At 36.8% G+C, this 72,089-nt stretch overlaps 1 protein-coding gene and 2 long non-coding RNA genes across 4 annotated transcripts in view; 1 reads left to right on the top strand and 2 right to left on the bottom strand.

Moving 5' to 3' along the window:
* Positions 1–34,757: 34,757 nt before the first annotated feature.
* LOC143656090 (uncharacterized) lies at positions 34,758–38,384 on the bottom strand. The gene is made up of 3 exons (XR_013162390.1): positions 38,016–38,384; positions 35,402–35,472; positions 34,758–34,996 (listed from the first exon to the last, which is right to left on the bottom strand). It is a non-coding gene; the product is annotated as an uncharacterized LOC143656090 (long non-coding RNA).
* On the top strand, positions 38,334–46,067 carry LOC143656089 (uncharacterized). Its single transcript, XR_013162389.1, has 3 exons — positions 38,334–38,517; positions 44,120–44,349; positions 45,320–46,067. It is a non-coding gene; the product is annotated as an uncharacterized LOC143656089 (long non-coding RNA).
* A 15,134-nt stretch (positions 46,068–61,201) lies between these two features.
* DTWD1 (DTW motif tRNA-uridine aminocarboxypropyltransferase 1) overlaps positions 61,202–72,089 on the bottom strand; it is a 17,173-nt gene continuing 6,285 nt past the window's right edge. For both annotated transcript variants that reach the window (XM_077127842.1, XM_077127843.1), the window contains 3 exons: positions 69,283–69,426; positions 67,385–67,643; positions 61,202–61,551 (listed from right to left, as the gene is read on the bottom strand). In XM_077127842.1, the coding sequence (XP_076983957.1) occupies positions 61,304–61,551; positions 67,385–67,643; positions 69,283–69,426 (651 nt within the window). In that variant the 3' untranslated portion in view covers positions 61,202–61,303. The remainder of the gene's footprint in view (positions 61,552–67,384; positions 67,644–69,282; positions 69,427–72,089) is intronic.

Genomic DNA, 72,089 nt, shown 5'->3' with positions numbered 1-72,089 from the left:
GTCTGGGGATTTCCAATTCAATTCTCTCAGTTGGTCCAGGGGGCCTCGTGTGGTGGGGGCACCTTGAGGGGACCGCCTGCCTAATTCTGCCAGCTGGCCCAGGAGGAGGAAGGGAGGGACTCCAGCCGCTTGCCGCCCCGCCCGGGAAAGCCCGTGCCCCTCGGCGATCTCACCGGAGCTGATTCTCCCAGACAGTCAGCCGTCCCAGGATGGGGTATGCTGTCTTTTTTATCTCTGTCATGGCTCTGGGAGCTGTTCTGTATCGTTTCTACTCCCCTAGTAGCTGTTCTGGAGGAGGAAAGGTGAGGATGGCAAGGCTGTCGAGGATGGTGGCGGAGGAGCCGGTGAAGGCGGAAGAGGGCACGGTGGTGGTTGGAGAGCTGCTGGAGTAGGAGGAGAAAGGGAAGGATAAGATGGTGGATGGAGCGCCGCCGGAGCAGAAGGGGAAAGAGAAGGGCAAGATGGCGGCGGGAGTGCCGCTGGAGCAGAAGGGAAAAGAGAAGGGCTAGATGGCGGCGGGAGCGCTGACGGAGCAGAAGGGGAAAGAGAAGGGCAAGATGGCGGCGGGAGCGCTGCCGGTGGAGAAAGAGCTCTATCCCTACATTTTTATTTAAAACAAGGAAAACTGATGGAGTCACTTTCTCAAGGTTCTGTTGACTCAGTAGCCATTTGACACATTTACTTGAGGCAGCTGGTTTGACACAACAAAGTAAGAATGCATTAAAGTGACCTCAAATGTACAATCTTCCCTTTTGTATTGCTAAGAAATATTTGCAGCACATTATCTCCAGGCAATTTTAAGAAATTTCCTTTTAAGGATAGTTCAACTATATGCTATATTGAGCGCTGAGCAAACCATTAAACATGTAATTAAGGATCCCCTATGGAGTTTGAGGCTAAGATTAGTGAACTCAATTACTACCCAAATGTCCTCCTTTTTGTTTGTTCCCTTTCCCATTCTCCTTGAATATATATACAAATAAATCAGCAAGCTCACAAAAAGTAGACATGTCTATCTTCATTTTCAAATCTGAAAATCAATTATCATTAAGCCGGAAGTCTAAGCATTAATTTAAAGTAAATTAACATGGCTAGTATGGCCTTAAGAGAGGAATCAGAGAATTTGAGTTTCGGACCATTCATCCATGTGAATTCTCAGAGAATAGGCAAATACGTTGCTTAAGAATGACTGATAGCCCTTTCTGAAAAGAGCAAGTTTGGTAAAACATGACTGTTGGCTACCTGCAGTTTGTCTACCAGGTGGTGCCTGACTGTCTCCATATCGCTCACTCCTCTCTGACCCTTATCTCATACCATACTCATTCTTATGCCAAAGGAGAAGAGTCAGGGATGAGATAAAGATGGTAAGTTCACATATTTGTCAATATTAAAAACAGTTGAAATTTTATGTTTTATTTTGAGGTTGCATGAAAATGTCCATTCATCACAATAGCTGCTTTAAAGCATTTTCTCAAAATGCCATTTATCCCCTTCAACTTTCTCTTGCCTGGTTCCCACCATTTTGTCAACTTTTGCTGTGCTTGAACAGCTTCATGCCAAAGCAATCTCTGACACTCAATTTGATAGTTTGGATTCTTAATTATTGAGTACCTTCTATCTTAGTATATGAATAAAAGCACACATTTTCTTAATGTACTTCCATATATGTAATTTATGTTGTAAATTTTGGCTATGATTTTTATCTTGATTGAAAAATCAATTCCTGCTCCGATTATAATTAAAGCTTTAAGTGAGTTATTTGGAGGAAAAATAGGACAATATCTTGAATAGAAGCGATAAGAGAAAATTGACAAAGCACATCTACAATTCTGTTTTCTGGCATGTTTACACTCATGTTAAATCCCCTAATGTGTTAAAATATATCTTTCTAATTTTCTGATAATTCAAGACTTAGACATGGGGTTTTAACATTTTTTCCAAGTCAGTCAATTTCATTATGCAGAGGCATTTGTTTTATAAGATGCTGAGCTATGGATATCACAAGGTAAAAGGGTACCAGTCTTGATCACAAAGGAAGTAATGAAAGCAGGGAAAGATGATTCTGCCATTAGAGACTTGAATTAGATGCTTGTGCAGGATATAGTTAGTATGTTGAATTGAAAATGTCTGTGGAATCAAGCCTGACTTTTAATGGAAACAGCTTCACCATAGAAAGTCCAAACAGTGTCACTGTTATTTGAATCAAGAGGAAAGTAATAAACATCATAGAAGAGAGATGGCAGTGTTTTTTTCAGAGACATTTCATGTCTGCTCACATAGTGCTTACAAATGGGAATGAAATACGTTATGATTCAGAGGAAATGAAACAGCAAACGAAATATCACTTAGACACATTCTATCACGAAAGGCTTTATGTTCTGTTGATTTTATGAGAAGGATCACACCTTGCTCTGGATATCTTTACCCAAAAACATCCCTAAAAAAATACCCCAGGTTTTATAAAAAGATAGCAGAACAACCAGAGTCCAAAAATAGCAGGGCAGTGGGGAGTGGAGAAATCTTAGCATGCTCCCTTGATGAGATGTGCAGACTGATGATGTTGGATTGTTTTTATTTTCTCTTGTGATTTATATGCAATTGTTGAATAAAGAATGGCATTTTCTCAGAAAAAACATGACCTAATGTTGATAAAGAATAATTTTGAAAGAGAGGTAGGCTCCATGAACAATTTAGCAGATTAGTTACTCAGCTCTTCTTTCATTCTCTACCATTGGCCTAGATAACCTCATCTCTATCCAGTTTCCCAATTTTAAGATAACTCAAACTCTTAACTTTATTTATCCAGAATAGACTTCTCCCTATATATCTATATATGCCTGCCTACTTGAATTTCCTACTGAACATCCCCCAGGTACTTCAAACTCCATTGGCTTTCTCTTCGTCATCCTCACTTTATTTTTGGTTATTTTGAGAAGCTTTGCAATTACTAATGCATTCTACAATCAAAATATCTTTATACCAAGAGACACAAATTGATAACGATAATTTTAGACTGTGTTTCTCAAAGTGTTTATTGTTTTTGCAGCAAAGAATGATATAATCCTCTATAGCCTCTACAGATATTAAGGAATAGAATGTTCTGGACTTTTTTCTGATTGGCAAAACTCTGCCTCTTGTTAATACTATCTTCTATTACAATCAGCTAAGGCTGATAGGTAGAGAATGGTTAGATAGATAGGTGGATAGAGGGACTAAGAGATGCCAATGGTTTATAAAATAAAGGAATAAATGGATGAATGAGTCATTGATTGTCTTTGGGGATAGAAAGGCACCTAGTATGGAGTGAGCCAAACTCTCTGCTGATGGTTTCTTGGTCTGTTGTAAATAAAGTTGTTCAAAGAGCAACCCTATTTTCAAATATATTATTCCACTATATCATCTATGTTAATTTTGGTATGTGGGAAACACAGTGTTATGGTATAAAGAAATGACATTTGGGGCCACATCATCATGCCTGGCTTAGCCATAAGTTTTCCTTCTAAGTGACCACCAGAGTTAGCCCTGCTCTGGGCATAACCATGATTATCAAAGCCTGCACTGCTGCATGGTTTGGACTGATCAGGTCCACCCCTAGCTTCTCTGAAAGGCCCCTGTTATTTCTTCTCAAGCCAACCCCTTGCTGCTTCTGCCTTTCACACCTTATAGTTTGAAACCTCCCAGTGTGCAGTATCAATGGGAAATTCCTATCTCTCTATTCTGGGTCACAATAAAGGCAATAGCCCAGGACCCACAAGTGCTCTACCCACCCCCTCCTCCACAGACCCCTGCAGAAGCCCAAGTTAGGGGAGATAGGGCCCCACCACCACCCTCACTTTCCCTTCTCTTCCTCCAGGCTCTTTGATCTGATAAAGATATATGTTCATATATTCTTTGTTGGCTGGCTGTATTTGCACCTCATCACCCGAAGAAACTTCACGTAACATCTGAAACACATGGTCACCATGCTTGTGGTTGAAAATAATTATCATCTGTGTTTCACATGCCTCTGTTAGACTCTTTTCTATTTCCTTTGAAGGACAGTGTATTAAATGTTCAACTGTGAGTCAACTTCTATTTTTCAGCTTTCAACTTCCATTTTTCAGGTCATTTCTCAGTCCTCATCTTTCTTGACTTACCAGTAGTATTCAGCACTGTTAGCCACTTCCTTCCTAAGTATTTCTTTGGTTGACTTTGACCTATTACTCTTCCTAAGCTCTTCCTTTACATCACTGTCTGCTCCTTCTCAGTAGCCTCTGGCATTCCTCCATATCTACTTGACCTCTAAAAGTTATTCTGCCCCAGGACTCAAACTTTGGAATCCCTTTATCTATCTACCTTGTCTTTATTTAGGTAAGTTCTCATAGCTTTAAATACCATTTATATGCTACTGATGCTCAAATTTGTGGCTTTGTCTGGACCTCTTACCTGAAATCCACTCTATTCAAAATCTCTTTAACAGTGTTTAATATGCATTTAAACTTATTTTCAAAACAGAACTTCTGATTTTCCCCTCAACTCTGGTCCTTCCACAGTCTGCCTCATCTCTGCCAATAGCAATTCATCTATCTAGTTGCTTGGGACAAAAATTTTGCATTTTTCTTTGATTCTTCACTCCCTCACACCCCAAAACCAGTCTTTCAAGGAACTAGTTGGCTCCATTTTTAAAATATATCCATAACACTACCAATTCTCATCATCTGTTTCTGTTCCAATTTTCTCAACCACATTCACTGCTACTACCTTCGTTAAGCTATCAGCATTTCTCACCAGGATTATTGCAATACTCCTTTAACTGGTTTCCTTTTCTCCTTTCTTGTTTCCATATATTCTAGTCTCAAAATAGCAGCAAAAATGAGTCTTTTAAAACTTAAGTTAGGCATGTTCTTCCTCTGCTCAAAACTCTGTGGTGGTTTAAAGTGGCATGTACCCCAGAAAAACATGTTCTTAAATCTGATCCATTCCCTGGGGGTATAAACCAGTGGAAGTAGGAACTTTTGATGAGGCTACTTCAGATAAGGTGTGACCCACCTTATTTGGGACAGCCTTAATCCTGTTACTGGAGTTCTTTATAAGAGAATGAAATTCAGTCACAAGAGAAAGTCATTGAAGCAAGAAGCTGAAATCAGCGAAATCCAGAAGAGAAAGGAGAGACCAGTAAATGTTGCCAGGTGTCTTGCCACATGGCAGAGGAGTTGAGGATATCCACAGCCAATCTCCAGGAAGAAAGCATTGCCTTTATGATCGCCTTGATGATTCCTTTATTTGGACATTTTTTTTCTGGCTTTAAAACCATGAACAAATAAATGCCCATTGTTTAACTCGATCTATTTCATGGAATCTGTTTTCAGCAGCCTAGGGAACTATAACCTTTCCAATGGTTTCCTGTGTTTCTAAGAGTAAAAACCTCTAGCACTTTGTGCAATCTGGCTCCCCACTAACTATTGACCTCCTCTTTTATCACTCTTGTCTCCATTCATACTGCTCTATCCATACTGGCTTTCTTGCTTTTCCTTGAATACAGCCTAGTACTTTGCCATCTCAGGGCCTTTGCACAGGTTATTTCCTCTGCCTGGAGTAGTCCTTCTCAATATTTCCAAATCCTACCTCTTATATCATTCAATTCTCTGCTCAAATGTCACTTTTTCGGAGAGATCTCCCCTGACCACACTATATGAAATAGCTACACTTCATTTTCTATCTCACTAATCCTGATTAATTTTCCACCAAGGCAGTTTATGAGGATCTGATCTACCATATTTTTGTTAGACTGGAGATGTCATATGTTATAGGACATGGGAGAATCTCCTGGGACATTATAACAATGAGGAGGCAGGAAAATAGAGAGGACTGGGAGGAGACACTGGGGAAGAAGACTGTGGTTTGTGGAAAGGCGCTTTCTCTGTGGATGGGGCCTCGTGCTCTGAGACAAGCAGTTTTCATGGCCACTGAATTGTCTAAGGGACCCTGGGAAGGGTGAGTGGAAAGTCAGAGAGAGATTTGCAGGCTTATTATATTTGTTCATGAGATATCAGAGGTGAAAACTTCAGTAGTATTAGCATCAGTTTCTTCCAGTCTTACCATCTTGAATTCTAGCAATGCTCCAACCACAGGGTCTCCCACAACAAACCAGGGCATCCAAATGGCCCAGGGCAAATTCCTGATCAGGAAGGCTTTTCACTTACTCATTTCTTATTACCTCCTTTAAGATAATGGTCTCTATGCAGAGTGGTGAGTTATAAAGGCCATAAGGCATCATGAGTCTGGGAGCTGGCAGTTGGGCTCACCAAGGCTCACCACCAAATCCCTGACTTCCCTAAAGTTGCACACACTGTTCTGGGCTTATTAAAGCAATGCACTGGCAGAAACCACTTTGAGAATTTGTACCCAGACTATAATTTTCAGGATTTAAGAAACCACTAAAATAGCTTCTTACTTTCCATTACCAAAAGTGGGAAAATGGAAGATATTTTTAAGGAAAAGATTTCTGGTTAAATGCTGCTTTAAATAAGCTCTTCTGTCACCAGGGCCGTTATTTACTGGCACACTCCCCAGACAGGATGAGTATTCTCCCATTTATGAGCCCTTTCCCAAATATCACCCTCCCATCCCCAACCAAGGGTCAGTGGTCTTGTGCTCTATTCTTTCCACTTGTCAAAAGCTGCTCCTTCCCCCACCAAAAGCTGGTCTCAGAAAGCAATCTGATATCAGTCACTTATCCCTTAAATTTAAGGCTATTTATCTTGCTTTCTCTAGCTGTGAAATATGTTTTAGCTCCACAGCAATGTGAAGGTCACCATGAGCTGGCTGGAGGATGGAAAGAGAAAGTGAGGGCAAACTTAGGCCACATGCTTGAGAAAGCATGAGCCACATGCCAAAACCTTGTTAGTGAAGCAAAACCAGGACAGGGTATGTCTTGAAGCCAGAACAAGAAGATTTATTTGGAGAAGGGGGCAAACACAAAAATAATTTATGGGTAAATCCAAGATCATAATGGGCAGAGGGTTGCAAGGATTACGTTTTTGGATAAGGCATAGGAAATAGGGCATGGTTAGATTGGACAAATTCCCAGCCTGGGAAAGTCCTCTTTGGAAAGCAGACCTGGAGCATAGATATATTTCAACTGTTCTCCTCAAAAGAATTAATATTAACAGCATTTTGTGCTAGACACTGTGCTAAAGGCTTTATTTGCATTATCTCATTGAATTCCCCACCAACCCTATGATGTAAGAACTATGTTTATGCCTATAAACTTGTTCAAGCTCCCAGAATAATGTGTTGAATCCAAGATTTGAATCCATTTCTGATTCCAGAAACAACACCCACTCTAAGCAGCCTTATGGCCTCCATATGGTAGAGTGTTAGCGTCACAAACAGCCTGCATTTGTTATACAGAAACCATTCTCAGTATCTAAGCAAATACAATGGGACCTCCTCAAATCCTCCCTCATGTGTTGCTGTTCCCCTGAAATTTTCAATGACCCTTATGTCTCCTGGGTTCTGTGATGATAAGTGATCTGTTTTGAGGTCTCAGAACTTAATGAACTAACCATGGCTAACAGGATCTGGTATCTGGAACATCAGCTCTGGGATGAATCTAATATGCCTCTATAATCCGACCCAGATGTGCTTAATGGAGGCAACCTTAAATGAGTATTATCATTAAAAACAAACAAACATGCGGGTGCAAGGGTAGTTCAGTGGTAGAACTCTTGCCTGCCATGTGGGAGACCTGAGTTCAATTCCCGGCCCATGCATTTACCATAGAAACAAACAATCAAACAAACTAACAAAAAAAAAAACTAACAAACAAACAAAAAAAACATTCAACAAATGGTACTGTGATAATGGGCTACTCACATAGAAAAAGAATGAAATGTGACCCCTGCCATACAGCATACAAAACAAACAAAAAAAAAAACCCAAAAAACTATTGCAAAGTCATGGATGATGACAATGATAAATTTCATCATCTCCTGATAACATGCCAGGTTGACCAAATTCTCCATTTCTTTCTCCTCACTAACTGTGACTCAGGGGACACAGTGCCCAATATCCTAAAAGAGAGTTGTAATGATTGGAGTAGGCTACTGAACTCCATTTGCAGTTTTCTAAACTCTATTTTGGTACACACTAATGCTGAATTAATGCTTACTGTGAGTCCCCTCGGTCCAGAGATTCATGCACTATATACTTTATTAGAATTCATTCATTCAACACAAAATTACTGAGCATCTACTCTGGGCCATGCCTGGGGAATCAACAGTGAGCAATACAGGATTTGTCCCTTGGGAAGTTTAAAGTCCAAAGTGGAGACAAAATATAATGTAATCAAAGAATATTATCCATAAAAGTGTTCCATTTCACCTCCTAACAAGCTGCATTTTCCAGTCATATTTTAGATCTTAATCAAATATGCTATAGCATCTATGACTCTGGTTGAAACTCCTGTGAGATCTCACTTAGATAGAGACAGTTTTCTCACCACAATATATTCTGCTTCACCATGGAACAAATTTATTTCCATGAATTTCCAAGAATTTCCAATTCTTGCTTCTGCCCCCACTACATATACAATTTTCCTTTCCTGGAAAAACTTTTAAAGCCCAGATCAGATTCCCTTCTTCTCAGAAATGCTCCTTGGCACAAGAGACTTTTTCACATAAACTCCCAGAGTATTCTTATCTGTGCTAGTTGTTATCAAGACACTTTAGATTATTTCTCTTTTTCTTTTATGTGCCCTCCAGGGGTTCTCAACTTTTGCATCTTCGTATTCTTGTGTTTAGAAAAGTGCCTAGCACATCACAGGTACCCAAGAAATGTGTACTAATGATAAAAACACATATTTCATTATGAAGTTGATGATTATCAGGCCTAAAGAATAAACCCTTCCATGACAAACACTTTGTGACAATTACATTTCATCATATCCTTAGACTTAGAATCTGCATATATCCTTTTAGGTGTCTGTCAGTATTTGCCATGAGTCATAAAACCATCTTTCTTCAGTACTGCCCCATGCGTGGTGGTGTATTACAGAGAGGAAGAAGGGAGCAAGAATAAAGTGTTGTATAGTCATCTTGCATATAGTAGCTGATATTCTTGGGAAAGTAGCAGGTTGCTTGAATAGGCACAGTAGACAAGATAGAATAAGGAAATGGGTGGAAACTGTGGGCAAACCACTAGAAATTAGGGGAATCAAGTACCAAGAAATGTCAGAAATGTAACAGAACACTGGGTGACTTATTTGATCAAGATCAGGTATGTTGTAATCATCCAAATCACGGTCTAGGCAGTAAGAGAATCTGGAACCAAACCAAGCAAAGAATCTGGACACATTGGTTTGGAACTCAGGGCAATAACTCAGGGCAACAACTCTGCAAGATTTCCATGGCACTCAATAAATATTTATTATGAATTAATGATTGAAAAGGACATACTGGGATCCCAACTGCAATCTAAATGAATTCGGTTGCCCTCAGATTCCTTCTTTGCCCTTTCCCTTGCCCTGATCTGCTCTTATAGTACTGGGCCCTATAAGCTACATTTTCCCAGTTACCTTCTTCCAGGTTCAACAGCACTGATAGGAAATTAGAGCAGGAGCATAAAGTCAGACTAGTTCTTCTCTTCTTCTTTGGTCCCAAGTAGCATCTCAAGCAATAGCTGTGCTTCCTTTCTAGTTCCAGTTCTTGATAGATCAGCCATTGAGGTTTCAGTGACCCGAACTTTAATAAGACCACTGCTCTCCAGCTCAATAGAAATGTAATGTAAGCCAAATATATCATTCTCTGGTAGCCACATTTAAAATAGTTGTTCTAATTTGCAAAAGCTGCTGGAATGTGAGATGCCAAAAATGGGTTGGCTTTTAAAAAGAGAACTTATTAAGTTGCAAGTTTACAGCTCTAAGGCCATGAAAATGTCCAAATTAAGGCATCGAGGGAAAGATATCCTAACTCCAAAGAAAGGGGCCAATGAAGTTTGGGGTTTCTCTCTCAGCTGAGAGGACACATGGAGACCTCTGATAGCTTTCCCTCCTCATTTCATAAGGCTTCCCTGGGGATGTTTTCTTTCTGTTTCAAAAGTCTCTGGTTTCATGGGCTCTGTTGGTTTTGGTGGCTCTAAAGCTTTTCCAAAATGGTTCCCTCTTAAAGAGCTCCAGTAAGCAACGCCACCTTGAGACACATTTCTATGGAAACCATCAAAAGTTACCACCTACAATTTGGGTGGGTCATATCTCCTTGGAAACCATAAAAAAGATACCAACCAGCATACTGAATGAGGATTAAAGGACATAACTTTTCTAGTATACACAACAGATTCAAACTGGCACAAAAGTCAAAAGAAAAAAGTAATATTAATTTCAATACTATATTTTACTTAACCCAACAAATTATCATTTCTCCACATAATCAATATAAAAATTATTGAGACTTTTTTTCATACAAAGTCTTTGGAATCTTGTGTGTATGTCTTCACACTTCAAGCAAATACCATTTTGGACTGACCACAATTCAAGTCCTTAACATCCATGGGTGGTAGGGGCTGCCACAAAGGATAGCATAGTTCCAGCTTTTGGTAATGGTGGTTTCATGCTATTGTTATCTTCAGATAGACTCACTATCAACCCCTGTTTTGCTTTTGCAGCTGCTACATCCACTGTGTAAATAATTCTCTGCACTGAAAATTTCTTTTGCAAATACTTGAATTAGCTTCTGTTTTTTGTTAGAGTCTGAGTAAAACAAATGTATTAACAATGCTAAAGAGGGGCTACCAGAAGATGAGTGATGAGAGGACAGAAAAGAAGATCACAGAAGCACCAATAGCTGAAAGCACCAAAGAGAACAATTTATAGCCATTGGACTTTTAGACTTATGATTAACATTATCAGTAATGCCCAGGAAGTGTGCTTCAAATTCCTCTACTTAACAAATACTTGTCATTCAACTCATCCCTCTCCTCCCCCACTCTCTCCTTGCTCCATTTCTGTAATTCAGTGTACACTAAGCAATTCTCACTGTGATTTGGCTTCCCACACAGATCTGCTTACCAAAAAAAAAGCAGACTCAAATACCTGGTCTTCTTTTGTGACTACAGTAGGCACTTGCATTAAGAAGACTCCACCACTCAACATCTTGCCGTCTAGGGCAGATCCTGGCAGACTGTGCTGTAGGGCTTTCAGTCAGAGAGACTTGATCTGGAAGGTCTTAACCCTTTGGACTTGGGCCTCCATCACCTATTCCTCTGTGAAATATGAGGAGAAGGATTTGATCCTGCTTTTATGGTCATAGGATTTAGAATTTTAGAGAGCTGGAAGGAACTGTAGCATCTACTGGTCCAAAACCATATTTCTACAGACAGAAAAAATGAGGCCAACAAGAATTTTAAAATTTGCCCAAGGTCATGCAGCAAGTTAGTAGCAAAACAGAGATTATGACCCATGTTTTCAGTCTCTTGAAACAATGTTCTCTTATACTGTATCACATATTAGATTATTACTGTAGATTCTGGAGAAAAAAAATCTCAAAAATTGTGCTTACATTTAAATCAGAAATTCCCATGGTAGTTGTCCCACCAACATGTGATAGTTTACTTGAAACTTTATTTGAGGTCTGAATTTGGTCCCAGCAATCAGATTAGGATGGGAGATGCTCTATTAATAGCATGGACCTTTGAATACAGTGCATTTAAAACAAGGCTGGTGAAAGTATATCATTCTCTCTCTCCAAGCAGGTGTAATTCAACCTATCTTTTGCTGGATGATGCTGAGAATGGTAATGCACTTGGAAAATAGAATGAAATACATCTCAAATAATAAAATATTTTGTTTAGGTTTGAAAATAATATATATGGAGATTAAAACCAACAAAATATAATAAAATTCATTCATACATTCAGCAAATATTTGAGTGTCTGTTTTTACTAGGCACTGAGGAAAATAGTAAGCAAAAGATTTTGAAATTCCACCCTTATGGAACTAAGATGGTGATAGAGAAACCACCTGATAAACAAATATCAGTTAAAAATAATAATTACAATCTAACTCAACCTATCTGTATAGCTCATTTGAACAATTGGAAACACGGGAAGCACAGAATAAGAAAGAGATACTTTAATCCTGTATAGCTTAACATAATGTCTGGATACACTCTAGAGTATATTAAGCAAATAAGCAAAAAGTATTAGTAAAGTCCCTTGTGGTGTGGGAGAAAAAATATGGAACTATCAAATGTTACCATTAGGGAATTCCCTGATAATGTGTCAAACTTTAGGGACAACCAAATCAATAGGCCATGCCCTTGATCTTGAGGCTTGCTCTTGTGAAGCTTATACAGGTAGCAGAGAAGCTTAGACTACCTATAGGTATGCCTAAGAGTTATTTCTGGAGGACCTCTTTTGTTGCTCAGATGTGGCCTCGCTTTCTCTAAGCCCAACTCTGCAAGTGAAATCATTGCCCTCCCCTCCCCATATGAGACATGACATCCAGGGGTGAAAGTCTCCCTGGTGATGTGGGAGATGACTCCCAGGGATGAGTCTGGCCCTGACACCATGGGACCAACAATTACATACTGACCAAAAGAGTGAAAAGAAGTGTAACTAATAAAGTATCAGTAGCAGAAAGAGTTCAACTAGAGTCGAGAGGCTACTCTGGAGGTCACTCTTATGCAAACTTCAGTTAGACCTTGCTACCTATCATAACCTGCCAAACCTCAACCAAGACCATTCCAGCCAAACTTAAAGAACAATTAGGGCAACATATAAGATTCCACAAGGATTCCAGGCAGTAAAGTAACTTTCCAGAAACCTACAACCTCCAGATGGGTCCTTGGACCAGATAAGCCTTGAAACCTTGAGGGGTCAGCCTCTCCAGAACATCAGATAGTTCCATCTCCATACCCGATATTATTGACAGACCCTTCCAACATGAAAAAGTTAGAATGGCCATAGCCCAAACATCCCTAAATAGAGGGATAGAAAGATCAAAGGTGATGGTGGGAGTTATACAAAGAAGATAGAATTTAACAAATGAAATGAATGCTGAATCATTAAACTGATATATCTTTTATTCTCTAGTATCTTAGAGCAGCTGGAAGTAAAAACCTAAAATTGTGACATTGTAACCTATGTCAAACTCTGAAATATGTTCTACAACTAATTGTGGTGCTGTGTTTTGAAATTTACTGCTTTATTTATGTTATTTTCATAAAAAAGAAAAAAGTCAATTGTAATGATAAAAAAAAATATTTGTGCCTTCTAGCCTCCTATATTCTGGAGCAGTTAGAAGGGAAAATCTGAGAGGATGGTAAGATAGTTCATGACAAACTCTGGGATCTGTCCTGTAACTATTTGTTGAAGAGTGCTTTGAAAACTATTGCTTTTTTATTTCTTTGCTTTGTATATATGTTATAGTATACAATAAAAAAGTTAAAAAAATAATTGCAGACAGTGATAAATGGAGAGAGAGAAAAACATTGCACTTATTTGGATAGGAAGACTAGGGAAAGTCTCTGTAAGATGATGATACTTTAGCTGAGCCTAAAATGACAAGACTTTGCATGCCCTATAAATAGGGAGAAGCATTCTAGGAAGAGGGAACAAATATAAAAGTCTTGAGATAATAAGTTCTGGGATTTAGCCACACATGCAAAAATGGAAGAACTGGAATGCAGACAATTCAGTGTGGTAGTAAAATAAAAGCAGTCAATTCAGATTTTACTATAACCCAGAATGGAGAGAGTGGACTGAGTAGCCTGCAATGGACACAAGCAACTGTGTTCATTTAAAGCTCTGGTTCACAGGTGGTTTCTAGAAGTTTCCCAAAGAGTGCCTGGAAGTTGTAACAAAAAACAAATACAATAAAATAGAAACACCTTGGATAAAGACCCTAAAAATAAAAGGGAACATTCCCCTTAATAAACAGCACTAGTTTGAGTGAAGAGTTAGAGCACACAGAAGGAGCACATTAAAAACCCAGTGATACATCAAAATCTCCTGGGGGGCTTCTATAAAAGCACAGAGTTTCAGGCTCCTCCCAGACCTATGAGTAGGAATATCTTGGTGTGAGAACCACAGAACTATATTTTTAAAGTCTCCAAATAGGACTTATGCATCCAGGCATTCAGTCCAGGAAACTGCTGCAAGTTCTGCTAGAGAGAAAGAAAGAGAGGGAAAAAGAGAAAGAGAAGAGAAAGAGAAGAGAGAGGGAGGGTAAGGGAGTGGGGGAGAGAGAGATAAGGAGGGGGGAAAGGAGAAGGGAGGAACAGAAGGAAGGAAGGAAAGAAGGAGGGAAGAAAGGAAGATCATATTGTATATTATTATATCATATCATATATCATATTGTTTTAGATATTGCCTATTATAGATATTGTATTATATATATATATATACTTGATTTTATTACTCAAGAAAAATCCTAATAAAAGAGTTGGTGGTAAGAATTGGGAGATTCATTTGGCAAAGATTGGGCATTCTATGCTTTATTTTTGGTTTGTTACTCATACAAAAGTAAGAAGTGCTACATTTGGGTACAGCTAGTAATACTCTGGGCTAATTTGGGAAAAATCATCAACAGAACAAAGAGAAGTTTTAATTCTGAGGACTTGGAGTAAGAAAAAGGGTGAATTGGCTTTATGGAAATAGTTTATTCATTTCAGAGAGTGGGCAAGTGTTAGAGCTCAACTAAGTTCCAAAGAAATAAAACCAGCCCAACTGGATTGGATGGGGAATAAATATTCCTCAATAATACTGGCATGCAGGAAAAGAGATACTTTGGCTAAAGATTTTTTTTTAACTTCTCAGAATGGTTTCTAACCAGTGATTAGGAAATAAATGAATTTAATTTCCAGGGCATAGATAGATCAGCAGAACACCAAGAAAGAACTCAAAGTTCATTTTTAATTTTAGTAAATTAGATGTTTTCACCTTCAAAAGAAAACTGGGAATTTTCTAATTCCTCAAGAGAATCTTCCACAGAGAATATTTTTTCCTGAATAGGCTAATTTAATCTAGGGGATTATATAAAGCTGGCAGGGAGGTTTTATACAAAGCACAGGTGGATTGCAGAAAATCTGAATTTGCAATTGTTCATCGAACACTGATGGGCTAGAGTTGCAATGTGGGTGGGGTAGGGTGGAGTTATTAAGTGGAACATTCAAAATTTAGTTTATAAAATACTTCATCTTAAATATTTCTTACACGTTTCTAAATACACAATCATTTAATGCATCATTAAAGATGAGACTTTTCTCTTTTCAGTGTAATCTGGCAAGAGGGCAGATTTAATAGGTTATTTGTGAATTATCCACCTTAATTTTCTCCTTGGAGGCAGAGGGACAGCTTTATCTGACACTCTGGAAGATTGCCTTCAGAACAGACAGTTTAAAAAAATATTTGGCATTCTCTATTTTTCTACTTAATATCTTCATTGCTCCTTCATGATATATGACAGCATTCCTCTAAGGACCTTTAGGCTTTAATTCACTCATTATAACTAATATTTTCCCCATTACTGCATTTTATAAAACTATCTACATGAGTCTTTAAATTCATATCAAGTGCTAAGTACAATGCCAGATACTATGTCAGGGCTGAATAAACCTTAGCAAGCCATAGTTCACGTATTTCATAAAAATAGCTAGAAGCGTCTTACTTGCTTGTCAGAGAAAATATTGCTAATTGAAGAATTAAATTCTTGCCAATTTTGTAATAATATTGCTAATTTCTTGTTTTTAGTTATTTGGGTATTAGTCAAATCTAAACTTAACCAGCTCATCTTAATCTCATAAAGAGATTTGGCCTTAGTCATAACCTATGAAACAAATTCCAGCATGCTTTTTCTATGTATTATACATTCTTTTCTGTCTTTCTTTCTCCAAAACGTGCAACAGCTTTCTCCTAGGTTCCCTGGAGAAGCATAGATAAAACCTTGTGAGTTTTATCGAGGATGGTTTAACTCCAATCATGTGCCAAGCCCTGAACTTAATACTGGGAATATCCATGGAAGTTCTGGTCTGGTTGAGGTGATGAACATACCAGAGTGAAAATTACAGCAAAACCTGTAGTGATAATTTGAGACATCAAGTGCTATGAGAGCATGGAGAAAGGAAAGTACCTGGTTTAGTGGGGGTGGGGGGGGAATGGTCTAATGGGGTAAGGAATGCTTAAATTGAGGTTTGAAAATGCATAAAAGTTGAGTAGAAAGACAAGGGTTGGAGCATTTTCCAAGAAGAGGGAAAAACTTAGTGTGAAGACATGTCATGTCCAATCATGAGGTATGTGCTGGTTTGAAAGGATGTATGTCCCCTAGAAAAGCCATGTTTGAATCTAAATCCCATTTCATAAATGCAGAATAATCCCTATTCAATACTGTATATTTGAAACTGTAATCAGACCATCTTCCTGGAGATGTGATTTAATCATGAGTGGTTGTTAAACTGGATCAGGTGACAACATGTCTCTATCCATATGGGTGGCTCTTGATAAGTTTCTGGAGTCCTATAAAAGAGGAAACATTTTGGAGAATGAAAGAGATTCAGAGAGAGCAGAGCAGAACGACATAGCCACTAGAAGCAGAGTCCACCAGCCAGTGACCTTTGGAGATGAAGAAAGAAAATGCCTCCCGAGATGCTTCATGAAACAGGAAGCCAGGAGAAGAAGCTAGCAGATGACACTGTATTCAGTATGTGCCTTTCCAGATGAGAGAGGAACCCTGACTGTGTTCACCATGTGCCTTTCCAGATGAGAGAGAAACTCTGACTGTGTTTACCATGTGTCCTTCCACTTGAGAGAGAAACCCTGAACTTCATCAGCCTTCTTGAACCAAGGGATCTTTCCCTGGATGCCTTTGATTGGACATTTCTATATACTTGTTTTAATTGGGACATTTCCTCGACCTTAGAACTGTAAACTAGCAACTTATTAAATTCCCCTTTTAAAAAGTCATTCGTTTCTGGTATATTGCATTCCAGCAGCTAGCAAACTAGAACAAAGTGGATGAGGAGGAATGGAAAGGGATGAGGGTGGGTTAGGACTTCATTCTATATTAAAGGAGACCCAATGAAAGGTTTCATGTGACAATATGAAGGACAGGTTGTCAGAAACAAAAATTTAGATAGAGGAACTAGTTAGGAACTTGTTACACAAAGAGTCCAGGTGATGGATAAGGTTCTATGGGTGAAACATATTTGAAATTATTTAACATATACTTATATAATGCTTACTATATCTTAAGTCCTGATAAAAACACTTATAAGTATTAACTCATTTAATCCTTATAGCATCCCTATGAAGTATATATTGTTATTGTCCACCACTTTATAGATGAGAAAACTAAGGGACAGAAAGGGTAAGATTTTCCTCACAGCTAATATATGGTCATATAGCTAATAAATGGTAAGATTAAGATTTGAACCCAACAAGCTTGGCTTCAACAATCTTCCTCTTAAGCACTAAATCAAACTACCTTTTTGTATTCCAGAGAAGAAGTTCATTTTATGGCTTGGTTAACAAGGTGGATGGTGTGCCAGTTTGAATCTGTGGTGAACCCCAGAAAAGCCATGTCCTTTAATCCTCATTCAATATTGCTGGCTGGGAGGTTTTTTATTGTTTCCATGGAGATGTGACCCACCCAATTGTGGGTGGTAAATTTTGATTAGATGGCTTCCATGAAGTTGTGTCTCCACCCATTGAAGGTGAGGCTACTTACTGGAGCCCTTTAAGATGGAACCATTTTGGAAAAAGCTTTAGAACCACAAGAACCATGAGTGCCCATGCAGCCAGAAACCCTTGGAAATGAAGAAGGAAAATGCCCCTGGGGGGAGCCTCATGAAACAAGAAGTCTGGAGAGAAAGGTAACAGACATTGCTATGTTTGCCATGTGCCTTTCCAGTTGAGAGAGAAACCCTGAGCGTCATTGGCCTTCTTGAACCCAGGTATCTTTTCATGGATGCCTTAGATTGGACATTATAGCCTGGCTTTAATTTGGACATTTTCACAGTCTTAGAACTGTAAACTAGCAATTTAATAAATTTCCCCTTTTTAAAAACGCTTCTGTTTCTGGTATACTGCATTCCAGCAGCTTGCAAACTACAACAGATGGTGACACCATTTCTGGAGACTGGGAACACAGAAAGCGAAGGAGATTTGTATCGGACAAAGTGTGGAGCTAATGAGTTCAGTTTAGATATGTTAAGTTTGATGTCCTTTTGACCAATACTTTGCTCAGGCTTGAATCATAACAGATAATTGACAACTGTAGCCCATTGTTTCCAGAGCCCTAGAAACTGAGCTGAATGTCAGTGCTGGTCTGAAAGTTCTTAGGGATTTGGTGGTTTCCATGTAAACCGAAAGCAATGGCACACTGTGCAAGCTGCTGGAACATGCGTATGCACACTCCTTCTGTCCGCTGTCCAGCTCCCATTAAATCTAACCCTAACCTGAGGTAAAGTAGTGAGAGCTGCAACATGGTGGAGTTTTAGCAGAAGTTCAGGAATATGCAGTTCTTTTCTCTCCCCTCCCTTCACATTCCACTGGAAAAAAGAAAAGAATTTTCACCCTTTATTGAGTACATTTTGAGCAAGGGTCACAGATCAGAGGCCACTGAGCTAGGGTCATTGCAGCAAAAATGTCAAATGAATAAATATCTGGAAGATTTCATGCTATTTCATTCAAAATCAGGCAATGAAAATATCTGTTTAGAAAACTAAACTCAGCTAAAATTCTGCCCAAATCCTCAGATTCAACTTCCACTACTGTCACTTGGAATTATGCAGAAGTATTTGAAAGAGGTAACTCTCTGTCTATGAGGTGTAGACCAGGGTATTTTGTCATCTGTTATCTATAGCTGGTTTTATTTTTTCCACTTGCCAAGGTTCAAAATTGGATACAAAAATCAAAGAAATGTTTGAAGCAGTTTTCAAGTCTTTGGCTGTCATTAAATTCCATTCCTTAATATTCTTGCCTCTGGAGAGGAGGGAAATAAAGCATTTCTCAAAGAATAGGTAAATCGACATTTTATCCTGTCATGCAAATAGATGGGAAAGGCAAGTTGTTCATAAGCATTGTTTTGCATGCAGTTGGTTATCTAGAGTGTCTCTGAATTCATTCTCTGGCTTCTAACTCTTCAAGATGCATAATGTTCTAATTTCCCATCATGTAAGGGCTCATTCAATAGTTTGCCCATTGTTCTAGAGTGCAGTGAGTTTTCCCTTAATTTCTCCCAGAAGTTCACAAATCAGGAAGTCAGAAACTCACTCCAGACAAACACTCCTAAGTTTTTGGCTAAGTTTGCAGATTACTTTAGGGATATCTCTCTCCAAGTACAGACCGTACTCATAACAGAATGACAGACACACCAACTGGCTCAAAATAGTCCCTCCAATACCCACATGTGGGTTTGTATTAACATACTATATTATAATCCTTGGAGTAGGTGAAGTGACTTTGCCTTTTAGGTCTTATTTATAAAAGTAATAAGTAGTATAAAACTTGTAAGAATAGTGGGGTGCATGGGTAGTTCAGTGGTAGAATTCTTGTCTGCCATGAGGGAGACCTGGGTTTGATTCCTGGCTCATGCACTTCTCCCCAAAACAAACAAGCAAGCAAACAAGCAAACAAACAAAAATTCAACAAATGGTGCTGCAATAATGGGATATTCACATGGAAAAACACGAAATGTGACCCAGCCATCTTGACATACTGCATTCAAAAAAAAAAACAGTAAATCCAATTTCATCTTTTTCTCTGGACTTATGACCAATATATCTGACTTCTTACAAGACATCTTCACCAGGATGTCATAGATAGATATTTCAATCTCAACATGTCTGATATCTTCTCTGTAAGATATGTTCTTCTTGGAGTTCTTCAGTTAGTGGCATCATCAGGTACCCAAACCAGAAGTCCAAAAGTGCTTTTCAATGCCTTCATTTCCCTGATTTTCCACACCAGTCAACCAGTGCTGGCCTAATACGTGACTTATAAATATCTCACAGGTACATTCACTCTTCTCCATCACCACTGCCACAGCTATTACTTTATACTCGCAGACAATTGTAATCCTCTCCAAACTGGTCTCAATTATTTCCAGGCTCATCACCCATCCTATCTATCCTCCCTCCACAAAGCTCTGGAAACCAACTTTCTTCATTATGATCTTAACACTACCATGTTTCACACCCTTCAGAGACTTCTAAATTCTTAATTAAGAAAGCCCAAGCTCCTCAAGTTGGAATGTAATGCCCTTCAAGATCTGACCTTTCCAAACCATGTCCTCATCTTTCCTTTTCTCCTATTTGTAGACGTTTTTATGTCTCAGAACATTCCAAAGTGTTCCATGCTTCCCTTCCTGTCCAGACTGGGTCAATTCCTTCATTAACAACCATCTGGCTAACACCCCAAATCTCTATTAAGATCCCTCACAGGTTTAGCTCAGGAAATTATCCTGTGTTGCCCCTTATCTAGGTTCCTTGGTTTCATCATGATGAATCCATATTTTCCTTCTTCATCAAGGCCCTTTGATTGCCAATGCAGTTCTACGATCAGGTTAGATTTTTACCTAGCTTTTCCTTAAATTTTGTTTCTTGTTTTCTACCACCTACTTCTAAGCATGGAAGTCCCTAGGCAAGTGACACTCTACCCCTACACCCTACTTCAAGCACCTTATGCTAGATCCCAACCATGGTCCATCGGGAAAGTAGAATGAGTCTCTGCCTTTGTACAAGGATGCCCTCTCCCTCCTCTGCTGATTACATCTTTCGTTGTCCTTCAAAACCCAGCTCAAGCATCATTAACTCTGGGAAACTTTCCCTGTCCTGTCCAGATTAAGAGAGGCATTCTCTTCTCACTGCAAGTCTGTACCTGTACAAATCTCTATTTTACTATCCCTCTCGATTATGTGATCTTGTACGTTTAATTATGATGGGTCCTCACCCGTAAAAATAGAATAAACCAACTCTCAGGAGTACTGTCACATAATTGACACTGAATAAATGTTTACTGAGACCTGGTGGATAGGATACTTCTAACTAGAAAAAGAAAGCTAGATAAAGGCTTGAGACACATTCATACCATGAATATTTTAGGAATCAGGCATGACATTTTTATAATTGTAAGTTCCAATTATCCACACTTTAAAAATTGTTGGGGGACATGATAGAATTGATACAACTGGGCCCTCAATATCACAAAATGCCATAGAAACCTTAGCAAAATTAGGCAAGAAATATTAATGTTTGTGAATACAGATTATCTTTTTGTATCATCAGGTTATCTTTTTGTATCATCAAAAAGATAATACAGATTATCTTTTTGTATCATTTGTAATGATACAAAATCATAATTTTGTAACATTATGTATTTGATAATAAATAATGAATGAATAATACAATATTCACATCCTGTATTGCTTAAGAGGAAGTTGTCCAATGAACTTATGAGTTGCCCTCATTTGGTGAAGTTCTGTCCGATCCATGGTAAGCTGATGATCAGAGATCCATGATTTAAGGAGTGTCTTTGCACAAATATACCCCAATATCAGGGTTTCTATGTAAATAAAATCTAAGGGAATCACATTAGGATTGTCTCTGAAGGTGATACTCTTTGAGGAATAGGATAAATCTAAAAATCTCTTTTGTGTCTTTGTTAGTTCATTCAAGGACAACTGAAGGTCATCATTTATGATCTTCTCAGCCTTTTCTTTGCCTTTGCTCTTTTTGCCCTCTTTCATAATTTGACAATCTTGAGACCTACCTTGTTTATTTATTTAAAAATTTCTCTCTGGGCTTCAAAAATACTGAGCTATCTTAATTCTTTTCCAACATTGCTTCTTCTGACTTTTTTCCTTCTGCCAATGAATGCGGGTGCTTTCCTTCTTGGACTTCTGCTCTTCTTTCTGTCTGTCCTCTCTCAGCTTCCTTTGGATGGGTGGATGACACCAAATCAATATCTCCAACCCCATTTCTGTCACAAAATCCAGTTTGGAATTTCTTGTCTGCTGGATGTTTCCACACAGATATCTCAGTCATTACTTTAAACTCAATAATACTCTACATCCAAAGCCAAATATTGTATCTCTGTGAAGACTAGATGCTCCTATATCTCCTAATGATGCAGCCATATTTCATTCATACAGATAATTTATTTATGAACTAAAGTCAGAGAAGCATTTAAATGTGTTTTCCCTAGTTAATTGGAGAGCAGACAGGGCCAGAGTCTTTTTCATAATTTTTACTTTACTTTTCAAAATTTCTATCATCAACAGGGTTAAGTTCATCCAGGAAAATATTTAATCTAATTATTAGTTGTAAAAACAGTTTTTAAAAACGTATACTTGCTTTCTTCTCCTTTAAGGGGACAATGGGAAATCAGAAAAAATAAGGCATAAAATTGTGTGCTCTTAGGTTTAAATTAGTACGTTGACAATTTTTTTTTTTGCAGGCAATTTTCATTATCAGAAATTGTGACTTTAGGTCTCATTTTTAAGTAATGGTTTTGTGGGCTCCAAGATCATTAATCAATGCCAATTTACAGGGCAAAGTTTTCTAAAACAAGGAATTTGAGAGTACAGGTTTACAAAAATTTAAAATAACACTTCTCTTGGATCAGTACTCACTAAAACAATCAGACACTCATCATTTCTCCAAGGTGCGTAACATATTCCAAAGCTACCAAAAGGAGAGAACTCTCCCTCTGCTACCCCTGCTTGCGGAGGTGAGTAATTAGTTCTTCTACTTCTTGAGTCCATGAATATCATATGTGTAAATAAAACTCAAAATTGGCTGAACTTTCCTCATCTCATTGTTTAAGCCTCACCCATGAGATAATTCAGATTGTGTTTACTCTACTGAACTCAGTGTAGAAAATCAATGGAGCCAGTTGTTAAAAACCCACAGGAAGTCTACAGAAAACAGATGGGAAGGAACAACTTCTTTACAGATTTTCAAAGACTTGTGTCTTTAACTAGGTCTATGGAATAAAGCTTTAAATCATGCAAATTCATGGTTTTAACATTATAAACATACAAGATCTTAAAATGCTAAGCAAAGATGTCAGGGTAATTGCACAGGGTAATTATTGGCCTGACACAGAATTGTGTTTTCCTCTTTGTAAAAAATAGTTTTCTTCCTTCTTTTTATGCTAATAAAAACAAAGGGATCAAAAACATGTTTTTATGCTTCTTTGATATTTTGGCCTTAATAATATTCAGATGCTCAAATCCTTTCACTTTCTCTTCCCTTCCCTTCCTTTTCCAATTTTGAAAATACAACAATAAAAGATGTGAAAGGTGCTTAGAAATCTTGATCACAACTTAAGACAGCTTTAATCATTTCCTTCTTTCTGGGTTCACTTTTTATTTGGTCCCAGGTTTCTTTTCAAATTTGCAAAAAACAAATATTTTAGAGTTTGGAGAAATTTTCAATGCAATTTTCCCGTGCAAATTGCCAGAAATTCTTGACTTAGCAAACTCTTCAGTGAAATGTAGCACCATAGAGTGTTCTGAAATGTCAGTTGCCATGAGAAAATGTTGTCTAAGCTAAGTTTGTGGTTTAAATCCTGTCTGATATGGAGTTTGGGTTGGTTTGTTTGTTTGGGTTTTCATTCCCTTTCATTTTACAGTTCTAGATCCATACTTTATTTTTAGTCTAGGAAAATATTCAAGGTTGGACGTTTTCTTGCTTTTATCTGTATAACTCTTACAATCATTTTACTAAATACTGTTGATATTGGATCATTTGAAGCAAGTCATTAGATATTCAGAGCCCATTTCTGATATCAAGACAGCTTCTGATAAAGATTCCTTACACGTTACTAAAATGCTACTTCTTACTAGAACCAGGAGCATCACTGAATTATAGACTCAAAAAGCGGCTTGAGAGGTCATTTTCTCATTACTTGTATTGACACAGTGTTAGTCACAAAAAAATGAGTCACTGGATTATTTGTTTTAATCCTGATGTTATTCATTCACTAATTATTTTGTGGATTACCTTTCTATATCTTGTCAGGGATTCAAGTTCATTAGGAAGTTAAGAATTTTTGTTTTTTTTGAAGTAAAAATGCCTAAAGGAGGTAATGTGTGGAAATGCTCTCTCCAGATAAATGTCAGTTGGTGGAACTGACTTAGTAAACTGTATTTAGAACCAATAAATATTTGTTAAATCCTTCAAGTATTTCTACTCTAATATACTATGTTGGAGAAATAAATAGACCCTGTGCAATTGTTTTGGGTATTTGTGCATTCACTGGAACATTCATGTATAATATGTAAGAGTATAGGGTATCTGTTCTAGCATTGCTAGCTGCCGGAATGCAACACGCCAGAGACGGATTGGCTTTTAATAAAAGGGGATTTATTTTGTTGGTTCTTCAGAGGAAAGGCAGCTAACTTTCCACTGAGGTTCTTTTTTACGTGGAAGGCACAGGGTGGTTTCTGCTGGTCTTCTTTCCAGGACCCTGGGTTCCAACAACTTTCCCCGGGGTGACTTCTTTCTGCATCTCCAAAGGCCTGGGCTGAGCTGCAAGTGCTGAGATGAGGAATGCTGAGCTGCTTAGGCTGTGCTACATTGTGTTCTCTCATTTAAGCACCAGCCAATTAAGTCAAACGTCACTCATTGCAGCAGACAGCCTCCTAGCTGACTGCAGATGTAATTGGCAACAGATGAGGTTCACCTACCTTTGGCTTATGTCTGCAGCAACAAGATTAGGTATGCTCACCTGGCCAATTGACAACTAAATCTAACTAACACAGTATCTGAATAGAATGTTCCAAGGTCAAGGAACTCAAGTTTGAAGTTTTTTTTTTTAACTTTTGCTTGTCTGTTTGCTTGTGTGTATTTTGTCATTCCCTTCTTTATAACCTACCTTTTTCCAAACAGGATCTAACATGAGTTTGGCAAACAAAGGGAGAGGTTGGGAGAGAGTGACCTTATTTTGAATAAGGCACCCCAGTTTTAATGAGTGCAACTGTTTCTGGGACCATGGGAGTCTTTGGAGTGCAGCCACATCTTAGAATGATACTTCTCTAACAACAAAGTTTCTTGCTGTTAAAAGCTCCATGTCACATTTGTCTCATGAACTGTACTGTATCTTCATTTTCCATTCCACCTTCAATCAGTGCTGGAACAGCAAGCCCTGAAGCTCCCCCAAAACTTGCAACACAATGAACAGCAATGCAGCCACCAGGTTCTTCATGAAACTTAATTTTTACAAGACTTAACCAATCATCAGTAATCTGGTTGGATGGTAGTGTACCATCTTCAAAAGGCCAATCAAGAATAAATATGGATGCTTTTTTTCCCCACAAGAACATGTCATAGGTTGCTTCACATAACCTTATTGCTGTGGTAACTCCATACTTCTGAAATTCTTCTGTACATTTGCTTGAGGTTGCATTGGTTAGATTCTGTTTAATAAGAAATCTCATGTTCTTGTACGTGACTTCCACAGGACCTGGGTGGTTCACTCAGTCCATGTTAATTTAGTTAAAAAACACTCAATATGGTTATTTCTCAGTGCTTTGAGCAAGAAGTTGGGAGTATGGGGGAATGAAATGAACCTCCCAATAAGAAGCAGTGGTTCTTCAATCCAGTAATACTGAAGCACTAAAAAGTAGTGCCCTGAGATTTACCCCATCCAGGTCAGAACTCTTGTAAAATGCTCTGCAGATTTCAGTTCACTGCCTCTGTGTCCAGGTTAATCACTCTTATGGGGGTATCTTGGTGGACAAGTAATGAGTTTCTACGATCAGTTGTCTGCAGAGAGGTCAGGCTGTACATGCAGTAATCTCCACTGCCCTTCAGAAACTCCATAAACATGTGTCCAAGAGCACCATAGAACTGACTGATGTGTTTACTCATTGAAGAATGTGGCCTAGTCATATAGATGGTCCTAGGTGGCAGTGGGAGTGGCACCAAGTTCTACCCTACAGTGAGCAGCTCTGAGAAGAGCCGGTGGAAACTTTTGATTAGATGATTTCAATTGAGATGTGACCCACCTCGTTCAAGGTAGTTCTTAATCCTTTTACTGGAGTCCTTACTAAGAGGATAAAGGACACACAGGAAACCTAGAGAAGCTCTTGGTAAAAGACCTAGAGAGAAGCAGAGGGACAAGGACACACCAGAGAAGCTGAGAGAGAAAGCAACTGAAGCCAGATGCAGGGAGCCGCAAAAGGAGAGACAGATCAGCAGATGCCAGCCATGTGCCTTCCTGTATGACAGAGGTGTCCTGGATACCAGCAGCCTGTCTTTAGAGTCCAGATATCCTCCTTTCATTATAGATGCAGCTAAACTTTCAAAATGGAAGTAACTCTCAGTCAACATTACACAGTTACGAGACCTTTAAGAGACTATTCTTAAAAACAATAAAGAAAAATTCTTTAAGTTTGGGAGGAAGCTCATGGGAGGAAACTACCCAGTTAAACAAGGACAGAGGTAAGAAAGAAGACAAGCATAGTTGTACCCATATCGAGACAACTCTTCCTGACCCCTTTTGGTACAAGGCACTGGCTTATATATAATGATCAGGAAACTAATGTAACTATACATTCAATATTCATCAATAAGCTAATTAAATTAATTCATCAATAGTTTAATGTTATTGATCACCATTGATTAGTAACTAAAGAGAGATTTCTAATAGCTTCATCTATCTCTCTGGAACCAATTAGAAGATTAAAAAAATAAAAGATAATGGTTCTTTTGGGAAGCCATGTCCCAAAATCAAACGGATCTTAAAGTTGCTCTCCATTAATTGGTAAAAGACTTATATTACCCATGAACAGTTTTATTCAACAAAAACTTAGTATTCTAGAATTATTTCCAACACCAGGAACTTTTAAGTAAAATTGGGTCCATCATCTCCAAGGATCCCTCTATCTATAAGGAGAAAAACATGCTATCCATAGCAATAAAAAAAAAATCACTACCCCATTTAAGGACTATTAAATGAAAATAATGTAGGACAGGACAATGCTTTTGTAACCCTTTAGATTACATCATGTTCTAGACTTGGGTATGAAAGCACAGGTTTACCTCAAGATAACAAAAGCCTTCCACTGTTATGCAATAATATCAACTTGAAATATCAAAGAATTATCAGAGTTGTCTAGTAAAACAGCCACAATTGATCCAGAGGGCTGTGTTATGGCTTGCATCTAACTAATTAAAGTAGGACCTTCTTTAGCAACATTAGTTTTGGCCTACACTGTTCTGAATGCTTTTCATCAATTATTGAAGTTCTCCCACATCCGTGGAATTTCCCCAGCTTCTGAAATCTCGTGTCAAATTGTTTTTGTGATCTGTTGAAAGCTATTTGTGACCTTTCTTTAGATTTAAAAAGAAATAACTTCATCTGTTGGCTTTATAAGCAGAAAATTCTGGAAAAGGAGAAAGCTCAAACATAAAGAGAGAACAGTTTTTTTTTTCTTGACCTTTAAAACTTTAATATTGTGTTAATTGAATCTGAATTTTTTGTTAACAGCTATTTCATTGGAACATTTCTGGGAACTGGATTAAGTCAAATGTTTGTAGGAAAGCAGGTGTTTTCTCTCACTTTGTGTGTTTTCCACACCATATCCATTTCCCCTTTTTCTTTCTGAGTAATTCATTCTCACAAGGAACAGCTGACATTTTATTTTGTAAAGCTTGAAGGAGCTTTTAGTAAAAAGTTCATTATTTAACACTTATTTGTTGAAGAAATAAGTTATAAAGAATTGAAAATCCTAGTTCCCACCTGCTCACCCTGTGAACATTATTTGCACCTTTGTCAGCGATTAATAATTTGAGCCATAGAATAATTTTTATTTGAGAGCCCCATATAAATATGGCCTTTGCATTTGGAAAGTCTGTGCCTTTATTTTCAAAAACTAAGAAAATATGTTTTATATTTACCTTTATTTTAAATATTTCTGGCAATCTTCATTTCTTTGTGCAGACTGGAAGGAAAGAACATAGGATTTAAGAGAAAGAGAAGGAGAGAGAAGACAGAAAGAATAAGAGAAGAATGTCAAGGGGCCTCTACTATTTTAGATTTCTGCTCAACTGCCCTTGAATACCTATTAGTGAATACTTAAAACTTCCCTGTAAGGTTTCAACTCTTCTGACACACATGAGAAAACATTGACAATACAGACCCAGTGAATAAGCAGACCAGTTCTAGACATCTGAGAATGAGATAGACTGGGGTTCGGGAAGAGAAGAGCAACCCCATGGGGCTTCTGAGAAAGACAGAGCTTCTCTTGGGTCCATTAGATAAGCCAGACATGCACACGAGCGGGCCAGAGGCCTTTAGCAGCCAGCCAAACACTGTCTCCAAAAAGCTGGAAACTCATTTTCAGAAGTTAGAACACCATGTGGGCAAAAATCTAAAACCAAACAGCAAATTGTGTGTGGTCTCTAGAAGAACCAACAGTTGAAGAGAACCAGTCTTCAGAGTTACTGATGACTTGGTAGCCATTAGAGAATCCTGTGAATTATCCTGAGAGGAGTGTCATAGTGAAATGGTCATCAAGAGCATATTTGCTCTGATTGAGATACAAGAGGATAATTCAAATTTAAATTTTCCTGTAGCCTCTCCTTTAAATACAGAGCCTCTCTTGGAAATCCTAAGTCTTGAACGGCTCAAACAGAATTCCTTTATTTCTTCAAAATTCATCAGTCCTCTAATGTGGGTGGGTATAACGCTGAGCAGCCAGTAAACTCCAAAGAAAATTTACCTTCTTCCCATTATCAATACTTGAGTAATTCTCAAAGTCCATGATAATTCACCCACTCATATCCTTTCTTATTTCAACTGCCCAAACAGAGGGACTAGAAGTATTTATGTATACTTTGGGGATTGTTGATGCACTGTTTCCAGAATCTTCTTGTGAACTAAATTTCTTAGGTTGCTGTGTCATCCTGAAAAATAAACAATATGTGATTATGACCTGGCATTTCTACAGAGCTGAGTGCTAGGCATACTGTGGCTCCACTTAGTATGATTTTATTCTGAGCTTCTATTGTCAGAAAATTCTGTCACAGATATAAAAATATGCTCTCACGGACTGCGTATTACCTTGAACCTCCATTCCAGTGTTCTTAATAATGCACAACACATTTTCTGCCCCTTTGGATGCTGCACACACATTCTGACTTTGTGTAAATAAGTCTGGATCAATCTTCTTGCAGGAAATATATTTGTAATCAACTCTCTCACTCTGGGCTAGGATCAAGGGAATATGAAAGCTATTAGGAAAAAAAGGAATAACAGGCTGATCAAATACTCTCTTCCATTTTAAAAAAAAGCACTTGGAGAACTAAAGTCCAGTTGAAGTCATAGAGGATCAACATTGGCCAACCTAAGTTTTTAATATTTCAAAGGTTGAAACACAAAAACCAAAATACGCAACATTCCAAAGACTCATTCTCCATTTTCCTTCATCCCCAGGTGAGTATAGTGAGACAGAATTTGGTTTTTGATTTGTTTTTCCTTTCTCTCTATTTCCTTTCTGGGCCATGATGCACACTAAGATCCCCCACCATCTTCTTGGGGCCAGGTACTCACCAAGCTGGGATTATGGAAGTGGGCCTTATAAAAAGTAATCCAAAAAGGAACTATGAAGTTATAGCAAAATGGCAAATAAGGGACATGGGCTTCTATATGTGGGTCACTTTTTTTTTTTTTTTTTTTTTTGCATGGGCGGGAATGTGGGTCCTTTTTGACAGAGAAGGAAGTCTAATCTGAAGATTGTTTTGAGGATGCTTGATCCTGATGATTGAACCTCGGGGAAATGAGAGAATAGGTGACAGCCTAATCAAGTCCCATCTCTACCCACTTTCAGCTCACTTAGTTATAATCAAGGGAAAACGTGATGAATAACAAAGAGCCTAGACCAAGGCTTTCCTAGACTGAGGAAGTGTATAAGAGTCCTGAGAGGGAAGCAGGTGGACTTAAGAGAATGAGAGATCTATGTAGGAGGATGAGAAGAGAGAGATTTTTCATAGGAGAAGGGCTTCCAGGTGTGTAGAAGAAGGAAAACCATATGGACAAGTACTAGGGATGATAATGGAGCCCATAACACCTGAGGAGCTCCTGGGAGACCACAAATAAAGAGCACTTGACTTCTGGTATTAACAAGTTACATAGGAATTGAAGTAACAATAAAAATTAAAATTCTAGAATGAATAGTGAATGCATCCAAATACAGAGAGTCCCTCCCCCCACACACCTCCCCACCAGTTTAACACACCCATCTTTTGCCACAGTCTGTCTGTTTGTGTCAAAGAAGTCAGTTTAGTGAGAACAGTGATCAGGCTAATTATGCAGCAGTCTTGACCACATGATTCATTTTCAACAGCTAATTTATCATCTTCATGTTCATAATGAGCACAGGGAGCCTGTGCCAGTTTGAAAGGATTATGTGCCCTAGAAAAGCCATGTTTTAATCCTGATCCATCTCATGGAGGCAGCCATTTTCATTTAATACCTATTCAGCACTGTGGGTTGGAAACTTGATTGGATTATCTCTGCAGAGATGTGACTCGCCCAGTTGTGGGTATTAACCTTTGATTAGAGGGAAATGTGACTCCCCCCATTGCAGGTGAGTCTTGATTAGTTTACTGGAGTCCTTTAAAAGAGGAAGCATTTTGGAAAAAGCTTGAGAGCCACAAGAACCACAAAAGCCCATGCAGCCAAAGACCTTTGGAGATGAAGAAGAGAAACGTGCCTTGGGCTGCTTCATGAAACAAGAAGCCTGGAGAGAAAGCTAGCAGATGTCGCTGTGTTCACCATTTGCCTGTCTTGTTGAGAGAGAAACCTTGAACTTCATCAGCCTTCTTGAACCAAGGTATCTTTCCCTAGGTGCCTTAAATTGGACATTTCTATAGCCTTGCTTTAATTTGGACATTTTCACAGGCTTAGAACTGTAAACTTGCAACTTAAGAAGCTCCCCTTTTTAAAAGCCATTCCATATTGGTATATTGCATTCTGGCAGCTTGCAACTACAACAGAGCCATACTCCTTTTAAGTAAGAAAAGGGGAAATAATAAAGGAAAGAAAAGAACATAGGAATTTTGCTTTAAAAAACCTCATTACCACTATCATGGGCATTGCTGGAGGGAAAATCTATCCTCTCCTGTCTCCTTGCAGTAGAGGCTGGTGAAAGAAATAGAAGCAAGGCTTTAGTTTTTCTTGAAACTATTTTAAAGAAGGTGTTTTGAGGGTGATTTATTAGGACTTAGATATAAGGAAAGCTCTTTATTATTACTATCAATGTCCCTGGGATACCAAGGCAGTCTGGTAGGAGCTCATAAACTTTGTTTCCCAGGTCCCAAGTTAGTGGAATCTTTTTCTATTTCTCATTTCAATCCTAGAGCAGGATAATTACCCCAACTCTGTTTTATAACAAAAACTGCCATCTGACAGCCATCCTAAAAAATGTATCCCCTATGTCACAAAGTGGAATCCTTCCAGAAAATAATAAGTTGGAGACAATAGTAAGAATAAAGTCATCTCCACAATTTAAATAAGCAACTGTATGTGCCTTTTGGATGTTTGATTGGGACCATCACGTCTATCTCAGTTTAGAAGTACAGATTGTCCACTGTGTACTGAGCATTGTGCCCAGGGCTAGAAGGGATACCTGTCTTGCCCTTAAAGAGCTCAAAATCAAAAGGCAGGAATGAGGAGGAGTGGAAAATAAAAACAGATAGCTGTAATATTACATAACGTGATATATACCACGAAAATGACATACCAAGAAAGACACGTTGATATCTTCTGGCTGACTGGCAATCTTAGCTTTTCTGTTACATGTCAATGTAATTGGTGACGTCTTCACCTTTCCCACCAGGTTCTGCTGACTTCCAGCTTCTGGCTGATCCCTGTGGCTTATCCTCTGTTTCTAATTTCCTTTGCTTTTCAGGACTTCAGTCACATTGGATTAAGGCCCACCTTAACTAATAACATATTCAAAGATCCTATTTACAAATGGGTTCACACCCACAGAACCAGGGGTTGGGAACTGAACATGCCTTTTGTGGGAGATATGATTCAATCCTCAACATATGTCTATATAGGGAGATGAATATATACATAAGAAATATCACCTGAGCTTATAACTTTCCTCTTCTTTATAAATGATCTTTGATAAGATCAAGAAAAAAAGTTGCTTTAATTGATAGCAAATTTTCCTGTATACCCCATTGCCATTTAGATTAATAGATAGAAAGATGGATGGATAGATAGATAGATAATCAGTTACAGGGAGAGGAATGGGTAAGAAATTATTCTTTTTGTTTATAGTATATGCTGTGTATTGTCCTATAGCTAGTTCATCTAAACAGTTTTTTTGTTTTATTTTGTTTTGTTTTTTTGGCTAAATATAGTCAAGGTAATCAGGGTGAATTTTGTTAAAAAAAATGTAATTTCAGCATCAGTGATGGGCAAGTAGCTTGAGCTACTTGACAAAACCCTTGACATCATCCTTGAATCTACTTACAATTTAATACCACAAATCCAATTGGTCAAAAAATTCTCTTGGCTCAATCAATAAAATATATACAGAATCCAACTTCTTCTCACTACTTCACTTTGAACAAGACACTGTTATTTCTCAACTGGATTTTTTTACAGCAGCCTCTTTGCCTGCATCCACCCTTTTCCCCCAACAATGTATTCTCAATAGAGTAGTTGGAGTAATTCTTTCAAAATTTGTCAGGTCATGCTGAAAACCTCCAAATGACTCCCAATTACATTCAATACATTCAAGTGTAAGCCAAGTTCCTTATAATGTCCTCAGGTCTTGCATGAACCCCATAACCTTCCTGGCCTTATCTTCCCCTGGCTGCCTCTGCTCATTGTTTTTCCCCAGATACACCCAGCAACACAACTGGAATGGATGATTGTGCAACCTGCACAGGTTGTAAACTACACAACTCTAGGGAAGACCATTCACAATCCTAGTCATTATAGATGTGCATATTTATTACAACAAATTTCTGGCAAGTGGCAATGAAAAGTCTGGGAAAGAGAAGACTATTTGGACCAGCAGCAAAGCTACCGGGCATGGTTCCATTTTAGAGCTTTTGCAAAATTGTTTCTTCAAGCTGGAAATATATGTCCTTTATGTATTTATTTGAATATCATTTTCTCAAGGCCTTCTCTAACCATCCTATTTCATATTGCAACGTGGACTACACCTCAACACAATACACATTCCAGAAACCTCTTAGCCTGCTCTATTTTTTTTCCCATAACATTTGTCCCCCTCTACCATGCCCTATTATTTACTTATCATGTTCACCATTTATCATCTGTCTCCTTAGCTAGAATATAAACTCCACAAATGCAAAGGTTTTAGTCAATTTTATTCATGTATGCATCCTAAGCACCTATGTAGTAATAGTTTTTAACTATAACCTTGAAACAGTCTTTAAATGTAATCTTAAAACTGTCAGCAAGCTGTGAATGTGAACTCTTAGTCTCATTGAGGAGTAATATATAAATGTGAAGTCTGCACTCAGATGTGAATAAGGTTTCATCTGAGGTTTCACCCCATGCTTGGAGGCACCATGCGTCAGGTATCACAGAGGATGTAAATCCTCAAGGAAATAGTAAATAATTGAGGTAAAGAACTAATGAAGTTCTCCAGCCCCCTCCCTGTTACCTGTTACCCAAGATGATCATCTTTCTTTGTCACTAACATGTATAAAAGCCAAATGAAAAATCACTGCAGGGAGACAGATTTGGATATTTCCCCCTGCTCTCCCATCAGCATAAATCAACATCTTTTTTCCTCCTCAGCCCATTTGGTGTGTCTGGATATTTGGACAGCCAAGAGAAAAACCCAGATTTGGGGAAGGCCCCATCTATACCTAGAATAGTGCTGGCCATATAGTAATTTTTGTTTAATGAATAAATGATTAAGATATAACCTTACCTAGCCTGTCTGCATCTCTGCTCAGCTGATAGTATTGAACTGAAGAATCAGTGGAATCATACTGTTAAAGTACTTAGAACTTGACTAGCAAAAACAATAAAGCTTTTTGATGTCCCTTATCTCCTTGAAGGTGTGTGAAAAGCAAGTGATGGCACACAGAAAAGAAAATGTCCAGTGTGCTTAGATTCACTTCAAGACCAAGAAGTCTTGTGGGGTTGAACAGTGGAACATTTACAACTCCAGGTCCAAGTCACTCCAATGACAGAGAGACGCCAGTGTGCACAGATATATGTACACTCTCTTTTTCTCCCTCCTTCTTTGTCTTTTGCAAAAGTCTTCTGTGTTAGTTTTATCCTCAAGCCGGTTCTCATCTGAGGCAGCAAAGAGGGCCCTGGGACCTTCAGACTTATTCGTCCTTTAGAATTTAACCTCCTAGAAGAAGAGAAAACCTATTTATCCAAATGCCCTTCGGAATCTTCCAAAAAAGGGCTCTCTTTGGGCCTCCCTATGTCACATGTCAATCCAGGAGAATTGGCCAGTCAGGATACCTGCTCACCCCTGATATGGGAAAGGCAGGGCTATGTGATCAAAGCTTCACCAGTGGAAGAAGGATCAATTACCAAAAGAAAAGATGCTGCACAAGTATAACATAACAAATATTCCAGCACTTAGAACAATGCCTGGGAAATTGTGTGTGTGCGGGTGTGTGTTTGTGTGTGTGTACGCATTTCAATATCTTTGTGCATTCATTGTTATATTAATAAATAGACTATAAACAATTTGGTTTTCTCTTTAACACAAGGAGATTGTTTGTCACTGAAGTTACAAAGTTTATAAATGTTTTGGTGTATACTTTTATTGTTAATTTCTTGTTTTATTACATTTTTATTAGAAAACGTGTACTTTAAGATTTCTTCTTTGAAGAATTGTGATGTACCGTATGGCCTACATGGTCAAATTTTATAAATGTTTCAAGAGAATTTGAATAGTTTACTCTCTATTCTATGTATTTATCTATTATTGCTTATATTTTTTCATTTACATCTTCAAAAACCTTGCTTCTTTTCTGTCAGCTTGATCCATCAGTTTCTGAAAAGAATGTGGTAAAGGCGATTGTGAGGATTGTGTTTTGTAAATTTCTTTTCCTGTCTCTAATGATATTTGTTCTACAAATCGTGTGGTTATTTTGTTTGAAACATAAATATTCATGCTTGTTGTATCTTCTTGGTGAAGTGTACCATTTGTCAATTTAAAATATCCACCTTTGTTGTAGTTAATACTCTTTCAAAATCCTGCTTTGTCTGATATTATTAACCATTCTTGCTTTATTTGAATGATACAGGATATTGTTTATATTCCTCTGTTTTGAAGCTTTTAATTCATTTCCACAGCAAAATTGTAACCAGGAAATTAGGATTTAAGGGATGATCTTGAATCATTACATAGATATCCCATTTTGGTTTCTTGTATATTGGAGCAGACAGAGGGAAATACCTGAAATACCTAAATTGTAATCCAGCTGTCTTTATGTCTGATGATGATTGCATAGTCTTTATCTTCTACCCCTGTAATCATAAAAGCCTTGTGACTAATCTTCATTTGTACCCAGTTATCCAGTTTTTCAACTTTAGAGTCTTGTGATCACTAAAGACAATCCCTAATACTTATTAATGAAGGGCCTTGGATCAGCCTTGAACTAACCCACCCCAAGCCCAAAGCTGTCTTGATAACTGAGACTGGATCTAACCTGCCTGATATGCACAGTAGCTTAGACTTAAACCTACAAGTCACCTATACCTTATTCCACCCATTTTCTTACATATATTCTATGACTAAGCATGTAATCATCCTGTGCATGCTCAATAATCAGATCACCTCTAATTACATCATCTGGGGTCACTCATTATCCTAAACTCTGTCCATCTTTTTCTTTAATAAAACTATCAGAATTACTGCAGTTTGGGGAGACAGATTTTGGGCTGCTAGATCATCTGCTCTCCTACTACACACCTAGTAATAAACTCTTTCTCTCTTTGAAACTCTGGTTTCCTAGGAATTGGTTATTGAGTGTGTTGGGCAAGAGAATCCATGCTCTTTGTCTGGTAACAAAATGGTGGAGGGTAGGAGAAGAGAGAGTGTGTTTAACCTGGGTAGGTGAAGAATAAAACTGTCTTTGTAGGAGAAATAAGTGAAGTGGTTCAGGTGGGAAACACCTCAGGAAGACTATGGTCTTGAGATGTGAGAGCAATGAGAGTGCAGTTTCCAAGGCAGCTGAAACAACGGGTACCTGAGGTCTGCATTTTCTGAATCATCTGCTTAGAAGCTGCAGGCTCCAGCTCTGTGAAGAGATGCCAGAAAAAAGAAGGGTGCAGGCCCGGAACCATGGAGAAAGCCTGCAGACAACTCCCAGAAATAATCCCCTCCTTCATTTGACCCTGGACACATAGCTTGCCTCTCAGTGCCTCCCAGGAATCGTGAAGTGTTTTACTACTGGAAGAACTAACATTTTAATGTCAAAATGTGGCAAAGGGACAGAGGTGGGGGAAAGGTCAAAGTTGCACTCCTTGCCACTGCTCTCTGGTCTGGTGAATGTCTCTCGGAAGGCTTCTAAGGATTTTCAGGTGCATGGTGCTAAGGAAAAGCAGACCAACAACTTTTTGTAGGTTTTACTATTGTTTTTCGATTCTTTTCAGAAAAATCCTCCCTCTAATGCCTGTACCTGGGACCAACTGCCCCTCTAGTTCCCCTCTCCTGCCTGGTTCTCACACAGATATCAAAAACGCACGATGTTGAGACCCCAGAAAATTCCACCATCCTCTTTCACCAAAAATTCCTCTCAGTGACCCAGCAAGCTTTGTCTGTTCTTTGAGGGAAGCTAAGTGACCTCACTCTTTCCTGCCAGTAGTAGATTATCAGATAGCAATGGGTATTGTTTCTGAGGAGAAGGTTAACAGGTTAAGTAGGTTAGTGAAAGTGAAGAGTTTAACCAAGAAGGCTTTGATCAAAGTTAACAGAGTTCAACTAAAACTGTCTCTCAATAAGCACAGTATTTTCTTGATTTGATATCAATAAAGAGGGAACTAGGCCAGTGATTTGTAGGTCAGTGGATCCAATGCATCATATTGACTTGAATGAATGGAAATACTACCTCCCAAAATCAGCAGACGTGGGGCCAGAACCTAACATCACCACTGACTTTTCCTATTATCATAAACAAATTAATAAATCAGTATGTGCTCCAACCCTACCAAAAGGAGGGTTGGTCATATATGCCCTGTCTTTCCCAAAGGGTTGTTTTGTAACAATATGAAGATGATTGAAGAAGGACTGGATAGTGGCATGACAAGAGCTAGACAGAAGCTTGCCAGCCTTATTACTACCAGGTTCAAGAAACAGGCTTCTTCAGCTGGGCCTCTGGGCTTCCTCATTCATGATGTAAGCAAATAACCTCTTGTTAAGCTGTGTATTCCACATACTCATACAGTGTATACTCATTGATTTTGTAGTAGACATGGACTTGCTGATCTTTCATTCTATATACTAGTTGAAGATATGAGGTGCTGTTTTGAACCTATACAGGCTTGACACCTTTATTATTATTTTTATTGAAGTATGGATTACATATGGAAAAGTGTACAAATTGCAAAAGTATAGTTCAGTTACTTTTCACAAATTGAACATATCCATGTAACCAGTACTGAGATAAAAAAACAGAGCATAAGCACATTCCAGAATCCCTTCTTGTGCCTCCTTTTGTAACCAAGAAGTTAGGATTTAAGGAAAAATTATGACTCCTAAATCATTATATAAACATTCCTCTTTTCTTTTTCTGGTATATTACAGTAGAGAGAAAAATACCTGAAATCTCTGAACAGTAATTCAGCTACCCTGATGTCTAATTTAAACATAAAAGCCCTTATTTTGTGATTGTGAAAGCTATTGCTTCCTTTTCTCAAAGTAACTTGTAGCGGCAAAGGGCCCTATAGAAGAACTTGAGTCAGCCATTAACTGGCTCCAGCCCCAAGTTCACGCCTTTACATTCGTAAATTGTTCTTGCTTACACACACACTACTATAGTGGCTATTCTAGGCAGCCTGTGGGTACTTACATATTGAAATCATAACTGTTTCTCTTTCTGCTTAGACTTGCTGTTTGAAATTGTAATGACTTCATCTCCCCTTATTAGAATCCATAAAAACCTTGAACTCCCCAAACTCAGGGAGACAGATTTTCGGGCGGCTAAGGCCATCTGTTCTCCTGCTTCATGACTAGAAATAAACTCTCCTTCTGAAAGCCCAGTGTCTCAGGAATTAGTCACTTGAGCCATTAGGCAGAGAATTCACTGCCTTTGTCCCTGTATCACTTCCAGTTACTAATCAATCCTTTCTTCCAAAGGCAATCCCTATCCTGATTTCCATAGCCACAAACTGGTTTCCCTAGTGGGTCTTCAGAAAAATAGACATGCTACTTCCATGAAGTTGCTAACAATCCTTACACCATTATGATGTCAGAGAGCCCCCAGAAGTTCTTGGAGAGATTGGGACCTCAACCAGGGTCCTATGCCATGAAGATTCTTGACTCAGTTGCAGAAAGAATTCAAGGACTAGTCTGTATGTACATCAAAGAAAAGTTTAATGCTTAGCATAAGTACATGATTGAAGGGGGTGAGCAAGGCATTCCCCAAGGGAGGAGAAGGACCCCAAGGTTAGGATTCCTGTATTATAAGGACTTAGAGGGGCCCTTCCCCTTTAGGTTATGCTAATGAAGGATAGATCAGCTGTACCTTTCATTGGTTCTTTTCAGGTGCCCACGGGAGTGAGGACTGGGTGTGCCCACCACAAAAGTAACTTTCTGTTGTGTTCTTTGCTAGTTACGGGTCTTAGGGTCGCTTTCCCCTCCCTCCTTCCCTATCTAACTGCCTCAGTTACAGATCAGATATTGATCTGTACTATATGTGCTTCTTGAAAAATTGATAAAGGTTGGGGAAGAGGTGGTTGGAGTATAAAAGTAGAAGCAGAAGATAAAACTGAAAATTATCTTCTCCATAAAATATTGTTGATTAAGACTAAAATACCATTTCTAGGAGGCATATGATCTTGAATTATTTCAGGGTGGGGAGCATTATGAAATTTGAACTATTGTGATTCATTTGTCTTGGATAAATTGCAGAACACCATTTACAGAACATTCAAAAAAAAAGAAAAGCATTTCTCTGTGGCTTTACTTGAGACTTGTCTATACTTGGAAAAAGTTAAAGATGGACAGTATATTATTATCATTTTAGATTTTTGAAAACCCTTTTACCATGCTATTCTCAAGTACAACAAAATCCAAATACAAGATCTTGCCCGGTTCACCAATACATTTCCTAAATGGTGATGGGAGGGCTGGGACAGGAGACAGTGGGCCACAGCAGGCCAGGGACTGTGTGCCAATTGCTGCAAGGCAGGAAACCGAGTTCCCTTTCCTTTCCCCCATAGCAAATCCTCAACTACATTCCATCATCTGACTGGGTTGCCCACAGTTGTGGTTGTTTTCAAAATGAAGATGGAATCTAGTCATACCGGGATGTAGTATTTTCTAGAACTGCTGTTCCTTATGGCACTATTTTTAGAAATATTGTAATAATAACTTTTTAAAAATGTAGTCTATAAGCATGCTGGAAATTGTAATATTAACCTTTCAATGTAAACTTCAAAGCTGGAAGCAGACTGTAATGAGAGCTCTTAGTCTCACAAAAGAGAAATATGTAAATGTAAAGTCTGCAGTAGTATGTAAATGTAAAATTTGCACCCAGACCTGAATAAGCCTTTCATCTGTGTCCCTAGATTAGGAGGCACCTTTCCTAGGTGTCAGAAGATGCAAATCCTGAAGAAAGTAGGATAAACTACTGAAATTCTCCAGAAGTCTGTTATCTGTTAACTACCATGATTATCTCTGTCTCTGATGAGTATAAAAGCTGACTGGGGCAATCACCTCAGTCTTCCCACTGGTGCTGGTGTAAATAAGTCTTTTTTCTCCTCAGCCCTATTCGGTGTGACTCTTATTGGTCACAAGAGCAACAAACTCAGATTTGGGAAGTGTCCCTTCTACAGTACTGCATAGGCGCTCAGCCTCTCCAGAGCATCAGCTAGTTCCATTCCCCAATCCCATGTTATTGACTGCCCCTTCTAACATGAAAAAAGTTAGAATGGGCATAGCCCAAATACCCCTAAGAGTGGGAGAAAGATCAAAAGTGTGGAAAAAAAAAAAAGAAAGTGATGGTGGAATTATACAGAGAAGGTAGGGTTTAACAAACGATTATATTGGTATTTCTTGTAGTCTCCAGTATCTTAGAGCAGCTAAAAGTAAAAACCTAAAATTTTGGAATTGTAACCCATACCAAACTCTGAAATCTATTCTACAACGATTGTTGTGCTGTGTTTTGAAATGTATTGCTTTTTGTATATATGTTATTTTTCACAAAAAAGAAAAAAAAAGTTGATTGTTATGATAAAAAAGTATTTATTCCTTTTAGCCTCCAATGTTCTGGAGCTGCTAGAAGGAAAAAATCTGAGATGATGGTATGGTAGGTAGCCCATGACAAACTCTGAGATCTGTACTGTAACTATTTGTTGAAAAGTGTTGAAAACTGTTGTTTTTCTTTCTTTGCTTTATATATATTATACAATAAAAAAGCAAAAAAAAAAATTCAAAGCAAGCAGAGAAAAGGAAATGTTATATTTAAGAGCACAAATAAATAAAACTAATAAAATAAAAATAGAGAAAATCAAGGGGAAAAAAAACTTCTTTGAAGAGATTCTTAAAATTGATAAACCTGTATCAAAATTTTTTGTTGTTTTTTAAATAGTTTTATTGAAATATATTCACATATGATATACTCATCCAAAGTATGCAATCAATGGCTCACAGTGTAATCATATAGTTGTGCATTCATCACTACAATCAATTTTAGAATATTCCATTACTTTCTCCCCCCTCAAAAATAAAAGGAACACCCAGAACATCCCATATCCCTTATCGTCTCACTCCTATTTACTTTTTGTCTTTATTTTCTTACTCATCTACCCATACACTGGGTAAAGGAAGTACCAGTCACAAAGTTTTCACAATCACATGGTCACACTGTAAAAGCCATACAGGTATACAATCATCACCAAGAATCAAGGGTGGGCCATGGTGGCTCAGTGGCAGAGTTCTTGCCTGCCATACCAGGAGACCTGGGTTCGATTCTTGGTGCCTGCCCATGCAAAAAAAAAAAAGAATCAAGGGGGTGGGCCACAGTGGCTCAGCAGGCAGAGTTCTTGCCTGGCATGCTAGAGACCAGGGTTTCATTCCTGGTGCCTGCCCATGCACAAAAAAAGAAAAAGAAAAAAGAATCAAGTCTACTAGATTGATTGCAACATTTTCAAGCATTTCCTTCTAGTTATTTTAATACACTAGAACTAAAAACGAATATCTCTATCATGCATAAGAATAACTTCCAGAATGACCTCTTGACACTATTTGAAATCTCTCAGCCACTGAAACTTTATTTTGTTACATTTATTTTCCCCCTTTTGTCAAGAAGGCTTCCTTAATCCCATAATACTCAGGGTTGGCTCATCCCTGAGAATTCCTTCCCATGTTGCCAGGGAGATTTACACCCTTGGGAATCATGTCCAGTGTAGTAGGGAACCTCTATCTAAATTAAACAAGAAAAAATAAAAGACACCATTTGCCAATATTAGGAATGAAAAAGAGGACATCATTAAAGACCTTATAGCCATTTAAAAGGATAATAAGGAATATTAAAAACAACCCAATGCCTATAAATTCCACAAGTCGGATGAATTATACAAATTTCTTGAATGATATAAACTGCCAAAACTTACTCAAGAAAATACAATTAATCTAAATTTTCTTTTACCTATTAAATAATTGAATTTTAGTTAGAAACCTTCCAAAAAGGAAAATTCCAGACCCAGAAGCTTTCACTGGCCAATTCCACAAAATATTTAAGAAAGAAAGAAAACAAGATATTCAATCTTTTCTAGAAAATAGAAGAAGAGGTAACAATCCTTACATCATTTTAGGAAGTCAGCATTGCCGTGATACCAAAACTAGAGAAAGACAGTACAGAGAATACTATGGACCAATACACATCACAAACAGATGCAAAAATCATCAAAATATTAGCAAATCAAGTCCAGCAATATATAAACAGGACGATATATAAGAGCAGCCAAGTAAAGTCTATGCTGGCATACAAGGCTGGTCCAACATTAGAAAATCAATCAATACATTTCATTGTACTGAAAGACTAAAGAAGAAAAACTTCATGATCATCTCATGCTTTTGAAAAACTTTTGATAAAGTTCAAAATCCCAAAATCATTATGATTTTTAAAATAAAGCTCTCAGCTTATTTATAGTGCAGCTATTATGGAAGACAATTTGATGATTCCTCAGAAAATTAAGTATAGAATTACCATATGGCTTGGAAATCGCACTTCAAGGTATATACCCAAAATAATTCAAAATAAGAACTTGAACAGATATTTGCACACCAATGTTCATAGTGGCATTATTCACAATTGTCAAAAGATGGAAGTTATCCAATAATCCATCAACTGAGAATAGAGCAACAAAATGTAGTATATACACACAATGGAATATTATTCAGTGGTAAAAAGGAATGAAGTCTGACATGTCACAAAATGGATAAGGCTTTAAGACATCATGTTGAGTGAAATAAGTCAGACACAAAAGGACAAATGTTATATGATCTCACTGATATGAAATAATTAGAATAAGCAAACTCATAGAGTCAGAGCCTATAATATTAGTTACTGGGGACAGGGTGGGAATGGAGAATGGGAAGTTAAGGCTTAAAATGTACAGAGCTCCTATTTAGAATGATGGAAATATTTTGGTAAAGGACAGTGGTGATGGAAGCACAACACTGTGAATGTAACATTCAGACACTAAAATATGTGTCTGAATATGATTTAGAAGGGGGATATTCAGTTATATATATGGTAACAGAATAAAATAAAATAATAAATCCACGGAACTGCAGTACACAGTGAACCCTAAATTAAACCATGGACTCTAGTTAATAGTATAATTATAATAATGTGCTTTCATCAATTGTAACAAATGTTCCACACCAATGCAAGTTCTTGATGATAGGGAGCTATTTAGGAAACCTGTGTTTTAGCATGATTGCTCTGTAAACCTACAACTTCTCTAATAAAGAAAAAATAAGTTAAACAACAACAAAAAAAAACAATCGTAAGCATAGTGGATATATCTGGCATGTAGTGGATGCTCAATTAATATATATTTTTAATGAATAGGTATGCAATTTGTTTTTTTAATATATTTACATTTCAAGATATGTTTTTCTGGGTATGTTATTAACATGGTCTTAATATGACAGGATAACAATTAGCCATGAACATAAGTGGCTAAGAAATTACCTAGATAGCTAGAAGCAGCCAAACAAACTTAAAACATTATTGTTGAGTAACAGTTTACCGTAAGAATGGTTATGTGAAAGATATATACATATATGCAGATGTACTCTTTATAAGATTATTTTCACCTATTAGCTACCTTATATTAAATCATTCAATAGTGCTTGAATTAGTTGAATAAGGTGAATATGTAAAATCAATGATACCTGTTTGATATTGCTTTGCCACTCACAGAGGAAGATTTGCAATTTTGCTTTATCTTTAAGGTGTCATGAAAAGTTTATAGGTATGTATTTATTTCCAAATGTGTTATTTTTGCCAAATCTACCATCTACTTAATATTGTGGTGAGGACTCCAGACTTAAAGAAAATGGTCTACTACTTACTGCCCTATATGCAATAAATCAATCAAACATTCTGGAGAAAAAAAAAAGAATGGTTATGTGCCTTTTTAGCTGTGTGTTTTAGTTATTAAGCTGCCAGAATGCAATATACCAGAAATTGATGGCTTTTAAAAAGGGGAATTTATTAAGTTGCAAGTTTACAGTTCTAAGGTCAAGAAAATATCCAAATTAAGGCACCAATAAAGGTTACCTTCAATCAAGAAAGGCTGATGAAGTTTGGGGTTTCCTCTCTCAGTTGGGATGGCACATGGTATCTGGGATGGTACATGGTGACATCTACTAGCTTTTTCTCCTGGCTCCTTGTTTCATGATGCTACCCAGAGTTGTTTTCCTTCTTCATCTCCAAAGGTCTCTGGCTGTGTGGACCCTGTTGGTTCTGGTTGCTCTTTCCAAAATGGTTCCCTTTTAAAGAGCTCGAGTAAGCAACCCCACCTTGAATGGGTGCAGACACAGCTGTATGAAAACCATCTCATCAAAAGTTACCCCCCACAATTGGGTGGGTCATATCTCCATGGAAACAATAAAAAAGATTCCACCTGGCAATATGAATGAGGATTAAAGGACATGGCTTTTCTGAGGTAATTAATCAAACCAGCATACTGTGATATTTAAATGGGCACTGTAATAGGCTTCTAGTGGAGCATTAATTTCTCGTAACTTTGCCAAATGGAATATGCTTGCACACTTGGGTAAATGAACAATTTAGAAAAATTTTAAATACATTTATTTGGATAATCTTAGTGATATTAATTTCACTGACTTTAGCAAGCTTTAAACACAAATGAGGAGGGAGAATTTTCAGGATTAAGATTGTTGAAGATGGTAGTTCACCAGGTCTTCAAATACTAGCATTACACATCCATCCCAACACTCATTTTAGAATGTGAAATCATGATATTGAGTCAGACAGGAAGGTAAATTGAGCACATACTTATTGGTTATTTGTGACTACTGCTTATTTTTAAAATTATTATATTTATAAAGCTGCAGTTCTTTCTAATAGCTGGAGCACATGTTATCTTTTAGTGGGTGGGTCAGGAAAAGCTTGCTTTACTTTAAAGTACTCAGTAATAAAACTATTTGTATACAACCATTCAAGCAGACAAATGGATCCTAAATCTGTAAATCTATAAGTTAAAAAAATGTAATAAGAACATGAAAAAAAATTAAAATATATAGAATATATTTGTATCCTGACAGAAGGAACTGCTGCTTTATGGAATATAAAACTAGTTAAATTAAAACTTCTTTTTATATCAGTGCAAATGCCTATTTGTCAAGGGTTTGTGATGAGAAGACTGATTGTACAATATACCTAGATCTGAATAAAATAGAATATGTTATTTCTCTTGCACTGTTTGGAAAATTTCAGTGTGAAATAAGGAAGATGGTCAGTGACTCATTTTGAAATTAGTAGAAAGCCTTAATTACTATGAAATCTGTTTAATTTCCTTTCCTTATCAAATATTAAATATTTTTATTTATAATATTATAAAAATATTATAAATACTTTTTAATAATTTTATAAATGGGTTTTTTTTTTTTGAGGAAGTCAGCATTGCCCTGATACCAAAACTAGAGAAAGACAGTACAAAGAATACTATGGACCAAATTTAAAATGGATAATTTTAAAATGGGTTTAAATTAACACTGTCATCTTTCTGTAGAAAAAACCTGCTGCTACAGTGATAAATTATTTGGAGGTAGCTAAGCATTAGAGAAGTAGACTTATGTAATCCATAGGTCTGGGATGCTTTTTTTAAATCAGTAAGACCATTTAAATCCCAGTTCTTTCACTTACTTGCTATGTGATCTTCAGCAAATTACCTCGTTAGAAAGAAAGCCATACCTGAAAGAGAAGAAATGCTCACCTGATTGTGGAGAAGAAAATAATTTATTCATGTTCTTGCAAGAATGAGTGCACAGCTGAAAAATGATAGCTGGCACACCAAACAATAGAATGCCACAGATCTTATACCTAAGCCTAGCATGCAGGCCCCTTCCCTGTTTCTCCACTGATTGGATACTCCAGAGGTTACAGAGGTTATCCGGGTAGTCTAACTAATTCAAATTCCCCCCCACCCCAGAGGTTCCCACTTTGATTGTGCTTTACATTTCAATGACCCTGGCCTTTACTTATTTAAACTTTGCTTCTACCTATTTGGTGCAAATTCTAGGCTTGTGTCAGAACCTCTACCCTTCCTACCTGCAAGACCGGTTTGAGCTGTCCTGCAGCCCTTTCCTGCGCCATCTTGTGTGAAAGCTAAACTTAATTTTATTTTCACAGCCTAACCTCACTGAGCCTGCTTTTTTTTTTTTTTTTGAATCTTAAAATGTAAATAATACATAATCTTAGGATGTTGGGAGGATTAAAAAATTGTATTTCAAATTCCTGGTGCATAATCTCTCAGTAGATGGCAGTTATTTTTATTATTATGTGGCTTGTTCTTAAATGATTATTTAAGTCCACATACATGATCCATGTATTGTAGATAAAATTTTATTCTTGGATCTTTTTCATCTGGTAAGTCTCATTATGCTTTGTGAGGAAGGATGATTGGATACAGGTATTCCCTTACCTACTTCTTCAAGGGACCATTGGGTAATTGTCTATAGCAGACATAGCTGGTTTTCTACTCAGATGACTTTTATGCTCTTTGACCTAGATCTATACTAAGAAACAAATTTTATATCATGGCTGAATACACACACGTGCAACTCAAACATAAATTTCACAAATATGTCTGCCCCTACTATGTATAGTGAGCATATGTTTCTGTCTTATTTTATTCCATTCTATTTAACGTTTTCTAAATATCTGTTATATCCACCAAATTTTTCATGATCCTCTAACGAGTTGTGACCTATAATATGAAAATAGCTAGTTTACCCAACAATCATTTTCCCCTTTGCTTAAAAAACGTGATTTCACTCAGGTATGCATACCTTCAAGGAAGGCAACCCAATTTAAAGGTAAATCCTAATTGGACTAATTCCTTGTCAATGAATAGTTTGGGGTATGTGATGCAGTTCTGTTCAATGTGAGCTAGGAAAAATTTTCCAGAGGGTTTCTTGGTAATGGTTTCCTCACTTAAAAATGTGTTGTCTCTCTTCTGCTACTGAATATTGTCATGCCTACATGTGATGCTCAGAACTGTGGCAGTCATTTTATACCATGAGGCAGGCTAGCATAAGGAAAAAGCCCTGAGAATGGCAAAATGGAAAGGTAGAAATGCTCTAGATTCTCTGTGATGTTACTGAGCTACTTAACTCAAGAAGTAAAAAAGTGTCCTTATTGTTTAAACTATTCTGAATTGGGTTTCTGCCACTTTCATGCAAAAGTATCTCAATTGATTTAATGGCTTACATTTCACAGAACAACATTTTTCCCTGAGAATAAAAAATGGACACATAAATTACATAATAATAAAAAATGGGCACATATATTACATAAGAATTTAAAATGAACACATATATTTAAAGCTTTTAGGTTCTTAAAATTGTAGTCTTAGTTAATCCCAATCAGGGAAGACTGCCCCTTAGTAAATCCAACTGAGTAATTTCTAGGTTGATCCCATATAAATAGGATTGTGTACTTCTGGCCATACTCAAAAGAGTATTTGGTTTAAATGATAGGGCAGTGGATTTCAAGATTCAAAGTTTAAATCCATAAAAAGTAAAAGATTGCACTTCTTATTTAAGATAATATTATTAGTCATTTGAGATAAAGTACTGAATCTTGGTTAAAATTGTAGGTTATAGGTTATTCTAAGCATGGTTTCATAATGAATGTGTTAAAGAGTCACAAGTAGTAAATAAATTCAATATGTTAAATTATCTTGATAACAATAGACATATATTGTGACTAGAATCATAAAATGGTAAAAAGCTTGCAACTGAGTGTATGAATCTGAGATATACGGGTAGTCTTAACTAACTTCTTTCAACTCGCTGGACAATTCTGACAAAAGCATTTGTTTTAAAATTTGAAGTTGGACAGAATCCTGGAACTGAGTGCCACACACTCAAGCAAATATATGGTCTGTATCGCATGAATAATCAGATTAAATAGAAAGTTTAGAATACTTAAAAAATTGTAAATGGCATGCCATGTGGTGGGTGCAATGGATAGAAATCCTGACTATAATAAAGGCTGTTACTTGGAAACATAGAATTTCAATTTTTTCATAATATTTTTGGTGGTAATGGTATGTGTGCATATATTTTAATAGTTGTTCAATATCATAAAATGACAGATTTTCAAAGATTATCAATTCAGAGTAAAACTAATATGGAAGAGGATATTGATTTCTTCCTTTTATAAGAAACATAAAAATAAATACTTCTTTAAAAATTAAAAAAGAATACTAGTGTTAAATGGTAACTGCTCTCACAACGGAGAAAGGCCTAAAATGGGAGAAAAGCTGGATGCATTAAACAGCCCAGCTGCTGACAATGAAGGTCTCTGGATAGATAGAAGTAAAACTATCTGTATATAAGAATATGGTAGTGTTTAAAGCTCATTTTAGAGACCACTAAGGCCATGGATTGAGATCTAGAAAGAAATCTTAATGTATGGAGGTAGAAAAAGGAGTTGTTCTTTATCCAAAGTTGCCTGCCCTTAAAGGCTTTGATGGTTATCATTTAATTATGAAGAGTTGTTCACCAATTCATAATTATATATGATGATCTACTTGCAATTCCATGGTGTTTAAGGAAATGAAATTTTAAATACCAAATATTTCTTCTAGTACTAATATACGGATATAAGAAGTGATGTGAAGCAATCGGCAAAGGCCTTCAATAACCAATATGTAACTATTTTTAATGTGCACATTACATTAAAATGCATAATTTCAGCAACTCCAGGAGAAAAAAGGCAATTGGCAAACTTTGTTTTCTTCCACATATGAAAGTTATGCTGCTTGGGTGGGCAATGGTGGCTCAGTGGCAGAGTTCTCACCTGCCATGCCACAGACCTGGGTTCAATTCTTGGAGCCTGCCCATGCCAAAAAAAAAAAAAAAGATTTATAAGTATGGTTACTTTCATGGAACAACAAAATGATTGAATAAATAATGAAAAAGCAGCAGTCAACTACCTGGTTGTATGACATGGAAGTTATGTGGTATTCAGTGTAACTATTTCTAATAACTGTTCAAATGGTATTAGCTGGCAGCTAAGCTGAGCTGGGAGGATCAAGAGGGCTTCTGGAGCTTTGGTGCTGCTGACCGGGAAACTTCAGTTCTTCCATACACGGCTGCTCCCTCCTTGTAGTGTCTCCAGGGGACTTGCCGTATGGTCTGTCTCTGCAGCAGAATAGCCTGGACTTCTGAAGATACCATGCTTTAAATATCTTTGGACATGGATTTCATCTGGGAAGTAAAATTAATTTACTTTTGGAATAGCTTCTTAACTCCCATTCTTAAAATAAATTGAGATGCCCAGACTTAAATTTGGAAAACTCTTATAACCTCATTGTGCTGGTTTGAAAGGAAGCATGCCCCCTAAGAAAAGCCATGTTTTAATATAAATCCCATTTCATAAAGGTAGAATAATCTCTATTCAATACTGTATGTTTGAAACTGTAATGAGATCATCTCCCTGATTGATGAGATTTAGTTAAGAATGGTTGTTAAACTGGATTAGGGGATGACATGTCTCCACTCATTTGAGTGGGTCTTGATTTGTTTCTGAAGTCCTATAAAAGAGGAAACATTTTGGAGAATGAGAGACTCAGAGAGGGCAGAGAATGCTGCCATACCACGAAGCAGAGAGTCCACCAGCCAGTGACCTTTGGAGATGAAGAAGGAAGATGTCTCCCAGAGAGCTTCATGAAATAGGAAGCCAGGAGAGAAAGCTAGCAGATGACGCCGTATTTGCTATGTGCCCTTCCAGCTGAGAGAGAAGCCCTGACTGTGTTCACCATGTGCCATCTCACTTGAGAGAGAAACCCTGAACTTCATTGGCCTTCTTGAACCAGGGTGTCTTTCCCTGGAGGCCTTTGATTGGACATTTCTATAGACTTGTTTTAATTGGGACATTTTCTCCAAACTAAACTAGCAACTCATTAGATTCCCCTTTTTAAAAGCCATTCCGTTTCTGGTATATTGCATTCCAGCAGCTAGCAAACTAGAACACTCATCAAAAGCATTTTCTAAAAGTAACGAAGACTTTTATTTTTCAAATACAAAAAAAACAAAACAAAACATGTTTTCAGGGAAATGTGCCTTGGAAGGAAAAAAAAGAACTTATACCCTAAGATTCTTATAAAAAATTAGGCCCTTTTGTTCATCAATGTTTCTTTCCTTCCTGCCTTCTTCGCTCCCTCCCGCCTTCTCCCTTCATTACTTCCTTCCTTCCTTTTCTTTCTTTCAGGATAGTGACTTTGAAAAGTTATTGTGTGTAAAAAGTACTAAAGATGTGTCTAATTGAGTTTCCTAAAATGTTTGTGAAATATTCGCTTGAGAAACTTAGCAGGGAAAAAAGGTTACAATGGAAAATATTTAATAGCGGAGTGGGTGGGAGGGTGAGAGAGAGAAATATTCCTCAGTGTGGAAAAAAGACCTCTATAATAAGTGATAAAAAGGTTAGGTATTCTTTTTCTGAGAATGGGAAAAAACTAGAACTTTTTTTGTTTTTGTCTTACAAATAATTTTAGTTTTTAAAAACCCTAGAAGCAACGAAACCATTCATTTCTCAGACTCAGGGTGGTTATAAAATTCCAACACATCTGATCAATTTAAAAAGAAAGGACAGTTATCAATAATTAGAAAATTTAATTCAGTAATTTAGATTCTATTTGAGCATTAACATTTGTTAAATCATTACACCTTATAATAGACTGTAAACATCACATTATTATCAGTATTTGTATCTTTATTTAATTCCCTACAAAGCACCAGGTGGAATCAACACATTCGTATAAGGCAATCAAACGTAGCATCTTTCTTAAACTAATGAATAATCTTCCCTTAAGAAGTATAACCAGAACTGCTATTCATTATCCTTTCTGCTTTAGATATTAATAGCTATTTGTTAAATGTTCAAGAATGCTTATAATGATTGTACTGTATTTCATGAATATAAAAGTTTATAATATATTTAACCACAAAATAGAAGACCTCTAAATTTAATTTATTTTCAAATGTTAAAATGTAATGTTGCTTTTTTAAGATCATTATGATGGATTTAGAAAGGAAGATGAAATCTGTAGGTGTCTTATCCTCCCACAAACTGATAGCACATCTAAAATCATCCTTGAAGTATTCTTGGTTGTTTTTATTCCCAGTGTCACCAGTCAGCCAAAGATTGTCAACGTCACAAATGGCCTCAAGGCAAAGATAAAAGCATAGGGTACCAACAATAAGATATGGTCTCAGGGCTAAAATCAAATTGGAGCATTTCCTTCCTCAGAGAGGGGTCTGTACAATGTCATCCTGGGTTCCTTCCAAACTTAAAGGGAAATTTTCACTATGTCTTGAGCTTCTGATGTCCTTCAGATGAAGGAGGAGCATGCCCTCCATCTGGTTGACTCGTGTGGCTGCATTCAGGTAGTGGCTAAACTGAGCTAGGGAATCCAAGAAGGCTTTTCTCACTTGTCTGGGGCCTTAGTGCTGGTGACTGGGTATCTAGTTCTTCCCTGTGTGGCTTCTCTGTCCATGTGGTCTCCAGAAACATTTGCAAGGCCCCCTCTCTAGTACGATGGCCTATTAGAATTCTTACACAAATTTAGCAGCTTAAGCAGTACAAGTTTATCATCTTACAGTTCCATAGGTTAGAAATCCAGCACATTTCACTGGCTAAAAGCCAGATACATTTACATGGTGGCTCAGGAATCCAAGTGAGTGAAGGCAAATACATATTGGTCAAAGTAAATTACAAGGCCAGCCCACATTGAAAGTGAAAGGAAATAGATGTCAAAGGGAAGCATGGTACACATCAGTATATGTATACAGGTAAGGAAGGAATGGGCAGGGGAGGGGGCATACCTGAAGACTATCATAGTCTTGTCCTCTGGCAACAATTCTTGCCCTACCTGTGAGCAAAAAAATACACTCACTCTCTATCCTAATAGTCTTATCCCATTGTAACATAAGCTTAAGTTCAGCAAATTAACATCTAAATCAGATCCAGATATGGATAACACTCCTCAGATATTGTTCGTCTGTGCAGCTGCTTGGGAACATCTGTCAGTCCATGTTTTCTAGAGAAGGAAAACCACATAGACACTGCCTTTCAAAAATGGGGGGAGTGGGTAGGGAAACAGAAGGCACACAGCTAAAATCTTGTCAGGACCACCTACACCAAAGGCAGGAAATATCCTCTGATTTGGTCTAGTTCATCCCTGTGCAAGTGGTTCTCTAATCTGTTGCTCTCCTTGTTTCTTGGATCCTCCCTCTGGGTTTTTGTCTCTACTTTCAAGTCATCTTTCCTTTTCCAAAAGAAACAGGGAAGTGTTGGGTTGGACACACTTTCTCTAAATTCTGCTTAAAATTGAACGGTTCTTACTTTAATGTATTTATCTCTTTTGTTTACATTACCATAAACACCTAAAATAAGTTAACTGGTACATTCACCATTCAGCTTGGAAGTCTCCTCAAGAGATGGACAAATTCACAAGGTTCATTTCCTATCCTCAAGGTTACAGTAGGCTAAAGTATTGCTAGGCATTCTGCCACAATTTAACTCAGGTCCTTCCCTTTTTCAGCATTTAATAATTTCTTTTCTGCCTTTCCACCCTCTACTAAGAGTTTGCTCACTATTATTCAAACCTTTATACAGCATTGTACTTGCCTCTTGTTACTGCCTCAAATGACCACAAATTTAGCAGCTTAAGCAGCACAAGTTTATCACCTTACAGTTCTGAAGGCTAGAAGTCCAACATGGATCTCACTGGCTAAAATCAAAACATTGGCAGAGCTGCATTCCTTTTTGGAGGCTCTAGAGAAAGATATGTTTCCTTATCTTTTCCATCCTCTAGAGGCATCCCATATTCCTTGGTTCATGATTTCCTTCTTCCATCTGCAAAGCCAGCAACCAGTGGACCAAATCCTTCCCATATAGCAACACTTTGACCACCTCTTCTGCCTTCCTCTTCCACTTTTAAGGAATATTATGAATACATTGGGTCTACCTAGATAATCCAGGGTAATTTCTCCATCTCAAGGTCCTTTGTTTAATCAGATATGTAAAGTCCCTTTCACAGGTTCTGGGGTTAGGAGGTGGATATTTTGGGGAAGCAATTTATTCTACTTACCACACTGCCTTTTCAGCCTCCACTAATAGTCTCCTTGCTGCTTTTCCAGTCTTTGTCACTATCTAGTCCCCAAGACAATACCACATATTTTAACTTTTTGTTACAGTAGCATGCTACTCCTGATAACAATTTCTGAATCTACTGCTGCATAACAAATCACTGTAAAATTTATTGTCTTTTAATAATAATGACACTATTTCTCACAATTCTCTGGGTTGACTGCCTAATTATTTTGCTCCCCACTGTGGGTAGGGCCACTTCTGTAGCTGCATTCAGCTCATCTCACTCAGTCACCAGATGTCAGAAGGGTATGACCTCGAGAAAAGCAGCTCCCTTCAGTTGAGGCAGACACTGAATTGCTGACATTTGCTGACTGCTGACCTCATTCATTGCAGCTCAACAGCAAGTCCTTTCTTGAAGGTGAATTTGAGAACTATATCTTTTTGTCTATTACAATACACTCCTTGCTTTGCTTAGGTTTATTTCTCTATATATGCTTGGGGAGTAGCTCCTCCAGGATTCAAATGGCCTCTTTTCCTGATGAGAATTTAGAGGATGGAAGTTAGTGGGACAAAGTACAATTCCTATGTTCTAGTTTGCTACCAGAAACAGAATGACTTTTAAAAGGGGGAATTTATTAAGTTGCAAGTATACAGTTCTAAAGCCATGCAAATGTCCCAATTAAGCAAATCTATAAAGATGTCCCAATTAAGCAAGTCTATCAAAATATCCAAATTAAGGCAGAAACAAGAGGTTACATTCACTCAAGAAATGCCGATGAAGTTCAGGGTTTCTCTCTCAGCTGGAAGGACACATGGCAAAGTCTGCTAGCTTTCTCTCTAGGTTTCTTGTTTCATGAAACTCCCCTGGGAGTATATTCCTTCTTCATCTCCAAAGGTCTCTGGATGCATGGTCTCACATAGTTCTTGTGGCTCTGAGGCTCTCTCCAAAATATTTCCTCTCTTAAACGATTCCAGTAAAGTAATGAAGACCCACCTGGAATGGGTGGATTCACATATCCATCTAATCAAAGGTTAATACCTATATTTAAAAAAAAAAAGGTTAATACCCACAGTTGGGTGAGTCACATCTCTGTGGAGATAATTTAATCAAGCTTCCAATCTACAGTACTGACTAGGGATTAAAAGAAAAGGCCGCCTCCACATTATGGATCAGGATTAAAACATGGCTTTTCTAGGGTACATAACCCTTTCAAACCAGCATACTCTTCTTGAAGTGAGGCTAAGGAACACAATATATGTGCATCATCTCTCTTCTCCACTATCAATTCTAGGCTTCACATACCCTCTGCTACTAACCTCTATGTTCTTAGTGATTTAGCTGACCCTTCAGTAGCTTTCTAAACATCTTTATCTCAAGAAGGATATATGAGAGGTAGAAGTTTGAGACCTCTTATATCTTTATTCTATGCTCACATTTTATTGATTATATGCCTGCAAATAGAATTTAAGTAGAAAAAAATTGTTTTCCCTCAGAGTTCTAAAGGTGTCACTCCATTGTCTTCTAGTTCACAGTGTGGTTTTTGAGAAGTGCAATGATATTGTGAATCTTGGTCTTTGTAAATGACCTGTATCTTCTTCGGAAACTTTTAGTATTTTCTTTATATCCCTGGTGTTATCAAATTCCTTGATTATGAAAGTTAGTTTGTGTTTTTTATTCTAAAAATGTTTCCTTCAGTTTTAGAAATTAAAAAATAATAATTTCCCTCAATTCTCATTCTGTCTGTAACTTGTTATTCAAACATAGGATTTCCTGGATTGGTCCTTAATTATATCTTTCTTTTTCTACTTTCTGTTTCTTTGACTTTCTCAGAGATTTCCTATACAGGCAATACTAGATTTAGAAAAGACTTATACTTCATATTTCATACTAGATTTAAAAAAGAATCCAATAGAAGAACCATTTTTCTTTTCAAGCTGAATTTTAGAAAGAAAGCCAAAACAAAATGTTAATATAGTCTCACTGGCTGGTAAATTCATCAGTTATGCTGGCCAAAAGCGAATACAAATACTGAGGCATTGATGGTAAATTAATCAGCAAAGCGTTGGTGCAAACATCAGATCACACATGATTAGATTTTCCCTAACAAACACAATTTTCTGTAGCAAGTATTGTATTAGTCAGGGTTTTCTAGGGAAAGAGAATCAATAGGAGATATCTGTAAATATGAGATTTTATAAATATGTCTCACACACTTTAGGGATGCATGAGTCCAAATTCCATAGGGCAGATCACAGCTAACAGCGCTGATGGAGGTCTTTTCAATGAATCCCCCAGGAGAAGCTGGCTGGCTGAAATCGGGAAAGTGATTCTCTTTTCTGACTTCTCCTCTAAAACCTTCAATTGATTAGATTAAACATCACTAATTGTGGGGGGCACTCTCCTTGGCTGACTGCAAATGTAATCAATCATGGATGCAATCAACCTGCTGATGATTTAATAAACCAGCCACTAAATGTGCTTGCAGTGATGGTTAGCCCAGTGCTTGCTAGACCAGAGACCTGAGCACCATTACCTGGCCAAGTTGACACACGATCCTAACCATAACCAATATGTAATGGGATAAATACTGTCTCGTACAGCTCACATATGGAATGAGATGCAGTCACCACAGTCTCAAGGTTAATGGATATATCCCACATGGGAATACTTACTAAGGAAACTCATGGTTAGAACAATTTGGAGAGAAGTGCTTTGGCCCTTCTCAGTAATTCAGCCACCCAGTTTCATGATGAAATTATGTGTTCTTTGTCCCAACTTACATTCAGTGTATAAATAGACTTTTTTTTTTTTCTTTACATGAGCAGGCACCGGGAATTTGGTCCTCTGGCGTTGCAGGCAAGCATTCCTGCCTGCTGAGCTACCCTGGCTATATACCTTTAAATAGACTTTTGCTCCACCTGTTTTTTGCTCTTTATTTTTTGAGAATTTATGGCAACTGTGTACAGATTATATTCATTCATTTACATTTACAACAAAGGGTAATAGTTAATCTGGTACTCTATAAATTTCAAAAGCTATTGTCAGCAACTATTTTTCCCAAAAAAGTTTTTTTAATTAAATACAATGATAGCGTGTGGTCAATGGTTTCAATCACAAACTTTTAACCAAGGTTGGATGGAAAAAATTATTCGGAACTTATAATTTTCTATTTTATCATCCAACTCTTTTACTGAATTTTTATTTCAGCAATCACATTTTTAATTTCCAGGATTTCTTTCGTGATCATTTCCTCTTCTTTTTCATACTATACCATTCTTGCTTTGTGGATACAATTTATTTTATCCTTTACTGAGGATATTTAGTTTCTTTTTATTTTCTTTTTTTTTCTGTCTTTCTGGATTTTTTTTTCTTTATTAATTAGATCCTTCTTTTTATTTGGAGGTTGTCATGAAATGTCTGAGTGATATATGGCTATCATGAATGGGTGATTTTTGACTGGTGGCCTTTAACGTTAGCATATCAAGTGTTTAGTCAAACCTTTCATTGGGGTCTTTTAACTGTAGGTATATGGAAGCAAAAATTTTGTAAAATTCCTGCCTCAGTAACATGCAACTTGGAACATGTAGCTAATCCACTCACAGTATTGCATGAGATTTTAAGACAGAATTTTGAAAGCATGAGTTGCTGCTACTAGCTGCAATTGAGAAGGTACTGTAAGAAGTAAGCTCAAAAATAAGGGAATTAAGGGAATATATGATAGAGCAGAGGATGTGTAGGGGCAGAAAATAAAACTGCTTGTCACCAAATCAAACCATGTAATTGCTACACACTGCCTTAGGACAAAGACTATAACCAGGGTGCTGCCATTAACATGGCCTTAAAGAAAAGACCAACTAATGGATATACCCAGTACACTCTTTTTAAGACCTTTGGAGGGATGAAGGGGGTACCCTTCAGCTGGAACACAGGGCTCTTAGAAAGACTAAGGGAATGAGAAGCTTGATGTATTATTGTCTACAAAGGCATAGGTATTGTGAGCATTTCAGGCTGAACTAGCTAGTGACAATTTCCCTGACCCTCTTCATTGCAACCTCCTGACCTTTACTACTCCAGAATCTCCCACATTTTGGGGATAAGTGTAAGTTCCAAATAATTGAAACTTCCTTCTTCATATAATACTTGTTGTGAGTCTGCTTTCCTGACTGAATCCAAATTAAAACTCTGTTTTCCCTGGAAACAAAGTCTGAGGCAAAGATTAAATCATACTACTTTATTATAAGAAACAATCCAGGTCAGTGAGAATGAAGAAGAAGGGAAGTAAGGCTAGCTAGAATGAAAAGCAAATTAATTGAAATTGAGAAATTACTCTATTGTGCTTACTATTATTTCATGAAAAGCCATAGAGAGACATTGTTAGCCATTTGGCAAGTACACTTAGCAACTTGGTACATCTCTGGACTGCTGAATGAAAAACTGTGCCTCTAAATGGCCCATCAGAAGGAGGGAGAGGAATTTATCTCACACCGTCTAATCTATTGAACCAAGTTTGCCAGACAGCATGGTGCACCCTATAGTCATGAAGTGGTGGGATAGGCTAGAGATTCTGTGCCCTTTTCTTCAGGCAGGAAAATTGCGCAAGCCTGTCACTACATAGGGTGGTAACTAAGGCAAAGCAAGTGGTCAAAGGCCTCAGGAAACAGTGATGCTGAGAACCTGAGAGAAGTGCTTGAGGAAGGAGTGCCTGATAATGTATCCAGAGAAGAATTCTCCATTGCACAATAATGTTGTAAAATGCACAGCTATTAAGTTTCAGTGGCATAACAAGGCTAAGCAACCATTGCTCAAGCATCCAGAATCAGGTAGCAGTGAACTAGGTGTGCTGGTTTGAAATGATGTATGTACCCTAGAAAAGCCATGCCTTAATCCTAATCCCATTTTGTAAAGGCAGTCGTTTCTTCTCATCCCTATTCAGTATTGTATGTTTGAAACTGTAATTAGATCATCCCCCTGGAGATGTGATTTAATCAAGAGTGGTTGTTAAACTGGATTAGGTAGAGGCGTGTCTTCACCCATTTGGGTGGGTCTTGATTAGTTTCTGAAGTCCTATAAAAGAGGAAACATTTTGGAGAATGAGAGATTTAGAGAGAGCAGAGCAGAACGACATAGCCACGAGAAGTAGATTCCACCAGCCAGCGACCTTTGGAGATGAAGAAGGAAAATGCCTCCCAGGGAACTTCATGAAACAGGAAGCCAGGAGAGGAATCTAGCAGATGATGCCGTGTTCGCCATATGCCCTTCCAGATGAGAGAGAAACCCTGACCATGTTCACCACATGCCTTTCCAGATGAGAGAGAAACTCTGACTGTGTTTGCCATGTGCCCTTCCACTTGAGAGAGAAACCCTGAACTTCATCGGCCTTATTGAATCAAGGTATCTTTCCATGGATGCCTTTGATTGGACATATCTATAGACTTGTTTTAATTGGGACATTTTCTCAGCCTTAGAACTATAAACTAGCAATGTATTAAATTCCCCTTTTTAAAAACCATTCTGTTTCTGGTATATTGCATTCCGGCAGCTAGCAAACTAGAACACTGGGTAATTCTGTTGACCTTGGGTGGGATCATCAACTTATCCGGGGGTTGGCTGGCTATCAGCCAATATAGGTCACAGATTCAGCTAGGGTGACTGAGGCAACATGGCTCTACTCCATGCATGTTTCATCCTACAGCAGGCCAGGACAGACATACATGTTCTTATGGCAACAAGAGAAACACAAGAGTAAATGGAAATAAACTACATCTTTGGAAATGCACATAGTCCAGAATCAGTGAAAGGGTACTTCAAAGGAACATGAAAAAGGACAATGAATAGAGGGAGGGGTAAAGAATTAGGGCCATTTTAGCAATTTATTTACCAAAGAAAAACTAGATAAGCATAGTCAATTAATTGCTCTAACAAGTATTACTATCTTCTTTTGGGAAGAACTTGAGATTTTATCTGATGTTAGTGGTAAACTTCGCTGTTACAAACCATGTGGGTCATCTTTTATGCCATCTGTGAGATGGGAACAAATGATAGATTGTTCTCTTTTTCTTTTCTAACTTGTTGTTTAGGTGGTTTGGAGAGCCAGTTAAATGGCAACAGATTTTGGCACAGGGAAGTCCAAATTTAGCCCAGAGAAACCCAATTTTGGCCCAGTTTAAATCAGTTCAGGCCTTCCACTGTTCCTAGGGCCAAGTTCTAAACATTAATAAATCCATTTTAATTCCATTCTTGTAAAAATAAATGTTAAATAGGCAAGCCATTTCATTTGGCTAAGATTATCAGGTTAATAATGTTTAAACCTTATATAATCCACACTCCTTTTTATGAAGAACATAGTGTAATGGTGGTCTCATTGAACTAAATCAGAAGTCCTGAATTTTAGACCACTTTCTGCCATTTATTAGTTGTGTAAATTATGGGCAAGTTACTAAACCTTTAGGCCTCAGTTGACAACTGTATATGAGATTGCTCTAAATTACAATATTCCAAAACGTGCTGTGAAACACTTTTTTCAAAGGATTAATAGGTTTTACACATTCGAATAAATTTAAGACATGCTGGCTGAAATAAACTTCAAAATGTTTATTTCAGGACTTTTCAGAGACTTTAATAAGGTAATGTACCTTTTGAATCACCAAGAGGAAAATATAATTTGCAGCAAACTAATTTTACCAAGATCTTTTTTCTTTTTCTACAAAACATGTTATGTGCACCACTGAATATATTTTGGTAAATGATCTATCATTTCTGCTTTCAAATGGCTTATCAGTCAGGGTCCCTGAAAGAAATAGAGGGCAACTTCAAATTGGAAAACTTGAGGAGAGTGTAATAAAATGACTAGTTACAAAGTTCATGGAAACCAACAAAGAGTAATGAAATACTTTGGGCTAGGACCAACTAGAAGCCATTATCACTTGTGAGAAAGTAAAGGGATGAAGCAAAGACCTGACCCAGAGGGGGGTAATTGGAAAATTGCTTGATATGGGATGCTTGACAGGGTAGCCTCCATGTTGACCTGACAGGAAAGCAACCAGGGAAATATTACAAATTCATTTTCCTCTCATCCTCTGATCTCCTGCTAGTGCTTCTCATTTGTTGAACTGAACCAGAAGCCAGATGCAAGGAAGCCTTCCTCATAAAGCAGAGGGCAGAATGAAAGAGTGGAGAGTGGATCCAGAGAGACAAATAAAAGCTATTTAAAACAGGAGAGCTCCATAAAGTGCAACTAGATGTGAATGATTAAATTAAACGATATCCTCAGGACTCAGTCCCTTTTTCTGTTTCTCCACTACTTTTCTTTGCTGGCTAAGTTAGGCTCTTGCCACTTGGTAGCACAGATGACAAAAGTAGCTCTCAGCTATTGCTGAAAGCTCCTTGGATACATTAACTCATCGATCCTCATAATAATCCTTCAAGTGACTATTATGTATTCTTTACGATGAGGAAACTGTTATACTGTTGGTAAGTGGAAAAGGAAAAGTGGATTTCGGATCCAGGTAGTCTAGCTTCAGAGTCAGTGTTTTTAATCGCCACACCATACTGCCTTTTAAGAAAGCAGGATGCTATCTTCTACAGCACCCACAACAATTCTCAAAAAGGACCCTGGTGTTGGGACATCCCTGGATCTATGGCTGTGTTTGGAGGTTTGGGGCACTTAGCTTGCTAAACTGGTTCATAAACCCCACCCCAATGCAGGAACACAAGATTGCTAGCAATTACCACCCCAAAAAGATGCCAGGCAGATGTAAAAAGTAACAAAATGTCCATCCAAGCAGTGTGGACTTAAGGAAATAGCCCTAGAGATTGGAGCTCTAATTCTAGTTCTGCCTACATTTGCTACTAACTTCAAGCAAATCACTTCTTTTTCGGCAAGGAGATTCTGACTCCATTTACTTCTAAAGGTGGTGGTGAATACAGGTGAAAATACATAAATCCTCTAAAATGAAAATAATTACATAAACATAACATGTTATACTAAAATGTAATAATGGAATTGAGATGTGCTAAGTTTGAGCAAAAAAATCTGAAATGTGTTTTTCAGTCAACACTCTCTCTGAAAAATTCCCTTAGATATAACTTCCTTTGAAGAAATATGAGGGAAAATGTATGAAACCAGTGTTTTTTTCAAGTGTCTTGAAGGTATTACCATTTTCTAAGTATAAACCAAGCACAATTATAAGTTTATTAATTTTGGCAAAGTAAAATGACATGAAAGTTTTGCTAAAAATTAATGGACACACAATTATGTGATGAAACAAAAACATTAATGGATACATTTTTTTGTTTCTTTGTCTCCAGAATATTTGGCATTCTTTATCAACTGGTACATAAAAGAATAGAAAAATAGAAGATTGTCATATTGTCCTTTGTATTTCTCTTTCAGTATATCAACATGGTATTCTACTAGAAAGTAGTAAATGGCTTCGATTGTGGAAAGGAAGGTATCTGGTTTTCCTTTTTGATGGCGCCAAAAGCAAGTTTTTCTTGTTTTCAATTCAACTTGTAACAACCCTGCCAAAAAAAAAAAGTATGAATATTTCTTCTTAACCACAGGGTGTGACACAATGATAATCATTTCTCTTAATTATTTTAAGAATTTTTAAAAAAACATAGATATATTTCTTCAATCCTAATTCCAAAGAGGATATTTCCTTAAATATATTAAGGTACACACATAAGAAACATAAGATGGAATGAAATGTTAAACATGCGAGTTACCTCTGAGTCTTGGACCTTGTAGCAAGGGGTTAAAATTAGTTATCATCTAAGATATCACCTATCTTTTACCAGTGTTGTTATTTTAATAAAATAAAATATAGCAGTCCCCCCTCCCCCACCCCCCCCAAAAATACCAGGTCCTATAACAGGACTAAATTCATCAATTTCCACGAGGATAAAAATTCAATTCTTTGACTTTCTGAAACTCATTGAGAGAAACAGGGAAGTTAATGGACCTTAATACTATTAAAAGTTTACTTCTAGATTATCAATTTTAGGCTCTTTACTCATGAACAAAGTACCTATAAGTGTTTCTTTAACGTCTGTCACAACCATGCTGCTGAGCCTCAATGATGCACTCAGCAAGAATGTCTTGCTTTTGCACACTTAAAAAAGGAAATGATTCATGAAACCACAGAACACTGCTCTCATCTTTCATAATTCAGATGTCAGCATACAAACACAGAATGCTTTTAGTTTTAGCATTTCAGAATAGTATTCAGACTTATTAGTTATAATAATAAATAGTATTTATTAATAAATAAATAATAAATAACTTATTATTTATATTATTTATATTGCCATACTTTATTTTTAGCACATTTTATTTTTTAAAGTGGGAAATACAAATGAAAAGGTATCATCAAAGGTAGCCCACAGACCCAAATTAGGAACCTATGAGTCATCAGTGATTTCTTACTATCATGCTCCAACTTTTACCAAAAAAAGTTACCAAAATCTACTGATCCACCTCAAAAATGAAGCAGACAGGACAAGGAAGAAATAAAGAGTATTAGGATATTGAGAGAAATGTAGGATAGAATATCTAATAGGTGTCCCACAGGAGAGAATAGGGAGAACAGGAGAGACAGTATTTAGAGAGAGAATACCTATGTAAAATGATGCAGCTGCTGTGGAAAACAGTTTTAACTCAGACAGTTAAGTATTACCAATGACCTAGCAACCCCACTTCCTGGTATATATTCCAAAGAACTGCAAGCAGAACATGAACAGATTTTTACATATGGATGTTCACAGCACTATTATTCATGATTGCCAAAAGGTGGAAGCAACCCAAGTGTCTGCTAACAAATGACTGGATAGACAAAATGTGTTGCATACACACACACAGAGGAATATTATTCGGCCACGAAAAGGAGTGAAGTCCTGATATAAGCAACAACATGTATGAACTCTTAAAACATCATGTTGAGTGAAATAAGCAAAACACAAAAGGACAAATATTATATGATCTCAATGATACTAAATAATTACAAAAAGCAAATTCATAGTGTCAGAAACTAGAATACAGGTTAACCGGGGCTGGGGACTGTGTTTATTGCTTAATCGTGCAGACGTTCTGCTTAGATTGATGGAAATATTTTGGTAACAGAGGGTGGTGATGATGGCACATAATTTTGAATGTTATGTGGTTGAAAGGGGAAATTGTACTGTATATATATTATTAGAATAAAAATTAAAAAGAACAAAACACCTTCAATTGTATAACACAAATTGTGACTACTAATATGAACTATGGACAATAGTTAATTCTATAATTATAATAATATCCTTTCATCAATTACAACAAAAATATCACACTAATATAAAGTGTTGATAACGGAGTGCATGGAAACTAGTTTTTGCACAATCTTTCTGTAAATCTACAACTTCTCTACTTTAATAAATATGTATTAAAAAGAACAACTTATGTTGCCCAAAAGACACCACAAAAGAACTGAAAAATAAGCCACAAACTTCCAGAGGGTATAGAAACAAATTATTATTACATTTACTAAGAAAAGATAAACAAACTATCAGAAAAATGGACATAAGCATTTCATAGAATAGGATGTGTGTGGCCAAATAAACAAATGAAATGATGCTCAATGCTCACTATATTAGCTAAAATCAAACATTTGATAATATCATGGTGGAAGAGGTTACGAAGCAATGCACATTAATGATAAGAGTACAGATATACCCACTTTGGAAAACAATTTGACACTACCTTGTAAGCTGAGTATTCTCATACTTAGACCTTTACTCTTAGGGTATATTTTCTAGAGGAAGCTTGCATATACACAAGAAAGCTCATAATAGCACTATTTGTATTAGAAAAATTAGAACCACTCCAAGTGTTTCATTGACAGAAGACTGGATACACTATAGTGTATTCACATAATGGGTAATATACAGCAGAGAAAATGACCTATAGTTAACAATCATATGACAATAAGGATAAATCTTAGAAACAAAATGGTGAGTTTAAAACACAAGTTCCAAGAAAACCACATACAGCTCAAAATCAAGCAAAACTAAACATATAGTTTATGAAAGCATACATACATAGTGAAACTATAAACTTAAAAAGTAAAAGAAGGAATAAACACCTAATTTAGGAGAACAAAGTTAACTCAGTAGAATGAGTAAGAAGATTGCCTAAGGAAGGAAAACACAGATAGTTATTGATAATAGTCTAGAGCTTGGATTCTTAACCATTCATTATATCATTATGTTCCATAACTTAATGGTGCTATATATATTCTTTTGTATGCATCATATTTTATTTAAAAATGCAATACAATTTAAAAACAACAACAACAATTTGCCTATTTAGTGGCAGAGTTGGAGATGGAAGCTTGGTCCCAGCCCTGCTCTTTCCATTAGATTTAAAACACAATCTACTTGTGTCATTTATAGGCTTAAAATTCTTTCGTGATGTCACAGGATCCATAAGAAAAAGATTAAATTCCCAGGCATGTTATATAAGGGCATTCCTAATTTGAATTTTTCCAGTTTCTTCTTCTACCATTGTCATACTACTCATATTCTCTGATCACAAAGCATTAAATTTAGAAGCAAGTTTTTACCAAAATCTTCATTTGCTTTGGAATATTAAGAAATTTCCCAGATGACCTACTTATGAAAATCACAATGAATGTTATAAAACAATAGAGAATAAACATATTGGATGCATATAAAGCTGTACTTGGGGAAATTTATAGTATTAAAATATTAATAATAGAAAAATGACAGAAATTTAAATATCACATTCAAGATGTAAAAGAACAATAGCAAACCCCAAATAAATTAAGAAGAAACAATAAAGAACAAAAGTTAATGCGATACAAAATGTAGCAAAAAAGGAAATGATCATAAAACTAAAAGCTAGTTCTTTTAAAAGGCTAATTTTGACAACTGTTGGTAAGATTAATCAAGAAAAAAGAAGTACAAACTATACCAGAAAGGGGGGCATAATTAAACATTCAGCAGATACTTAAAAAATGAGAAGGCCATTAAACCTGAAATTTATTCAAAACAGAAAAATGTTACTTCACAAAATTAATGCAAAATAATCTGAGCATCAGAAAGAATACCACTAGTGATAGAGTATAACATATTAAATAAAAAACAAAATCTATAAGACCATTGTGATAGATAGTAGGTACAGGGGGAGGATGAAGAGAATAAAACAAGGGAGATAAAGAAACCACCTTCTTTATATAAGAATTCCAACTAACCAAATGTAAAAGAAATAATAAAAGCAGAAAATCACCATTTTTTAAACTTTAGTTCATTTAGGCAAGGATATCAAAAGATTCAGTGAAAGGCTGCTGGGAAACAGTTCAGTCTCAAAGTATCAGCTCACAGATTATTTACTAATTACAAAGAAGAAAATAAACCTTTATAATGGAGAAAACTGGCAGTCACCATTTTAATGAAGTAATCAAGCCAATAATGCAACAAAACATTATATGCCTCCTGATTTGAGGTAATAAGTATACAACTGAATAGGGCAACCATATAACATATGAGCTAAACAAGTTCATTTCTGGGAGTGAAAGGTCATACTTTCAATAATTACACCAAAATAATGGGCATAGATTGGAATTGTCACAGACAACCCTGAATTTATCCTAGTCAAAAATATTTAAATGCAATCTAATCATGATGAAACATTTAGATAATTAATCTGTCCTCTTCAAGAAAGTCTAAGCCACTGAAAACAAAAACAAGTGGACTTTTATTGGGTGCAAAATTTATATTTTGGGGAGTGCATTTCCTAATTTAGGTTGTAAAGTCAATTTAGTTGAACACCATAAGTACATGGACTCTTGAATAGGGCATGTGATTTTGTTAGTTTGTCTAGGTTAGTGTGATATATCCAGAGTAATTTGGGCAGTAAATAAAAAAGTACTCGCAAAGTCCCCTTAGAGGACTGGGGAGAAAGGAGGAAATATTCAACTTCCCCATTTGTAGAACTTCTAATATTCTCGCAAGCAGTGGGGACAACCAAATCAAAAGGTCGAGCCCTCAATCTTAGGGTTCACCCCTATGAAACTTATTCCTGCAAAGGACAAGCTAAGCCTACTTAAAATTAGCCCTAAGAGTCACCCCTAGAGAACCTCTTTTGTTGACTAAATGTGGCCTCTCTCTCTAAACCAACTCAGCAGGTGAATTCACTGCTCTCCCTCCTATGTGGGACATGACTCCCAGGGGTGTAAACCTCCCTGGCAACATGGGACAGAAATTCCAGGATGGGCTGGGACCTGGCATCAGGGGATTGAGAAAGCCTTTTTGCTCAGAAGGGGAAGAGAGAAATGAGACAAAATTAAGTTTCGATGGCTGAGGGATTTCAAATAGAGCTGAGAGATTATCCTGGAGGTTATTCTTATGCATTTACATAGATATCCCTTTTTAGTTTATGGTGTATTGGAGTGGGTGGAGGGAAGTACCTGAAACTATTGAGCTGTGTTCCAGTAAGCTAGATTCTTGAAGACCATTGTATAAAGATGTAACGTTTACAATGGGACTGTGTGATTGTGAAAGCCTTGTGTCTGATGCTCCTTTTATCCAGGGTATGGACAGATGAGGAAAAAAAAAATGGATAAAAAAATAAATAAATTATGGGGGGACAAAGGTAAAATAAATTGGGTAGATGGAAATACTAGTGGTCAGTGAGAGGGAGGGGTAAGTGTATGGAATGTATGAATTTTTTCTTTTCTTTTTCTTTCTCTGGAGTGATGCAAATGTTCTAAAAATGATCATGGTGATGAATACACAACTATGTGATAATATTGTGAGCCACTGACTGTACATCATGTCTGGAATGTGTGTTTGAAGATTTCTTAATAAAGATATATAAAAAAACAAAACAAAACAAGTAGACTGCTCTAGATTAAGAGATTGAACTGACATAATGTGAGGGCTTTAAATGCTGCATCAGGGAGAAAAAAGTTATAAAACATATTTTGAGGACAATTAGGGAAATTCAAATATGGACTATACAGATATATTACTAATTTTTAGGAGTGATAATGGTATTGTGATTATTAAGTAGGAAAATGTTCTTATTCCTAGGAGACATACACTGAAATATTAAAAGTGAAGTGTATTAAAGCCTGGAACTCACTTTCAAAAAAATCCAACCAAAAAAAAAAAATATATATATATATATAAGTAAAAACACAGGCACATACACACACATATATATATATAATAGAGAAAGACAAATAAAACAAATGTTAAAAAATGTTAATGATGTGTAAACTTGGGGAAAGGCACATGAGTATTCAATGCAATTCTCCTTTCAACAACAAAAGCCAAAAAAACCTCTTCTTACCTTGAAGTCGCTCATCAGTGAATATTTTGTTTGTTTGGTTCCAGGTGCTATCTATAAATATAATTTTTTTCAGTGTTGTGTCTTTCCACTTGCTGTCATCCAAATCATGGTCCTTTTGTCCTTCAGTTTTTTTGCGTTTACTAGGTGGTTTGTCAGGGTCATCACTTTTACCTCTAACATTACCTCGAATCCTTTCTTGCAGATGAAAAGAAATATCTTTTACTGAGACAGACTTAGGTCCAGGAAACACAAGTGCAACCTAAAGCAAAGAAACTTAGATTAACAGTGTGCTTTTATGATCTTTAAAATGAATAAATTCCAATGACTTAAAATTGTAAGAGAAAAAGAATGTTTACTATCTAAGAATTAACATTAGGCTTTATTGTATATGCTTTTTAAATATGTACGCTAAAATTTTGGGTTCCTCTCTAATAATTTATAATCATAATAATGAAAAGAATTTTATCAAAATAAGTTATTCATTGATTAATAGAGGTCAAGTTCATTGTAACTGGAACTAAAAGGCTAAAAATTACATAATATCTCACATGATAAAAGGCAAAGTACATGATACTTTGTGAAAGAATTACTGCAAACAGCTCACTGACTAAATACTATTTTTACATATATAGTAAGCAAAGATAAAACAAATGATATAGTCAGTGTTGATGAAGATATGGTGTAATGGGCTTTTAATGCCATTAGGTGATGGAAGGGCTAAACAGTATTATTATTCATGACAGAATATAAATAGTATTATTCTTCATGACATAAATCTGTCAGTTTTAAAGAAAGAACATTAAAAGTTCATACCATTTCACCTAATATTTTCATTATAGCAATTTATCTTAATAAAATAATATAAAAACACACAGATACAATGCTCAAGAACATTTGTTAAAGTATTATTTATTATACTGAAAATTGAAATAAAAAATCTAATATTCCAGGAAAAATTAAATATATATAGTACCACCTTTCTTATGCATGTTTGTACTGAGAATGGTGACCTAGCTAATCACAGAAGGAAAGAATTATATTCCTAGAACCAAAAACACTCAAATATTATTTACAAACACAACTCTGTATGAATTCAACCAAAAAAAATATACTGAAAAGGAAAAGTTTACCAAGTTCTTTCTGGAAAAAATGAATGAACTAATTTTTAAATCTGTTCCTAGATTACACCAACCAATTACATGTTTCTTAAATTAGTACCCAAGGCCTAATTTTTTGACAAAAATATAACATTCATATTTGCAAGAAGACTAGTAATAGACTAATTTATTAGACATTAGACAATAGCCTAATTTTTTGACAAAAGTGTAACATTCATTTTTCAGCAAGAAGACCAGTAATAGCTCACTGATGTGACAATTTTAACTAAGTGAAAATTAATTAAGAATGTAGAAATGACAAGGAAGGTGTCTGAGGAGCCAAGAGAATTATACAAAGGCCATGTACTAAAACTCTAATTGAGTGAGAATTCCTAAAATCTCTTCTAACTCAGTCTTTCTTTTTTCTGAAAATATTCCAGCAAGACTTTTAATCTGGTTTCCTGGTTTGTACCAAATTCAACCATCTAGATGTAGCACAGGAAAGAGAATGGAAAGGGATGAAAGTAAAAGCAGGCAAAGTAGTATTGATAAAGAGTAAAAACATGAAGAAATAAGGCAGATAATTATAAAAAGCAGAAAGACTCAAAAAAGCATAAGTCTAGGATCATTTGCCCTTGGAAAATATCACTGAAATAAACTGCATATTGTTTAATGCTATATAAGGATAATACTAGGTCATTAAGAAAAAAAAAGTCATGTTCAAGTAAAATCAGGAAGGCAAGGGAGTTTAAAAATCATTTTTTGATTCATTATAAAGAGTTGTGAAAACAAGCTGCCTACTTCATGGTCTTTTTCTTCATATACTGGAATGCAAGGATATGTGTAAATATTTACAAATTCAGGTGCTAAGAGTTTTGCATGTATAGCAGTACTTTTGCCATCTGTTTCATTTGGATGCTTAATGATGTCAATCTTCAATGGAAGCTAAAATAAAAAAAAAACAAATGTAAAAATTCTAATTTTCATGCTAACAAAAAACAGTCTTTAAAGCTTAAATTGCAAACTTACAACAATTTCCTATAAACATGCTTATGGTTTGAAAGCCACACTTTTCTAGACCAGAATATTAAGAATCATGAGAAGACATACAGCAAACCCACACTTCTTCCTTGATACTGCTAATCAGGTAATAGAACAATTATTTTCAACTCATTTAACACAGAATCTGCTCTTAAAGGAAAAGTTCTAATGTCATTTTCATTTAAATTACACAACTATTGAGTCCAATTTCTCAAATTTCTGTATCTGTGCCAAAAACATTTTATATTACTTGTATAAACATTAGGTTTGTTGATTTTATGCTTTTTTCTTTTACATGGGCATGCACAGGGAATTGAACCCAGGTCTCTGACATGGGAGGAGAGACTCTGCCTGCTGAGCCACTGTAGCCTGCCCGATTTTATGCTATTTTAAAAAGAGATTGGGTAAAGGCTTCATACTGAAAATTCAAGTTAAGAATTTTCTTCCTTGTACACCCTGTAAGGTCAAAGGTCTTATTCTTTGTTGTGAACATTATGATTCTCCACAGTGGCCTTTAACAGCACAAGTGAAATAAAAATTATCTATTGGAAAAACATAACAATAATAATAGTCTATGAAGTACACTCTCTACATCAAAAATAAGTCTCCCTGAGATCATCTTGCCTAAGTATTTTTCTCTTAAAGTTTCACTACTTACTTCTTATGGATTATGCTCTGCCTCAACAAAAATAACACCCTTGAGTTCCTTGAGTTCGATTTTTATATTATTTCATTTTGATTTGTATGTCTTTATAATGCTTATACAAGTCCTGCATTCATCCATGATTATGAAAAGAAAAGCCAAGTTATAACTTTCCCACTACATATAATCGCCTCCCCCCCGCCCCACATAGGTGGGTTCTTTATTTCAGATGCCAAGTGATTTATTTATACTTTCTACCATCTCCAACTCCCAACCCCACTCTAAACAGGCAGGATTTTAGGTATCTATCCTGGGGTACACACTATTTTTTTAAAAGCAGTTTTATTAAAGAGATAAAATTTACACATTAAACTGCACACATTTAAAGTATACAATCTAATAATTTTTAACATGTTATACCTGTGAAGCCATCGCCACAAACAAGATAAAGAACATATCTATCACCCCCAAAAGTTTTCTCATGCTTCCCTTCCTCCCTTCTCCCTATCAACTACCACCTCCAATTCTTAGGCAACCATTGATATGCTGTCATTACAGATTAGTTTACATTTTCTACAATTTTATATAACTGGAATTATACAGCATGTACTTTTTGTCTGGCATCTTTCATACAGGATAGCTATTTTGAGATTTGTCTACTTTGTTGAATGCATCATTAGCTCTAGAACTATTTTTAAAGGAGCATCTGCTGCATACTACTAAATATAACCTATTTCATATATTTTTATCTATTCTTGTACTATCATGTGGGAAGAGGACAGTATAAACAATATATCCCAGAAGGACTATAGCTGACAAATATGTACCCCAAGTAGTTTTCAATTAAGCTTTTAAACACCATGTCTCCCATCTTCCCTGCTGATGTAACACATAAGGTTTAGTACTAATGATCATTTCTAAATATGGGTCAATTGCTTCAAATCATCAAACCAACACCTAATTATAGGAAATTTACCATTTAAGTACGCAGTTCACATATGATTTTACACCAGTCTACTTCTGGCTGAACTCTACATCAGACTGTCCTCAGGATGCTCAGTTTCAGTTGACACTACATTCCCTCTCCCCAGGGTCTCTCAGTACCAGGCCAGTATTATCTTAGCCCAGGGAAGGTAGGAAAAAGGAAAGAAGAAAAAGAAAGTAGATCATGACAAAGTATTCTGTTACTAGTAAAAGTGATTTTCTTCTATGGTTGACTGAATGGCCTGAAAATTCCTAAAGCAGATTGTCAACATTTTGGATAAGTTGAATATCTTGAAGAATATCACTCCTATCAAACACACAGGTCTGAGTGTTATTAATGTATTTTACAAATCATATACCTAATCTATGTGTAAAACCACACAATAAAAAGAGAATGTTGTATGGACTAAAGTCTACATGTATAAGACAATAATGCAAGTTTTTGTTCAAGTATTCCTGGCACCTAGTCCAGGCATCTTTAGGTTTCTTTGAACAAGCCTGAGACCGCTGATACTGTGAAACAGAAGTTAGAAACAGAGCAAGTCACAGAAATATAGGTCCGTGTTCTAGTTTATACACTTTAAAGGAAGATATTTCTTACATGATGAAAGGTACAGGGTAACACCAATAGAACTCACCAGATGGCAGTTTGAGTAGACACGTTCTATAGATTTACCACAAAACTTTCTGCTCAAGTTTATCAAAACTTTAGGAAGGAAAGCCTTATCCTATCAATTTTTTTCAAAAAGAACAAAGGGAGCCTTTTAAATTCTAGGAATCTAATAAAGATGAAGCTTTCCTTTCCCTTCTGATTTCCTTCTCCCATTTTAAAAAATGTCAAGAGCACTGTTTATCTTTGTTTATATATCTCTCATAGCTTTTAAAGATCATATTCTGCATTAAAATAAAGACATTTATGAATTAATTCCCTAGACTAAAA

Source organism: Tamandua tetradactyla, chromosome 14 (assembly GCF_023851605.1).
Source record: "Tamandua tetradactyla isolate mTamTet1 chromosome 14, mTamTet1.pri, whole genome shotgun sequence".
Lineage (NCBI taxonomy): Eukaryota > Metazoa > Chordata > Mammalia > Pilosa > Myrmecophagidae > Tamandua > Tamandua tetradactyla.
The sequence above is the reverse complement of the archived record's forward strand: the minus strand, read 5'-3'. Positions and strand labels throughout refer to the sequence as shown.